Source organism: Myxine glutinosa, chromosome 6 (genome assembly GCF_964187855.1).
Source record: "Myxine glutinosa chromosome 6, kmMyxGlut1.1, whole genome shotgun sequence".
Classification (NCBI taxonomy): Eukaryota; Metazoa; Chordata; class Myxini; order Myxiniformes; family Myxinidae; genus Myxine; species Myxine glutinosa.
The window spans coordinates 7,119,359-7,191,447 of NC_136266.1; positions in this window are offsets into that span (position 1 = coordinate 7,119,359).

Sequence of the window (72,089 nt, forward strand, 5' to 3'; positions counted from 1 at the left end):
CCACATATAACTATCCATTTCCAGACAGGCACACTGTCGGTGTCAACAATCTTGTAAGATTGATACACAAAAACACACACACACACATGCATTATGCATATTTGTTTGCGTTGGAACCATTATTTACAGATCAGATGGGTGTCAATTTTATTTCAATTTCATAAAATTTGTCAATCAAATTCAAAATGCTTATAGACAAATAAACCAAAAGTCCATTCTTAGAAAACCCTTATGATGTCAAATTGAAATTACCCTTTCTGCCTTCACAATAATCTATCCAAATTTTGACTACACACCCATTTGCATGTCAGTCGACCATTGACCTATCAATCGTGCGGAACAATAGTCCGAAATTCCCACCTGATCATCATGTGACTCTTGTTACTTGGTTTGCCAACAATTGCAACGCAATTGTTCCAAACTTTGTAAATTTAAAATTGCTGTGCCCAAAATAGAAGATCCAATTTTGGCATTTGATCAATTAATTATTAATTTGTTAACAAGCAAAAAGAAAAATGAATCATTCTTGCTCTGAAAACTTTTCAGACACAAGAATCATTGACAGTTGTTCATGTTTGTCCAGTAATCGAATCTGTTGAGGCCAATCATCATTTGGGATTTGCAGCAATGAAGGCCTAATCATTGTCTGAGGTACCGGTAAGCACTGGTACCCTTGATCTTGGTTTGCCCCATGACCTTGTCTTCCTGTTGACATACGGACATCTTCTTCTCCAATGTCCCATCTTTCCACACTCGAAACACCGGTTTCTGTCGTTGTCTGATCTGTGCGCCTGTGCACTTGTATTGCTGGGCTGCATCTCTACATCCCTGAGTTGCCACTGCAATCTCTCGTTATCTCCTGAAACACGAAAAAATTCTCTGTACCGTCCTTTTTGGGGAGACAACTGGAAATCAGATGGGACAACTGTGACTTTCATTCCTAATTTCGAGGGCAGTTGTGCATTTGTCTCCTCCACTGTATCCTGTATCCTTTTTATTTTAAGTTCTAGTTCCGTTATCCGTTCTTGCTGTTCCCGTTGTCTGGATTCACCATCCCAAAGATGGAATGCAAGCCAGTCTACCGTTAGATTCTGTCTCTTCCTGGCTTTCAATCTTTGTTCCAATCTTTCCAATCGACTTCGCTCAAATGTACCATCTCTTGGAAACTCCTCATCATGTCCCTTTGTCCACAAATACCAATTCTCGACCTGCCTTATAGCTTCGGCACCATAACGGTCGTACATATGATGTGTACAAGTACCTTTTTGTGGAATCTCTGGTTGTCCTTGTGTGTTCTTGCAGGCTCCATTTCCCATTCTGCCTTTTATCAAAGTAGCGTTGGATGTGTTGTAGCTTGTTCCAGGTTCCTCTAAAGCTTCACTCGTACCTCCAGGAAGGATCTCTCCACCTGTTCGCACGGTGATTTCCAGAGAATCTCCCTCAGCTGTGGCTTTTGCACAATCCAATCTCACAGATCAGTATTTGCAGATGAGCCGGAGGGTCAGTATGAAGTGGGTGAATCCTCAGGTGTCCGCTCTGTTTGACGGGGAAATCACACAATGGTAACCGCACATATATATCTGTATATAAACTCACCACCTTGCTCAATTTTCCCAGGTTGTCTCCACATTGATAATATCTCGCAAAGATATCAAAGCTTCTTTCTTGAGACCGCATTTTCATCAATCAAACAATCAATATATTCAATTCAATTTATTCAGTTCAATTTATGCAATTAAATTCAATCAATTAGATTCAATCAATTAACAATTCAATCAATTATTCAATTTCACTTAATTCATCAATATTCATCAATAAATCAAATTAATCATTTTGAATGACTCCTTGCATAAGCCCTTTCCCCAATGATGTCAGGACAGGTCCATCCATTGACTGAGATCGAATTTCATCGGTCGTCACCTCGGATTCGTACCTCATGTCAATTGATGAATCGCCGTCCTGTCCTAGGGTCATATCTGACATATTTTCCCATTTTGCCTGGTCTCCACAAATTTTTCTTTGCAACCACTAAAGGCAACTCATCCTTCATTCGTGAGACAGCCAAAATGGATGCCAGATATTAAAGTTCTTTGGGAAAAATATCTCATCATTTTCCTTTTAATAGTACCCAAAATCTCTTGGCAATATAAATTTCGTAAAACTCCTGAAATGGGACTGTCAAATTCCTTCAATCATGCTAAATTTTGAAACTCCATCGCTTGTAATACCCAATTTATCCCATAGGGCTTGAAAGTTCTTTCCCAAGTTCATGCAATCATTCTGCATTTGAACCCTATGATATCATTCATAATAATCATCATGATTTTATAGTCATGGTCCTATCATAATCATCTATTTAAACGAACATTTCCTTTATCACCACAGCTATGTGGTATAATCAACAATAGAACAAAACTGTACATAGCAACAGGCTACCTCATGGCCACTTAGTATACCTATTGACAATAAGTCATAACAATATCGAATAATCATTGAACAATTCAAAAATCGCTTCCCCTGCTCCAGCCGCAGCATCCGTGATATTTGTTTGCTCATTCACTATTCCTGATTCGTCATCAAGGATCTCCATCATCACACAGCGTACTTAATTCCGCATTCCAATGAGAATTCAACAGGATTTTACGACTCAAAGGAAAAGAACGAGCAGACCTTTTGCAGGATGATCGTTACAAAAATCGTTACATATATTAAAGTATTTATGATGTCGACAAATCATATCTTAATTCTTACAAGATTTTGGTTCTTTGAATAAATCACAGCACCGGGAGAACCAGCTCCAAAAATGGATCTTTGTGTTTATTCAGCACCCTAGTAATTGGTTCTTTGTGTACTAATTACACAGCACCCAGGCCCCGCTCATATGGATCTTTGTGCAGCGCTACACAGCACCTGAGCAAAAGGGGTTTCATCTACATTTTCCCTATCTGGTGTACCATCCGTGATATTTGTCTGCTCATTCACTATTCCTGATTCGTCATCAAGGATCTCCATCATCACACAGCGTACTTAATTCCGCTTTTTAATGAGAGTTCAACAGGAATTTACGACTCAAAGGAAAAGAACGAGCAGACCTTTTGCAGGACGATAACTGGAATTAGTCGTGAAAATATATCCAAATACACAAAAATACACACACACATGCATTAAACAACATTTATTCCGTTTAACAGAACAAACATTTCCTCTATCATGACATGCATGTCTTCAAAATTATATGCCCAAGAGAAAAAGTAAAATTAATTAAAACTGCGGGCAGTGATGATCCGGGGACCATACCGCTCCATCCTGATTGGACGAGTGCGTGCTAGAGTCGTTAACAACGACAGTCCAGATCCGATTGTTCAAAATTTCAACTCAATCGATCGAAAAATGAACGCAGGGATGCATTTTAAAGGTGCAGTGGCACTAACTGAGTTGCCACGAATATGGCCATGAAATTGCCAATATGGCCATCACAAAATATTTTCCTTAATCAATTGGCTCATAGCATAACCAATCTGCAAGTATTTCATCCGAAGATGTGTCTCTGAGGACTTTTAATTAAATAAGTCATTTATAAATCAACGAGTTAATTTATTAAATGATTAATCAATAAATCAAAATTTTCCTTGACAGCCATATCACTCGGTCAGTGTCATGTCCAAATATCAGCTTCCTTACTCAAAAGGTGCCTGAGTTAATGTAATGTAATTACTGTAATAAGATTACTGCAATTACTGTAATGATTACTGTAATTACTGTAATTACCGGAACTGTAATTACTGTAATTACCTCAGGTAATTACTGTAATGTAATTACTGTAATTTAATAAGCAATGTAATTAATTAAATAAGTACTTCATTAATCGCTAATAATGAAATAATTCCTGAATTCTTATCCGATTCACTTAACATTTTGAGTGTCCCCAAAACGTTGGAGCAAAACGTTGCAACAACGAAAGTGAAACGTTGTAGCGACGTTGTGGAAACGTCAGCAAAACCCAACAAACAAGAACAGTACACATTTCCTGTAATTATCTCCCATAATCACAACAAGAACAGTACACATTTCCTGTAATTATCTCTCATACTCACCAAACAAGAACAGTACACATTTCCTGTAATTATCTCTCATACTCACCAAACAAGAACAGTACACATTTCCTGTAATTATCTCTCATACTCACAACAAGAACAGTACACATTTCCTGTAATTATCTCTCATAATCACAACAAGAACAGTACACATTTCCTGTAATTATCTCTCATACTCACCAAACAAGAACAGTACACATTTCCTGTAATTATCTCTCATACTCACCAAACAAGAACAGTACACATTTCCTGTAATTATCTCTCATAATCACAACAAGAACAGTACACATTTCCTGTAATTATCTCTCATAATCACAACAAGAACAGTACACATTTCCTGTAATTATCTCTCATACTCACCAAACAAGAACAGTACACATTTCCTGTAATTATCTCTCATAATCACAACAAGAACAGTACACATTTCCTGTAATTATCTCATAATCACCAAACAAGAACAGTACACATTTCCTGTAATTATCTCTCATAATCACAACAAGAACAGTACACATTTCCTGTAATTATCTCTCATACTCACAACAAGAACAGTACACATTTCCTGTAATTATCTCATAATCACCAAACAAGAACAGTACACATTTCCTGTAATTATCTCTCATAATCACCACAAGAACAGTACACATTTCCTGTAATTATCTCATAATCACCAAACAAGAACAGTACACATTTCCTGTAATTATCTCTCATACTCACAACAAGAACAGTACACATTTCCTGTAATTATCTCTCATAATCACAACAAGAACAGTACACATTTCCTGTAATTATCTCTCATAATCACAACAAGAACAATACACATTTCCTGTAATTATCTCTCATACTCACAACAAGAACAGTACACATTTCCTGTAATTATCTCTCATACTCACCAAACAAGAACAGTACACATTTCCTGTAATTATCTCTCATACTCACAACAAGAACAGTACACATTTTCTGTAATTATCTCTCATAATCACAACAAGAACAGTACACATTTCCTGTAATTATCTCTCATACTCACCAAACAAGAACAGTACACATTTCCTGTAATTATCTCTCATACTCACAACAAGAACAGTACACATTTCCTGTAATTATCTCTCATACTCACCAAACAAGAACAGTACACATTTCCTGTAATTATCTCTCATAACCACAACAAGAACAGTACACATTTCCTGTAATTATCTCTCATAATCACAACAAGAACAGTACACATTTCCTGTAATTATCTCTCATAATCACCAAACAAGAACAGTACACATTTCCTGTAATTATCTCTCATACTCACAACAAGAACAGTACACATTTCCTGTAATTATCTCTCATAATCACAACAAGAACAGTACACATTTCCTGTAATTATCTCTCATACTCACAACAAGAACAGTACACATTTCCTGTAATTATCTCTCATAATCACAACAAGAACAGTACACATTTCCTGTAATTATCTCTCATACTCACAACAAGAACAGTACACATTTCCTGTAATTATCTCTCATAACCACAACAAGAACAGTACACATTTCCTGTAATTATCTCTCATAATCACAACAAGAACAGTACACATTTCCTGTAATTATCTCTCATAATCACCAAACAAGAACAGTACACATTTCCTGTAATTATCTCTCATACTCACAACAAGAACAGTACACATTTCCTGTAATTATCTCTCATAATCACAACAAGAACAGTACACATTTCCTGTAATTATCTCTCATACTCACAACAAGAACAGTACACATTTCCTGTAATTATCTCTCATAATCACAACAAGAACAGTACACATTTCCTGTAATTATCTCTCATACTCACAACAAGAACAGTACACATTTCCTGTAATTATCTCTCATAACCACAACAAGAACAGTACACATTTCCTGTAATTATCTCTCATACTCACCAAACAAGAACAGTACACATTTCCTGTAATTATCTCTCATAACCACAACAAGAACAGTACACATTTCCTGTAATTATCTCTCATACTCACAACAAGAACAGTACACATTTCCTGTAATTATCTCTCATAATCACAACAAGAACAGTACACATTTCCTGTAATTATCTCTCATACTCACCAAACAAGAACAGTACACATTTCCTGTAATTATCTCTCATAATTACAACAAGAACAGTACACATTTCCTGTAATTATCTCTCATACTCACAACAAGAACAGTACACATTTCCTGTAATTATCTCTCATACTCACCAAACAAGAACAGTACACATTTCCTGTAATTATCTCTCATACTCACAACAAGAACAGTACACATTTCCTGTAATTATCTCTCATAATCACAACAAGAACAGTACACATTTCCTGTAATTATCTCTCATACTCACCAAACAAGAACAGTACACATTTCCTGTAATTATCTCTCATAACCACAACAAGAACAGTACACATTTCCTGTAATTATCTCTCATACTCACAACAAGAACAGTACACATTTCCTGTAATTATCTGTCATAATCACAACAAGAACAGTACACATTTCCTGTAATTATCTCTCATAATCACAACAAGAACAGTACACATTTCCTGTAATTATCTCTCATACTCACCAAACAAGAACAGTACACATTTCCTGTAATTATCTCTCATAATCACAACAAGAACAGTACACATTTCCTGTAATTATCTCTCATACTCACAACAAGAACAGTACACATTTCCTGTAATTATCTCTCATAATCACAACAAGAACAGTACACATTTCCTGTAATTATCTCTCATAATCACAACAAGAACAGTACACATTTCCTGTAATTATCTCTCATACTCACAACAAGAACAGTACACATTTCCTGTAATTATCTCTCATAATCACAACAAGAACAGTACACATTTCCTGTAATTATCTCTCATACTCACCAAACAAGAACAGTACACATTTCCTGTAATTATCTCTCATAATCACAACAAGAACAGTACACATTTCCTGTAATTATCTCTCATACTCACAACAAGAACAGTACACATTTCCTGTAATTATCTCTCATAATCACAACCAGAACAGTACACATTTCCTGTAATTATCTCTCATACTCACCAAACAAGAACAGTACACATTTCCTGTAATTATCTCTCATAATCACAACAAGAACAGTACACATTTTCTGTAATTATCTCTCATAATCACAACAAGAACAGTACACATTTCCTGTAATTATCTCTCATACTCAGCAAACAAGAACAGTACACATTTCCTGTAATTATCTCTCATAATCACAACAAGAACAGTACACATTTCCTGTAATTATCTCTCATAATCACCACAAGAACAGTACACATTTCCTGTAATTATCTCTCATAATCACAACAAGAACAGTACACATTTCCTGTAATTATCTCTCATAATCACAACAAGAACAGTACACATTTCCTGTAATTATCTCTCATACTCAACAAACAAGAACAGTACACATTTCCTGTAATTATCTCTCATACTCACCAAACAAGAACAGTACACATTTCCTGTAATTATCTCTCATAATCACAACAAGAACAGTACACATTTTCTGTAATTATCTCTCATAATCACAACAAGAACAGTACACATTTCCTGTAATTATCTCTCATACTCACCAAACAAGAACAGTACACATTTCCTGTAATTATCTCTCATAATCACAACAAGAACAGTACACATTTTCTGTAATTATCTCTCATAATCACAACAAGAACAGTACACATTTCCTGTAATTATCTCTCATACTCACCAAACAAGAACAGTACACATTTCCTGTAATTATCTCTCATAATCACAACAAGAACAGTACACATTTCCTGTAATTATCTCTCATAATCACCACAAGAACAGTACACATTTCCTGTAATTATCTCTCATAATCACAACAAGAACAGTACACATTTCCTGTAATTATCTCTCATAATCACAACAAGAACAGTACACATTTCCTGTAATTATCTCTCATAATCACAACAAGAACAGTACACATTTCCTGTAATTATCTCTCATAATCACCACAAGAACAGTACACATTTCCTGTAATTATCTCTCATAATCACAACAAGAACAGTACACATTTCCTGTAATTATCTCTCATACTCACCAAACAAGAACAGTACACATTTCCTGTAATTATCTCTCATAATCACAACAAGAACAGTACACATTTTCTGTAATTATCTCTCATACTCACAACAAGAACAGTACACATTTCCTGTAATTATCTCTCATACTCACAACAAGAACAGTACACATTTCCTGTAATTATCTCTCATACTCACAACAAGAACAGTACACATTTCCTGTAATTATCTCTCATACTCACCAAACAAGAACAGTACACATTTCCTGTAATTATCTCTCATAATCACAACAAGAACAGTACACATTTCCTGTAATTATGTCTCATAATCACAACAAGAACAGTACACATTTCCTGTAATTATCTCTCATACTCACCAAACAAGAACAGTACACATTTCCTGTAATTATCTCTCATAATCACAACAAGAACAGTACACATTTCCTGTAATTATCTCTCATACTCACAACAAGAACAGTACACATTTCCTGTAATTATCTCTCATAATCACAACAAGAACAGTACACATTTTCTGTAATTATCTCTCATAATCACAACAAGAACAGTACACATTTCCTGTAATTATCTCTCATACTCACCAAACAAGAACAGTACACATTTCCTGTAATTATCTCTCATAATCACAACAAGAACAGTACACATTTCCTGTAATTATCTCTCATACTCACAACAAGAACAGTACACATTTCCTGTAATTATCTCTCATAATCACAACAAGAACAGTACACATTTCCTGTAATTATCTCTCATACTCACCAAACAAGAACAGTACACATTTCCTGTAATTATCTCTCATAATCACAACAAGAACAGTACACATTTTCTGTAATTATCTCTCATAATCACAACAAGAACAGTACACATTTCCTGTAATTATCTCTCATACTCAGCAAACAAGAACAGTACACATTTCCTGTAATTATCTCTCATAATCACAACAAGAACAGTACACATTTCCTGTAATTATCTCTCATAATCACCACAAGAACAGTACACATTTCCTGTAATTATCTCTCATAATCACAACAAGAACAGTACACATTTCCTGTAATTATCTCTCATAATCACAACAAGAACAGTACACATTTCCTGTAATTATCTCTCATAATCACAACAAGAACAGTACACATTTCCTGTAATTATCTCTCATACTCACCAAACAAGAACAGTACACATTTCCTGTAATTATCTCTCATAATCACAACAAGAACAGTACACATTTTCTGTAATTATCTCTCATAATCACAACAAGAACAGTACACATTTCCTGTAATTATCTCTCATACTCACCAAACAAGAACAGTACACATTTCCTGTAATTATCTCTCATAATCACAACAAGAACAGTACACATTTTCTGTAATTATCTCTCATAATCACAACAAGAACAGTACACATTTCCTGTAATTATCTCTCATACTCACCAAACAAGAACAGTACACATTTCCTGTAATTATCTCTCATAATCACAACAAGAACAGTACACATTTCCTGTAATTATCTCTCATAATCACCACAAGAACAGTACACATTTCCTGTAATTATCTCTCATAATCACAACAAGAACAGTACACATTTCCTGTAATTATCTCTCATAATCACAACAAGAACAGTACACATTTCCTGTAATTATCTCTCATAATCACAACAAGAACAGTACACATTTCCTGTAATTATCTCTCATAATCACCACAAGAACAGTACACATTTCCTGTAATTATCTCTCATACTCACCAAACAAGAACAGTACACATTTCCTGTAATTATCTCTCATAATCACAACAAGAACAGTACACATTTCCTGTAATTATCTCTCATACTCACCAAACAAGAACAGTACACATTTCCTGTAATTATCTCTCATAATCACAACAAGAACAGTACACATTTTCTGTAATTATCTCTCATAATCACCACAAGAACAGTACACATTTCCTGTAATTATCTCTCATACTCACCAAACAAGAACAGTACACATTTCCTGTAATTATCTCTCATAATCACAACAAGAACAGTACACATTTTCTGTAATTATCTCTCATAATCACCACAAGAACAGTACACATTTCCTGTAATTATCTCTCATACTCACTAAACAAGAACAGTACACATTTCCTGTAATTATCTCTCATAATCACAACAAGAACAGTACACATTTCCTGTAATTATCTCTCATACTCACAACAAGAACAGTACACATTTCCTGTAATTATCTCTCATACTCACAACAAGAACAGTACACATTTTCTGTAATTATCTCTCATAATTACCTCTATTTATATATACTAGGGCGTGCCCGCACGTACGTGCTTGCCCGTACGTGCTTGCAAAAAAAAAAAAAGACACATGCGTGCAAGCAACAAAACTTTGAAACCACGTGGCAGTTACGACCACAGAACCCTCGCCATTAATATCTATTGTAAGCGTGCCAAATCAATAAGTATCAATTTTTTTTTTTTTTCTATGAGCCTCGACCAGAGAGTGGTTGCTACTCACAAAACACTCGTCGCTAGCTGTTCCATTGTCTGCCGATTCCCACTCTGCTGTTTTTGTCTCATAATCAGGATAAATTTGGAACAGCCCTTAAACTAACATCAAGCAGATCAATTTTTATATTTAGGTTGAGGTTTCACACAAACTGGTTAACTAAATAATACAGAATTATTATTATTATTATATCTCCGCCTTGGTGACCAGTTTATGTTTTGTATCCCACTGATAGGCCGGATCTGGATTCGGACCTGAACCAAAATCCAATCATTTCGTCGTGTAGTGATGGACCTGGACAAAATTTTATGCAATTTTTTTTTCCCATCGCCATCTTTCATCATAATTCTGGACCGGCATGAGGGGGGTTGTCTGTCATGAATTTATAGGCATGGCGGGAAAACTGAAAAAAATTATTTATTTAAAACGGGTGTACACAATTGTACACGTGTACGGACGGACCTTACCGAACCGGCAAACAAGTCGCTTCATGCACATCAGTGGTGCGTTTCTTCGTGGCGCGTGTCAGAAGAATTACACAGCGCAGGAAAAATACGTATTTACAGAAATCGTTAAAAAACTCGGATAATCGCTAAAATCGTTGTGGCCGGTGTACCATATTGGAAATATATATATATATAAATATAATTCCGTTTCCCGGTTCCCTGTCGCTCGCCAAGCGCCGATCAAGTCAAGTGCTTCGAACAAGTGCAAAAAAAGTAGTACTTTATCCGTGTGCGGGTGTGTAAACGAGTGTACCGGCCTTACACGTCCTTGAAACAAGCGGTCGCAAGGTGCACACTTGCTCCGCCCGCTTCCAGGTCACAGTAAGGCCCTTTAATTAACCAGCGCAAAAATACGTATTTACAGAAATCATTTAGAAAAAAACGAATAAATTGCTACAGTCGTTTATCGAAATCCCATTCGTGATGGCTCACGCCACCTATATCGCGGCATCGGTGCACAAAGAAGCCCCAGATCACCTGCTCCCCCATGTATGTACCCATAACTTCCAAGTTCGTAAATCATATTGGGCAAGACAAGACACACTCACCTTTTAAAGAAGACTTGCTTGTACAATTGATCGCAGCGGTGCCTCCAAGATTGTCAGGGAATTTGTACTGGGGGACTCACAGGACTCCAACGACCGGACACAGGTTACAAAGGTCTAGTTTATTAAACTGTATTCACTTCATCCAATTACCAAAATGATACCGCATAATATAATGGATCAGGTTAACTCTTTTCGCTGGTCCTTCTCGTTCATCCGACACTCCCGTTCGGTCAGCGCTTCACGTAGCAAGTACTCGTTCATTCCATCGTTCCGTCGGGCAGGGCTTCTGAGGACAAGTGTACTTTACTCAACGTTTGCTCTCGTTATATCGCCAAACTGGACTTAATCTCCTCTCCGCTAATGTCCCGAGGTCATGCATCGCACCGAGTCCTGGCATCAGCTCGCTCCCCTCCTGCTGTGCAAATGGAAATCACAGCAGGGGGGGGTGCTCTAGCCTGGGGCCTTGACCAGGTGTTTCAAGAGATTACATTGTTCATACACATAAAATGTATCTGCTTTGTTACCAGGTTAATTAATAAGTTACCAGGGCCAATCAATATGTTACACTGAGTTACACTTCCACACCACCATGGTGAGCAGGTGTGTGAAACCTCGTGATGGGGGAAGGGGGCCCACCAGGTCCATGTTGACGTGGTCGAAACGCCGTTCGGGCATGGTGAAAGGTGCCAGCGGGGCCTGGGTGTGGCGGTGGACCTTGGTCTGCTGGCAGGCCGTGCAGGCGTTGGCCCAATCGCGGACGTCCCGTCGAAGTCTGTGCCAGACGAAACGCGCCGACACTAGCTTCTGGGAAGCTTTCCGGCCCGGGTGGGAAAGGCCGTGGAGGGAGGCGAAAACGCGGCGCTGCTAGGTAACGGGCACGATGGGGCGAGGCTCGCCTTGGGAGACGTCGCAGAGCAGGACAGTGTCCGCGAAGGGGATGTCGGCCAGGCGGAGGCCCATGGCCGCCGCCTGGAGGGCTTGCACCATGATGTCGGTGGTCTGGTCGGCCGCCATAAGCGCGAAGTCCACGCCGAGGTGGACCGCGTTCGCGCTGGCCCGAGAAAGACAGTCGGCCACGGCGTTGTCTTTTCCGGCGACGTGTCGGATGTCCTTGGTAAATTCCGACACGGCGGAGAGGTGGCGCTGCTGGCGGGCCGGCCATGGCTCCGTGACTTTGGCCATCGCGTAAACCAATGGCTTGTGGTCGACGAAAGCCGTGAACGGGTGGCCCTCCAGGAGGTGGCGGAAATGGCGAACGGCCAGGTATAGACTGAGGAGCTCGCGGTCAAAAGTGCTATATTTTAGCTCGTTCGGCCAGAGTTGCCGGCTAAAAAAAGCGAGTGGCTGCCAAACCCCGTTCACCCATTGTTCGTGTACGGCACCCACCGCGTAGTCGGAGGCGTCCGTAGTGAGGGCGATTGGAGCGTCGAGCACCGGGTGAGCCAGCAGCGTTGCGTCGGCGAGGGCCAGCTTTGCGCCTGTGAATGCCGCGTCCATGGCTGTGGACCAGACGACGTCATGCTTGGCCGGCTTGCCCCGGAGGGCTTCGTAAAGGGGCCACATGAGCTGAGCAGCGCGGGGCACGAAACGGTGGTAGAAATTCACCATGCCGAGGAACTCCTGCAGGGCCTTGATGAAGCGGGGACGCGGGAACTCGGTGATGGCCTCGACCTTGGTTGGCAGCGGCACGGCCCCGTTTCTGGTGATGTGGTGGCCCAAAAAGTCAACGGCCGTCGTGTCGAAGTGGCATTTGGGCGGGTTGACGATTAAGCCGTGCTCGCTGAGGCGCTCGAACAGTGTTCGGAGGTGGAGGAGGTGCTCGACCCGGGACGTGCTGGCGATGAGTATGTCTTCCAGGTAGATGAAGAGGAACGGCAGGTTGCGCAGCACGCCGTCCATCAAGCGTTGGAACACCTGGGCCGCGTTTTTGAGGCCAAACGGCATTCTCAAGAATTCGAACAGGCCGAACGGCATGATGACGGCCGTTTTTGGGACGTCGGCCGGCCTGACAGGTACCTGGTGGTATCCCCGTATTCGGTCAACTTTCGAAAAAATGACCCGCCCCGCCAAACGGGCGGAAAAGTCCTGCATGTGCGGGACCGGATACCTGTCGGGGGTGGTAACGTCGTTGAGGCGGCGGTAGTCGCCACATGGGCACCAGCCACCCCCCGGCTTTGGCACGATGTGTTGTGGCGAGGCCCACGCGCTATCGGAGCGCCGCTCGATGCCGAGGTGCTCCAATGCGTCGAACTCGGCTTTTGCCATGGCGAGCTTGGCCGGGTCGAGGCGGCGTGCTCTGGCATAGACCGGCGGGCCCGTAGTTGGTATGTGGTGCTCGATACCATGTCTCACTGCGACGGCCGAAAACGTCGGCCACGTGAGGGCCGGGAACTCTGCGAGCAGGCGAGCGAACTTGTTTGCCGCCGGGAGGGCGCATGCTAGTTCGGTCGGCGGGGGAGCTGCTCATCATGCATGCCAGGGAGCTGAAAGTCTCGGCGTTGACAAGGCGACGCCATTTGACGTCGAACAGCAGCCCATGTGCGCAGAGGAAGTCGGCGCCCAGCAAAACCATGGGCACGCTCGCCGTCACAAAGGTCCAGTTAAAGCGCTGGTTGCCGAAGCAGAGGGTGACGTTGCGCGGGCCGAAGGTGCGGATGGCCGATCCGTTGGCAGCGACCAAGGAGGGGCCGCAAACGGCGGTCTGCCTGTCCTGCTCGGAGGCGGGTATGACGCTCAGTTGGGCGCCGGTGTCACAAAGGAAGCGCCGCCCGGACGCTTTGTCCTTGATAAAAAGCAAGTTGCCCGAGTGGCCGGCGCTCATGTCCAGTAATGAATGCCGGCCCGGCCGTTTCCCGACTTGCCGAAAGTGCACGGGGGTCGGCATGTCCGAGCCTTGTGTCCGAACCTGGCGTGGTAATAACACCACGCCTGGTCAGGTGGCGGCTCCGGCCGTCGTGTTGGGAGCGGTCGGCGCGGCATGGCGGCCGCCAGTTGCACTGGCAGTTCGGCCTCCAACCGCACCGGGCGCTCGGGCGCCATGGGCGTCACCTCGGACGGCGGCGGGCTCCAGGTAGCCGCCCCGATGTGCTGGCCTGCCGAGGAGATCTTGTCGGCTTCCCTGGCGAGGGCGCGGGGATCCGTGATCTGCGTGCCTGCCAGGGCGAGGCGTACCTGGCTAGGCAGCTGGCGGAGAAACAGCTCTCGGAAAAGAAAATCCGGGGAGTGCTCACCGAGCAGCGAGAGCATGTAGTCCATTCGCTCGGACGGGCGCGTGTCGCCGAGCTCGGGCAGGTCGAGCAGGCGTCGTGCGTGTTCTTGAGAGGGCGAATGCGTCGAGGAGGAGCGTCTTGATCGCGCCATACTTGTCAGTGGCTGGCGGGTGCTGGAGGAGGCCCAGGGCGCGGGCCGCGGTGGCGGAGCCGAGTGCCGCTACCACATGGTGGAAGCGGGTGTCGTCGGCGGTAATGCCTCGCAGGGCAAACTGGGAGTCCGCCTGGGCGAACCAAACCGCCGCGTGAGCCTCCCAGAAGGTAGGCAGTTTAAGGGCAACTGCCGTGTCCATGTCGGGGGTCACTAATGAAGGAGCTGTGCTCCTACGCGAGTTAAAAGGATTGACGTGACAAAAGACGGGAATTCATCTGAGTTTCTTTATTCGGCAAAACCAAACTCGGGTACTCTGAAAAGCCTGTTTATCCGGCAGCAATACATATATACAATCAAACGCGGCGAGAGTGGGCGTGCCCGGGCGGCCCGGGCGAGCCTGGGAAAGGCAAGTCTGGACATGCCCGGGAAAGGCGAGACTGGGCGTCTCCGGGCGGTCTGGGAGAGCCCGGCGCAGCGATCGCTTCGTGGTTGCGTCCTCGGCAGGTGTAAGGCGATTGTGTATGTTCAGCGGCAACCGCTACAGGATGGAGGTGAGGGCAACAGGTCCATAATCATTGAGCTGCCTTCACTGATCTCTACAACCACTGGATAGCGCATTGGCTGATCGATCTGACGCCAAACGTACGAACCGGCCGCCATCTTAACCACTCGCATTGATTCTCCAAGAAAGCTCGCGTTAACACTCCTGCCAATACATATATAATTTTGATTCGTTATTACTATAAATGGACTCAAGACGCCTTCATGTGCTGCGGTCAACTGTACAAATAGGCAGTTGAAGGGTTGCAATCCAACATTTCATCTGTAAGTATAATAAAGTTACTGTAAATGAGACTGTTTAGAGTTAATAGCGTGCAACACATGAACGAGGTAGATGTTTGTACAGACCCATGTGTAGATTCCCTTGTTAGTTGCTGTGTAAAAAAGTTCTATATTTTAGATTTACATTACAATCGAACTTTTAGTTAGGCTACTTTAAAACAAATAGCTTGCAAAACCACAGATTCGTGTGGAGCTAAGTATGAATTATTACTTAATTGTAAGTGAAGAATAAAAATCTGTAAAAAAAATGCACAAAATTTCGGAGTAAAACTGTAATCAGATCTAGATCTGATTACAGTTTTACACAAATGACAATGTGACGAGATCTGGAGTCTACACTCTAGATCTAGTCACATTGTCATTGAAGAGTCTTGACTCGGAGCTCAAGCAATACTGCCACTACAAGGGAATGGGAGGTAATTGCATCGCGCAAGACAAGACACCGATCCTTCATGTGTCCAGTGTACCTGTCAGCCATGACAGAGAAGGCCGCATCACCGATGAGAGCGACATGTTCTTATCAGGAAATACGACTTGGGAGATCGGCAGCCATGTAATGAAGACCATGATTACATTGATGCACCTAACATCCCTCCCTTGTCTCCAGTGCTACATGATGCTATAGGATACATCGCAGGCAGGCTACGTTGAACGTGTGGTAAAGAGACGCACACCTTGCCTTGAATGTCAACAGGTTCTGACTTCAAATGGGATGGATGCTGGTGGACGTCTCTTGAAGAGAAAGAATCGGGGTGGCCTTATCAAATCTTCTGAGGATGTGGTGAAGGTGTGCAAATCTTCTGATGATGTGGTGAAGGTGTGCAAATCTTCTGATGATGTGGTGAAGGTGTGCAAATCTTCTGATGATGTGGCGAAGGTGTGCAAATCTTCTGATGATGTGGTGAAGGTGTGCAAATCTACTGATGATGTGGTGAAGGTGTGCAAATCTTCTGATGATGTGGTGAAGGTGTGCAAATCTTCTGATGATGTGGTGAAGGTGTGCAAATCTTCTGATGATGTGGTGAAGGTGTGCAAATCTTCTGATGATGTGGTGAAGGTGTGCAAATCTTCTGATGATGTGGTGAAGGTGTGCAAATCTTCTGATGATGTAGTGAAGGTGTGCAAATCTACTGAGCGATGCCTCCAGAGACTGCTCCGTACAACAGACGGTGCTCTACCTCGGTCCGAAGGGATTGCATCTGCCCTATCGACGGCCGTTCTGCATGATGTCGGATCTCAATGTTTGTCTGCACAGCTGAACGATCACATGTTCGACTGTCCGCCAGACCACGATCACGTTTTTGTGCTTATCAAGTGCATTGCAGCATGTTACATCAAGATCCGGATGCATCACCTTGCCAAGTGCTTCACTGAGAAGATAACAGGACCCAAACTACGCAAACAATTGTCAAAGCTCATGATATTTAGGCATGAGTAGTTCGAACTATTAGCAGCTTTAATGAACAAGGAAACTACCCGCATCCTATTACCATGGATGGACGTACAGGATAACTGTTTAGATATTTTATCTAAATCACTCCATCTATTGACTTTGTCAATGCAAACCAAAAGCTTGCAAGTCAAAGACCCACAGCAAATGTAGGCATATTAAATGGAACCTGAGTCCCCATGTGGCAAGTCGCTGTAATGAGAATAGCCTCAGTTGATAGCTCATTGTACCAGTACGATTGTACTCCTTTAAATACCAACGTTGCCAAAGCACAATCAATTACAAATTGCCTTTCATTGCCACAACTGTACTTTTTGCCTTACATATTGCCTTTCATTGCCACAACTGTACTTTTTGCCTTACATATTGCCTTTCATTGCCACAACTGTACTTTTTGCCTTACATATTGCCTTTCATTGCCACAACTGTACTTTTTGCCTTACAAATTGCCATAACTGTACTTTTTGCCTTACATATTGCCTTTCATTGCCACAACTGTATTTTTTGCCTTACATATTGCCTTTCATTGCCACAACTGTACTTTTTGCCTTACATATTGCCTTTCATTGCCACAACTGTACTTTTTGCCTTACATATTGCCATAACTGTACTTTTTGCCTTACATATTGCCTTTCATTGCCACAACTGTATTTTTTGCCTTACATATTGCCTTTCATTGCCACAACTGTACTTTTTGCCTTACATATTGCCTTTCATTGCCACAACTGTACTTTTTGCCTTACATATTGCCTTTCATTGCCACAACTGTACTTTTTGCCTTACATATTGCCTTTCATTGCCATAACTGTACTTTTTACCTTACATATTGCCTTTCATTGCCACAACTGTACTTTTTGCCTTACATATTGCCTTTCATTGCCACAACTGTACTTTTTGCCTTACATATTGCCTTTCATTGCCACAACTGTACTTTTTGCCTTACATATTGCCTTTCATTGCCACAACTGTACTTTTTGCCTTACATATTGCCTTTCATTGCCACAACTTTACTTTTTGCCTTACATATTGCCTTTCATTGCCACAACTGTACTTTTTGCCTTACATATTGCCTTTCATTGCCACAACTGTACTTTTTGCCTTACATATTGCCTTTCATTGCCACAACTGTACTTTTTGCCTTACATATTGCCTTTCATTGCCATAACTGTACTTTTTGCCTTAGATATTGCCTTTCATTGCCACAACTGTACTTTTTGCCTTACATATTGCCTTTCATTGCCACAACTGTACTTTTTGCCTTAAATATTGCCTTTCATTGCCACAACTGTACTTTTTGCCTTACATATTGCCTTTCATTGCCACAACTGTACTTTTTGCCTTACAAATAGCCTTTTATTGCCACAACTGTACTTTTTGCCTTACATATTGCCTTTCATTGCCACAACTGTACTTTTTGCCTTACATATTGCCTTTCATTGCCACAACTGTACTTTTTGCCTTACAAATTGCCTTTTATTGCCATAACTGTACTTTTTGCCTTACATATTGCCTGTTATTGCCACAACTGTACTTTTTGCCTTACATATTGCCATAACTGTACTTTTTGCCTTACATATTGCCTTTCATTGCCACAACTGTACTTTTTGCCTTACATATTGCCATAACTGTACTTTTTGCCTTACATATTGCCTTTGATTGCCACAACTGTACTTTTTGCCTTACATATTGCCTTTCATTGCCACAACTGTACTTTTTGCCTTACAAATTGCCTATTATTGCCACAACTGTACTTTTTGCCTTACATATTGCCTTTCATTGCCATAGCAGTACGTTTTGCCTTACATATTGCCTTTTATTGCCATAGCAGTACTTTTTGCCTTACATATTGCCTTTCATTGCCATAACAGTACTTTTTGCCTTACAAATTGCCTTTCATTGCCATAACTGTACTTTTTGCCTTACATATTGCCTTTCATTGCCACAACTGTACTTTTTGCCTTACATATTGCCTTTTATTGCCATACCAGTACTTTTTGCCTTACATATTGCCTTTCATTGCCACAACTGTACTTTTTGCCTTACATATTGCCTTTTATTGCCATAGCAGTACTTTTTGCCTTACATATTGCCTTTCATTGCCATAACAGTACTTTTTGCCTTACAAATTGCCTTTCATTGCCATAACAGTACTTTTTGCCTTACATATTGCCTTTCATTGCCATAACAGTACTTTTTGCCTTACAAATTGCCTTTCATTGCCACAACTGTACTTTTTGCCTTACAAATTGCCTTTCATTGCCATAACAGTACTTTTTGCCTTACATATTGCCTTTCATTGCCATAACAGTACTTTTTGCCTTACAAATTGCCTTTCATTGCCATAACAGTACTTTTTGCCTTACAAATTGCCTTTCATTGCCACAACTGTACTTTTTGCCTTACATATTGCCTTTTATTGCCATAACTGTACTTTTTGCCTTACATATTGCCTTTCATTGGCACAACTGTACTTTTTGCCTTACATATTGCCTTTTATTGCCATAACTGTACTTTTTGCCTTACATATTGCCTTTCATTGCCACAACTGTACTTTTTGCCTTACATATTGCCTTTCATTGCCACAACTGTACTTTTTGCCTTACATATTGCCTTTTATTGCCATAACAGTACTTTTTGCCTTACATATTGCCTTTTATTGCCACAACTGTACTTTTTGCCTTACATATTGCCTTTCATTGCCATAGCAGTACTTTTTGCCTTACATATTGCCTTTTATTGCCATAGCAGTACTTTTTGCCTTACATATTGCCTTTCATTGCCATAACAGTACTTTTTGCCTTACAAATTGCCTTTCATTGCCATAACTGTACTTTTTGCCTTACATATTGCCTTTCATTGCCACAACTGTACTTTTTGCCTTACATATTGCCTTTTATTGCCATACCAGTACTTTTTGCCTTACATATTGCCTTTCATTGCCACAACTGTACTTTTTGCCTTACATATTGCCTTTTATTGCCATAGCAGTACTTTTTGCCTTACATATTGCCTTTCATTGCCATAACAGTACTTTTTGCCTTACAAATTGCCTTTCATTGCCATAACAGTACTTTTTGCCTTACATATTGCCTTTCATTACCATAACAGTACTTTTTGCCTTACAAATTGCCTTTCATTGCCACAACTGTACTTTTTGCCTTACAAATTGCCTTTCATTGCCATAACAGTACTTTTTGCCTTACATATTGCCTTTCATTGCCATAACAGTACTTTTTGCCTTACAAATTGCCTTTCATTGCCATAACAGTACTTTTTGCCTTACAAATTGCCTTTCATTGCCACAACTGTACTTTTTGCCTTACATATTGCCTTTTATTGCCATAACTGTACTTTTTGCCTTACATATTGCCTTTCATTGGCACAACTGTACTTTTTGCCTTACATATTGCCTTTTATTGCCATAACTGTACTTTTTGCCTTACATATTGCCTTTCATTGCCACAACTGTACTTTTTGCCTTACATATTGCCTTTCATTGCCACAACTGTACTTTTTGCCTTACATATTGCCTTTTATTGCCATAACAGTGCATGTGTTCCTTAAATGATTTTTAAGATTCCTTCATGCCCCCCCCCCCCCCCCCCACTCCACTACTGAAAAGAGTTTACTTCTGACAAGAAATAGGAATGGAAATAAATCACAGGAAAGTAATTACCTTTTTTAAATTACTTTTATTCAGCAAATAAAACAAATGACCATTCAATAAGAACTGTTAGTGGATGCCATTACTGATCTCGTCTGCAAAATGCTGCAACATTAACAGCATTGTTTTGTTTTGAAGAAGGAAGCAAACGATTGGGACTTGGTGTAGTGGGGGACATCTTTTTGATGATTAAACAAGTTGATGTTGATGTAGGCCTCTATTACGAGAATACAATTTGAAACTATAGTATAGGGGATTTGATATAAAGTCCACATCTGAAGGAAAGTAGCGAGCTTAGTTGGGAATCGCATACAAATTACGTGTTGTTCACTCCCCGACTCCTGACGCGTCCGCATCCGATGCGAGTGGTTAAGGTGGCCGACCTGTGTGCGCGGCAGCGTCAGGTGTGTGGGCACGTTCAGTGGGCGATGCGCTATCCAGTGGTTGTAGAGATCAGTGAACCTTTTTTGGCACGGGAATAATAATGGACTTTTTCCAACAAATAGGAACAGTGTGAGTCGCCAAAAGTAACTGAAACAATCGAGTAAAAACATTAGTAAGTTCTAAACAGATCTCTTTCAGAATACAACACTTAATGCCATCTGGACCACAAGCCTTTTACTCAACCCCTGAAACACCTCACGACATCAGGTTCACAAATTACAGGTGTGGGACACGCTCGAGTATCGAGATCCTCACAGAGCTTTACATTTTACTCGGTTTCCCGGAACATCAAATCTCGCGTAAAAGTCAATTCATCCACAAATTTGGAATCTGGAACATTAGTGGGCAATGTTCCATCCTTGAGCCTCTCACTCATTCCCATCATATGCCTGAGTCCCCTCCAAGCGTTACGAGCATCACCTTCGTGTAGTTGTTCTTCAATCTTGTCCTTGTACGACCGTTTACACTTGCCGATGACAGAGCGCAATTCTTTCTTCGCCACCCTGAGGGCGGAGTCATCCTTCTTCAGGCATGCACGCTTCTTCTTCCTCTTGCTCTTCTGCTTCTTCTTCTTCAAACAAGCCGTCACTTCAGCGGTAACCCAAGGTTTGTTATTCGGAAGCATGCGAATGGTTCTCTTTGTGGTCACGAGATCCTCACAGAACTTCACATAATCTGTGATCGTCTCAGTAAGTTCATCAGGGTCGTCACAAGAGTCAAAAAATACATCCCAGTCTGTGCACAGGAAACAGTCCTTCAAACGTTCGTTATCCTCCACCGTTCTGGTTTTAACGTCTTGCAAGGAACCGGCATTCGTTTCACCTTTGGTCTGTACGAAGGTAAGAGATGGACCACCTTTGGTCTGTACGAAGGTAAGAGATGGACCACCTTATGGTCTGATCGTCCGATCGCAGGAGCACATTTCGCCACATAAGCATGTTCAATGTTACCGTAACATTTGTCCAACGTCCTGTTACCACGGGTAGCAACATCCACATCCTGATCGAGGTGAGGGAGTTCCTGATCGAGGTCACATCGATTGAGATCCCCAAGAATCAGGATCGATTGATCCGTTGAACAGGAGGTCGCTCCATTGTAACTTTCTGCGATTCGTTCCGATGCGCATTTAAAGTCCAGCCCCGGTGCGTACACCAGAATAATAGTGCATTGACCAAATTCCCGTGGCAGGTAGTAGGGTCGGAAAGACACCGTCAGTATCTCCACCTCCTTGGAACAGGATCGTTCACGTACCGTAAAATGTTTGGCCCAATTCAAATTCACCAGCATCCACAAACCACCACCTTTGGCCTTGCCTGATGACGCGACTCTATCGGCCCTGATCATCTCAAATCCATCGAAGGACACGTCATCGCCTTCACCAAGCCATGTCTCGGTGAAACACACAACCCCTTCGGTGCCCCGCAATGACGTTTTGCAATGCCTGTAGATGGCATAGGAAAGGTGCGGTGTACAATAGCATAACTAAACCAGGAGTGCTTCATCCGAAGATGTATCTTTTCGAAATGTAATTAAATAAGTCATTAATAAAAAATTAAATAATTAATTGATTAATCAATAATTAATTAATTAATCAATAAATAATTAATCGATTAAATGATTAATCAAAAATATCCTTGATAGCCACATCACTTGGTCACTGTCATATCCAAATATTAGCTTCCCAGCTCAAAAGGTGCCTGAGATATTGGCGAAATGAGAAAGAAAATAAATAAATGATTAATAATGAAAATAAATAAATAATAATCATTTTAAAATTAAATTATTAATCAATTCGGTCACAGAACACATAAACCACCACCATTTCTTCAGAATATGTAACTGAAATGTTTTTTTAGTAATTAATCGAATAGTTAAATAATTAATCGATTAATTGATTAATCAATAACTAAAGCTGAATGCCTCAACTCTGTATTTGCCTCTAAATCTTGTGTCCCAAACCCATCCCTCTCTGTACCCACCATACCCAGTCGTACCCAGCTGCTCCTGGACTCTGTGTCCTTTCCTCTTGACAAGGTGGAAAAGTTTCTGTCAACCCTCGACTCTGATTCTGCAACTGGTCCTGATGCATCAGCCCACGGGTCCTAAAATCATGTTCTTCCGCTCTTTCACTCCCTCTATCTGTTCTCTTCACCCTCTCTTTTGCTCAAGGTCATCTGCCATCTGCTTGGAAATCAGCCAACATCACCGCTTTGCACAAAAAAGGTGCAAAAACAGATCCTAGCAACTACAGACCAATCAGCCTTCTCCCAATTATCAGCAAAGTCATGGAATCCATCATTGCTTCAGATATGAAATCTTTCCTCTTCTCCAATGGCTTGATCTCTGACCATCAATTTGGTTTCAGACCTGGTCACTCTACTCTGGACATGCTGCTTCTGCTTTCTCAACAATGGATGGAGGTCCTCAATGCCAAACAGGAAATTAGAGCTGTCTCCCTTGACATATCACGTGCCTTCGATACGGTCTGGTACCCCGCACTGCTCACCAAACTCTCCGCCTTTGGTATCCATGGAAATCTCCACGCATGGCTGGCGGACTTCCTCTCTAGTCGTAGTCAACGTGTGGCCCTGAATGGGTTTCTCTCATCTCCCCTTCCCGTTCAGGCTGGAGTTCCCCAAGGCAGTGTCCTGGGCCCTGTGCTTTTTCTGGTCTTCATCAATGATCTCTCTGACTCTCTTGAAAATCCTCTCTATCTCTTTGCTGACGACTCTACTCTCTGTTGCTCCATTCCTCTTCCCTCAGATCGGCAGTCTGCTGCCTCCTCGCTCTCTGCAGACCTGGTCAAAATCACAGACTGGGCAAACAAGTGGAACATGTCTTTCAATCCTGACAAATCTCACACTCTTACGATGTCTCTCCGAAAAGACCGACTGGACAACCCTCCCATCCACTTTCTGAATAATCCTCTCCAAGAAGTTCTGTCACTCAAGCTTTTGGGTCTCACTATCTGCCATGATCTTTCCTGGGAAAACCACATTTCAAATCTGGCCTCCAAAGCCAGTCGCCGACTGGGCATCCTCCGTCGTGCGAAGTCCTTCCTTGGCACACCTGAGCTCCTCACCACATACAAGGCTTTCATCCGCAGCTCAATGGAATACTGCTCTCCCCTCTGGGGTGGTGCTCCTGCCTCACACCTAGCTCGTCTTCACGCTGTTGAAACCAAAGCGTTCAGAATCATTGGAATCTCCCACGATGAAGCTAACTCCAAGGGCCTTTCACTCACTCACCGCAGGCAGGTTGGTGGTCTTTCCGTCTTCTACCGACTCCTCTCTGGCCTTGCCCCCACAGCTCTCTCTGGGCTCTGTCCCCCAAATATTCCTACAGGTCGCACAAGATCTGCCTGCAACCCTCTTATGGTTAAACTGCCAAAATCAAGACTCTCTACTCACCTTCACTCCTCTTTCCTCCCACCTCTGGAATAAACTCCCCCACTCCCTTCAATCCCACTCCTCCCTCCAGGTCTTTAAAACAGCTGTTCACCACCATCTCTTATCTTCCCCCATCCAAAACCTTGATCTTTTCTACTCCTGCTAATTCACCCCAGATACACTTTTTCGAAATTCCGACTTCTTTCCTGGAAGCGCGAGCAGTGTCCATGTGTTATTTTTACGTCTCCCACCCCCCTCCCTCACCCCCTTCCCATGCCTCCTTCCCAAGCTCTCACCCTACCACAGATCTCCCGATATCCCTGCTCTCCATGTTGTATCCTGCTCCCTTTATCATACGTTTTATGTGTCAGTTTGTCTTTTCGTGATCAATGTTAGCTCTTACACGAACCTCGATCTTGTATACAAAAAAAATAAAAAAATAATAAACAGTCAGGTGGAGGTATGTGTGCTCTTCCTTGTGATGATCTCGTTTATTATTGTGATTTCATGACTGTTCGGATGAATATTCATCAGAAATGAATATTTGCTACATCATTGAACAGACAATTGATTTAACCTTTCAAATGATATGCAACAATCAACGAAAGGTTTATTCAAATTTAAAACAGCTGTTCACCACCATCTCTCACCACCAGGAAAAGTCCTCCCCACTTCTTCCCTCTTCCAACTCTCACCTCCATCTCTCCCAACCTTCTGCCTCGCTCTTCCCCTCCTCAAATAACACCTCATTGTGCCTCACCCAATCACCATCAAACCTTTTCTCCGCCCCATCCTTCCCTTTCTCCGAGCTATTCTGAAATCTCTGACACACCTTCAACAGCTCTCCCTACCTCTTCCACCTGTTCCACATCTTACCCTACCCCTCCTCCCCCCTGTTCTGTATCCGATGCTCCCCCTTCCTCTTCATTAACGGTATGGACTTCAAACATCCGGGGCCTTCGTTCAAACTCAACTGATCTCTCCATACAGGTTGCTTCTGTCAAACCAGACGTGATCTGCTTAACAGAAACTTTCCTCCTTCATGATGTCTCTGATTCCTTAGTATCTCTCCCACGTTGCTCCCTCCTCCGGTATGATAGACCTGAGGCTCGTCCTGGAGGTGGGGTTGCTATCTTTATCAAAAACTCTCTTCCTCACTCGCCCTGCACTGCACTCTCTCCACCTCACCCCCAGGAATACCTCTGGCTACGGCTTCCCCTTCGCTCCCACCTCTTGTTCATATGTGTGTTGTACCGTCCACCAAACAGTGATGACTCGATCTACATCTCGCTGTCTGATAATATGGACCAACTTCTGTCTACTCATCCTAACTCTCTCTTCCTCATATGTGGTGATTTCAATTGTCACCGTGCCAGTTGGCTGGGTGTGGGTACCCCTCTCACCAGCCATAGCTCCTCAGCAAAGGACTTCTGCGACTCACTGGGACTGACACAATCTGTCAATTTCCCGACCCGGATCTCAGTCTCGGAGCATCTTCTCCTCTCATCATCCTCTCATCTCGGAGCATCTTCTCTTCTGGACTTGGTTATGACTAACTTCCCTGAAAATGTCTGCTGCTCTTCTTCTGCTCCAATCGGCTCATCTGATCATGTGCTTGTTAAAGTGGACATCTCTCTGACCATTCTCAGGGAGCCTCCTCAGCGTCAACGAGTCTGGCATTTCACTCAGGCCAACTGGCACGGTCTTCAAGCAGCCATCAATCATCTGGACTGGTCTCCCATCTCTACCACCTCTGACATCAACTCATCCTGGGAATTCTTCCAAAGTAAATTGCTCTCTCTCATCCACAGATTTATCCCATCTCGTCTTCAGTTGTCATACCCTTCCTCCGGTCCATAGTACACGGAATCTTGTGGTGAGGCTGTTGCCCAGAAACAACTCGCCTTCGTCTCCTGGAAAGCAAATCCAACAGAAGGAAATCTCATTTCCTTTCACAAAGCCCGAAACAAGTGTGTGTCCACCCTCAGGAGAGCCAGGAAACAATATATCTCCGTTCTCAAGACCGAACTCTCTTATCTGTCTCCCTCTTCCAAATCCTGGTGGCGTCTGGTCAAATCTGTTTCTGGTGTTTGTTCCCCCTCCATCCCTTCCCTTACCTCAAACAGCGACACAGCTGACTCCACACGTGAAAAAGCTGAATGCCTCAACTCTGTGTTTGCCTCTAAATCTTGTGTCCCAAACCCATCCCTCTCTGTACCCACCGTACCCAGTCGTACCCAGCTGCTCCTGGACTCTGTGTCCTTTCCTCCTGACAAGGTGGAAAAGTTTCTGTCAACCCTCGACTCTGATTCTGCAACTGGACCTGACGGCATCAGCCCACGGGTCCTAAAATCCTGTTCTTCCGCTCTTTCACTCCCTCTCTCTGTTCTCTTCACCCTCTCTTTTGCTCAAGGTCAACTGCCATCTGCTTGGAAATCAGCCAACATCACCGCTTTGCACAAAAAGGTGCAAAAACAGATCCTAGCAACTACAGACCAATCAGCCTTCTCCCAATTATCAGCAAAGTCATGGAATCCATCATTGCTTCGGATATGAAATCTTTCCTCTTCTCCAATGGCTTGATCTCTGATCATCAATTTGGTTTCAGACCAGGTCACTCTACTCTGGACATGCTGCTTCTGCTGTCTCAACAATGGATGGAGGTCCTCAATGCCAAACAGGAAATTAGAGCTGTCTCCCTCGACATATCACGTGCCTTTGATACTGTCTGGCACCCCGCTCTGCTCACCATACTCTCCTCCTTTGGTATCCATGGAAATCTCCACGCATGGCTGGCGTACTTCCTCTCTCGTCGTAGTCAACGTGTGGCCCTGAATGGGTTTCTCTCATCTCCTTTTCCTGTTCAGGCTGGAGTTCCCCAAGGCAGTGTTCTGGCCCTGTGCTTTTTCTGGTCTTCATCAATGATCTCTCTGACTCTCTTGAAAATCCTCTCTATCTCTTTGCTGATGACTCCACTCTCTGCCGCTCCATTCCTCATCCCTCAGATCGGCAGTCTGCAGCCTCCTCACTCTCTGCAGACCTGGACAAAATCACAGACTGGGGAAACAAGTGGAACATGTCTTTCAATCCTGACAAATCTCACACTCTTACGATGTCTCTCCGAAAAGACTGACTGGACCGACTCCCATCGACTTTCTGAATAATCCTCTCCAAGAAGTTCTATCACTCAAGCTTTTGGGTCTCACTATCTGCCATGATTTTTCCTGGGAAAACCACATTTCCAAGTTGGCCTCCAAAGCCAGTCGCCGACTGGGCATCCTCCGTCGTGCGAAGTCCTTCCTTGGCACACCTGAGCTCCTCACCACATACAAGGCTTTCATCCCCAGCTCAATGGAATACTGCTCTCCCCTCTGGGCTGGTGCTCCTGCCTCACACCTAGCTCGTCTTCACGCTGTTGAAACCAAAGCGTTCAGAAACATTGGAATCTCCCGCGATGACGCTATCTCCGAGGGTCTTTCACTTACTCACCGCAGGCAGGTTGGTGGTCTTTCCGTCTTCCACCGACTCCTCTCCGGCCTTGCTCCCCCAACTCTCTCTGGGCTCTGTCCCCCAAATATTCCTGCTGGTCGCACAAGATCTGCCTGCAACCCTCTTATGGTTAAACTGCCAAAATCAATACTCTCTGCTCACCTTCACTCTTTCATTCCACTTTTCTCCTGCCTCTGGAACAAACTCCCCCACTCCCTTAAATCCCACTCCTCCCTCCAGGTCTTTAAAACAGCTGTTCACCACCATCTCTTATCTTCCCCCATCCAAAACCTTGATCTGTTCTACCCCCGCTAATTTCACCACAAATCCTCTTTTTTGAAATGCCAACTTCTTTCCTGGAAGTCCTTGGTGTCCTTGTGTTTATACTTCTCCCACCCCCCTCCCCTTCCCACGCCGCCTCCCCCCAAGCCCTCTCCCTCCCAAATATACCCAATGTCCCTCACAAATGTTGTGTTTATGTGCATCCCCTTCTTTCCCCATCTTGTCTGTCGCTCCCCTTTTTATACACTTTGTTTGTTTGTCTGTTTGATTTGTTTGTGTGATAAATGTTAGCTCTTTCACGAGCTTCGATTCTGTATACAAAAAAAACAAACAAAAAAAAAACTCTTTTAACCTTTCCTGGCTCTGCAGTTGCATCTCCATTTTCCGGGGCTCCACATTTCCTTTTTCCTCGGGTAACCAATCCAAGGCTACCTCTTCCCATGTTCCTTGTCCCACTAGAGACTCCACCACCAATGTCTGCATCTCTGCTTTCTTCATACGAACTCGGACCTCCAAGTTAAAATATTTGGCCAATATCATGAGTTCCGATCTTTTAAACGCCTGGACCTGTGCCTCATTAGGGGACGCCGCAAACTTTTCTGCGTCAAACACCATGGTGACTATCAGTTAGCACCTGTTAACCTTCACACAAAAATTTTCAAATTTTTAGAAAAATTTGGGAATGTTAGAAAATTCCAAATTTGGGAATTTTGGGAATGTTAGGGAATTCTATCTCGGACGAGCCCCCAATTTCTGTTACGTGCTCCTCCCCAAACCCCGGTCACGTTGTACCTCCGAGCCCCGAGAGGATCCACCGCAGATAGATGTGTTATTCTGTTTGTCAAAGATCAATGGTGAAACCACACCAATTGTTACCAACAAACAAGTGTTGTATTAAGGTCACACAAGAATAACAGTACAATAACAACATTAATCAATTGAACAACCAATATATCATTCCTATGATGGTACCATCAGTTTCGTACAATATAACTCACTGTGCTCCAAGTGAGTGAAAATAACATTCCCAATGTCTCTATCCCGGCATCAAGCCAAAGTCGATCCACGCTCCAGTGATCGTCAGAACGATGTTGTATTGAGACGAGAATCCTGCTCGGTGCCAAACACTGCCAAAGATAGGCAAAAGTGTCCTCAAGAGGTGGCTGGGAAATCACACCTTCGGGTATGGACGTTCAACGGCTCTCAATCGGCGAACCGCAAATTCCCACTCAAAATCCACGTTACACACACACACACACCAGGTTACGTCTGGAAGCGGTGAAATGGTTGAAGCGAGGTGAAAAACTTGGAGCGATGCGAAATCCGGCGCGAGGGAAAATGGCCAACAGTCTGTTCTCGAGACATAACGGCACTCCAATGATTCTCTTCGGAATCAACTGCACAACCGGTCACACAGGTTTAACTGTCACAGCGATAACAACTCTGTCGCAGGAATCCCTTTCCCAGGAAACTCAAAGTTCACTTGTGACCCCCGTTCACCAGCGTTTGCTCAAAACCTCAATGCAGCTCGGCTCCTTCTCCGACCTCACTCGCTCCGGCTCCTTTTTCTCCTCTTCTTCCTCTTCTTCTTCGTCCGGTTCCCGATCCGGTTTCCAGTTTCTTTTTAAAACATAAATTTTTTTTACCTTTTGAAAACAGTTATTTCCAATTCACTTAAACGATAACAATTATAGTACATGCACCCAAAAATGTTTACAGTGGATGAGAACCACAACAACGGAAGTGACGAATCCGTAACACATCCACCAAACAGTGATGACTCCATCTACATCTCGCTGTCTGATAACATGGACCAACTTCTATCCACTCATCCCAACTCTCTTTTCCTCATATGTGGTGATTTAATTGTCATCATGCCAGCTGGCTGGGTGTGGGTATTGCTCTCACCAGCCACGGCTCCTCAGCAAAGGACTTCTGCAACTCATTGGGACTGACACAATCTGTCAATTTCCCGACCTGGATCTCAGTCAACGGAGCATCTTCTCTTCTGGACTTGGTTATGACTAACTTCCCTGCAAATGTCTGCTGCTCTTCTTCTGCTCCAATCGGTTCATCTGACCATATGCTTGTTAAAGTGGACATCTCTCTGGCCATTCTCAGAGAGCCTCCTCAGCGTCGACGAGTCTGGCATTTAACTCGGGCCGACTGGCACAGTCTTAAAGCAACCATCAATCATCTGGATTGGTCTCCTATCTCTACTGCCTCTGACATCAACTCATCCAGGGAATTCTTCCAAAGTAAATTGCTCTCTTTCATGCACAGATTTATCCCATCTCGTCTTCACTTGTCATACCCTTCCTCCTGTCCATGGTACACGGAATCTTGTGGTGAGGCAGTTGCCCTGAAACAACTTGACTTTGCCTCCTGTAAGACAAATCCAAAGGAAGGAAATCTCATTTCCTTTCACAAATCCCGGAACAAGTGTGTGTCCACCCTCAGGAGAGCAAGGAAACAATATCTCTCCACTCTCAAGACTGAACTCTCAAACCTGTCTCCCTCTTCCAAATGCTGTTGGGGTCTGGTCAAATCTGTTTCTGGTGTTTGTTCCCCTTCCATCCCCTCCCTTACCTGAAACGGATACACAGCTGACTCCGCACGTGAAAAAGCTGAATGCCTCAACTCTGTGTTTGCCTCAAAATATTGTGTCCCGAACCCATCTCTCTCTGTACCTACCTTTCCCAGTCAAACCCAGCTGCTCCTGGACTCTGTGTCCTTCTCTCCTGACAAGGTGGATAAGTTTCTGTCAATCCTCGACGATGATTCTGCAACTGGACCAGACGGCATCAGCCCAAGGGTCTTAAAATCCTGCTCTGCTGCTCTTTCACAGCCTCGGTCTGTTCTCTTCACCCTCTCTTTTGCTCAAGGTCATCTGCCACCAGCTTGGAAATCAGCCAACATGACATCTTCACACAAAAAGGTGCAAAAACAGATCCTTGCAACGACAGACCAATCAGCCTGCTCCCAATAATCAGCAAGGTCATGGAAGCAATTATCGCTTCTGACATCAAATCTTTCCTCTTCTCCAATGGCTTGATCTCGGATCATCAACTTGGTTTCAGACCAGGTCACTCCACTCTGGATATGCTGCTTCTGCTGTCTCAAAAATGGATGGAGGTCCTCAATGTCAAACAGGAAATTAGAGCTGTCTCCTTTGACAGATCTCGTGCCTTCCATACGGTCTGGCACCCCGCTCTGCTGACCAAACTCTCCTCCAATGGAATCCATGGAAATCTCCAAAAATGGCTTGCGGACTTCCTTTCTGGTCGTAGTCAAAATGTGGCCCTGAAAGGGTTTCTCTCATCTCCCCTTCCTGTTCAGGCTGGAGTTCCCCAAGGCAGTGTTCTGGGCCCTGTGCTTTTTCTGGTCTTCATCAATGATCTCTCCGACTCTCTGGAAAATCCTCTCTATCTCTTTGCTGATGACTCCACTGTCTGCCGCTCCATTCCTCATCCCTCAGATCGGCAGTCTGCAGCCTCCTCACTCTCTGCAGACCTGGACAAAATCAGACTGTTCAACAAGTGGAACATGTCTTGCAAACCTGACAAATCTCACAATCTCACTATGTCTCTCTGAAAAGACCGACTGGACAACCCTCCCATCTACTTTCTGAACAATTCTCTCCAAGAAGTTCTGTCAGTCAAGCGTTTGGGTCTCACTATCTGTCATGATCTTTCCTGAAAAAACCACATTTCCAAGCTGGCCTCCAAAGCCAGTCGCCGAATAGGCATCCTCCATCGTGCAAAGTCCTCCCTTGGCACACCTGAGCTCCTCACCACATACAATGCTTTCATCCGCAGCTCAATGGAGTACTGTTCTCCCCTCTGGGCTGGTGCTCCTGCCTCACACCCAGCTCGTCTTTACACTGTTGCAACCAAAGCTTTCAGAATTATTGGAATCTCCTGTGATGAAGCTAACTCCGAGGGCCTTTCACTCACTCACCGCATGCAGGTAGGTGGTCTTTCTGTGTTCTACCAACTCCTATCCGGCCTTGCTCCCCCAGCTGTGTCTGTGCTCTGTCCCCAAAATATTCCGACATGTCGCACAAGATCTGCGAGCAACCCTTTTCTCGTGAAACTGCCAAAATCAAGACTCTCTACTCACCTTCACTCCTTCATTCGTCTCCTCCCACCTCTGGAATAAACTCCCTCACTCTCGTCAATCCCACTCCTCCCTCCAGGTCTTTAAAACAGCTGTTCACCACCATCTCTTATCTTCCCCCATCCAAAACCTTGATCTTTTCTACCCTCGTTAGGCCCAAAAAAACAAACATGTTTAGCGTCCTGCCTTTTTGAAAAAAAAGGAGGAGGAGGCACTTTTTTTTTCTTTTTTTTAAAAAAATGGCCGCCAGGCTCATTTTTCCCAAGATGGTCGCCTGCTTTTTTGTTTCTTTGGATTTGAAATACATGTAGAATGTTTGGGGCTTGACGACCTGTGTTGAAAAAATACAACATGTACTGAGTAACATATAAATAAAAGACAAGTAAAAGAGACCATTTCATCTATTTGCATACTGTACTTTGTTTTCTTTTGTGTCTTTATACAGGTATACAGAAAATTCAAGATGAGATTTGCAAACAATATTTTACCTATTTTATTATTACAATACAATAATGTATCTAAATGCATTTTACATTATATTTCATTATTTCTCAACCATATCTTCTTCCTAACATGGTAAAGCTACGTGTACTCTACTTTGCAAATAAACTACAGCACGCCAGCGCTAGCGCTAACATTCTATAGCACGCTCACACGTTTTACTAGTCTACAACAACCAGCCGCATATAACTGCCGGACCTGCATGTACGTGTATCACAGACGGGATTGTTTTGTGTGAGCGGCCATTAAACAATTATGATGGAGACTATCAAATCGAGAGAGTGAGAAAATTGATTGCTCGCGATCAGTCGAACGATGTTTAAAAAAAAAAAAAAAAAAAAAAGAAAAAAGGAAGCGGGCGGGGACGCTAAACATGAATATTTTTTTGTTTGGCCTTAATTCACCCCAGATCCACTTTTTTGAAATACCGACTTCTTTCCTGGAAGCCCTAGCAGTGTCCATGTGTTTTTTATTACCTCTCCCACCCCCTCCCCAAACCCCTTCCCATGCCTCCTCCCCCCAAGCCCTCACCCTCCCACAGATCTCCCGATATCCCTGCTCTCCATGTTGTCTCCTGCTCCCTTTATCATACGTTTTATGTGTCAGTTTGTCTTTTTGTGATCAATGTTATCTCTTACACGAGCCTCGATCTTGTATACAAAAATAATAACAATAAATAAACAGTCAGGTGGAGGTATGTGTGCTCTACCTTGTGATGATCTCGTTTATTATTGTGATTTCATGACTGTTCGGATGAATATTCATCAGAAATGAATATTTGCTGCATCATTGAACAGACAATTGATTTAACCTTTCAAATGATATGCAACAATCAACGAAAGGTTTATTCAAATTGAGGCAGGAGGTTGCTGAGCAACCATATTCCCGAAATTTCAGAGTATGAAGTTCACTTCACGTGACTCTGGGCACCTATCAACAAGGTACCTGAAGTACAAATTTCCAACCCAAGATATTTTATGTTAACATCGTATTACTCACGCAGGACATCCAAAGGAATCAAAAGATGCCACCCAGGTATGGTACTGGGGGTGGGGGTGCACGACCAGCCGGCGGACCATGTGGGCCTCAATTCCCAGGGTGTTCCGTTTCCAAGCAGCTCGCTTACCGCTCGCCAAGCGGCTCGCTTGATTCAAAGCGCTCAAGTATGCACTCCAAGGTATCAGAGCGGAGTGTTCGACACCTGTTATCATCGATATTACAAGCGGCTTGCTGATGGAACACACCCCTGCTGCTCACCTCCTTCTTTCATCCTTCGCTCTTCTCCATCATTCCTTCGAAGATCTGTCTCAAAACACCGTTGCTCGGCAACGGCAGAGGCGGAAGTGGAGGGCAAACGATCAGGGGTGAAAGTGCAACTTGGTCAAAGAAGAAATGTGAATATTTCCACAGACAGAGTGCAGAATGGCTGAATTATAAATAAAACATTGTTAAAACCAGGACGGCTTTACTTCTCTACAACACAATAATTCACCTTTTGGGCGTAGTCAGCACTCCAAGCATCTGTGGATCGCATGAAATGCTCGTCCTGGCTTCTTCCTCAGCTGAGGTAAATGTTATTTAAAAATCAGTGGAAGATAATAACAAGAGATCGCTTGAGGATTACTCACCGGAGCTTTCAGATTAAATCATTTCAATTAATTTAACTCCTGCTTGGTCAAAAGACACGACCAGCGGCGGGCGAAGTTCAAGAGAAAACACACAACGGGCAGGAAATCTAAACGGTGTTTCCTACGACGTCCGCGTTTAGTTGTTAAATGTTGTACATTTTGCTTTTCACATCAGAATATAAGAGTCTAGTTCAAGTGAACAGTCGCAGGCAGAGATGTAGCGTTTGTGACAAGGACGAAATGATTAGATTTTGGTGAAGATCTGGATTCGGCAACTAGAATCTTTTAGTGAATCTTCACCATTGGGAGATGGGACCAAAAACGATACATAGCAGGATATCTCAAAAAGTTGTGGACGGATTTGGACGAAACTTCGGGGACCGGTTGGGTGTCCGACGAGGTCAAAGAGATTCGAAGTTAAGCCTTGACTGATTATTCAGTTGAGGATTCTGTGTTTGGGGTTCACAGATCTGCGAACGTCCCCCATTACATGGATTGTTTATTTATTATTTTTAATACCTCAGCAGATGCCCCCTACTATACACCCTGAACTTGGCCCTCGAGTGTCCATAGCGGTGTATAGTAGAGGATTGTGAAGCGCCAACCCATTGCTTTCAAGGGCATTATCTGCTTATTTGGGTCTTTTGTAATTCTTGTCAATAAAATGAACCCAAGATTTCTTCCCCATTCAAATCATATAATTTATAGGTCCAAGGGACGGTATTCATTACATCAACGATTTTAAAAGTTAATTAGTCCATTCATTCATTCATTTCGGTTTATTGACATATTTAAACACTGGGCAAGGCAGTTCGAAGACTGAAATTTGTCAAGTTTACAATAATAAAACTGTTTCAAAAAACTTACAAATGGACATAAAAATATTATTAATCATATAAAATTACATTAATAAATTTAATAAATATAAAATTACGTCAATCAAAATATCAAAATAAGTCTATGGAATAAATAAACATGTGTTATATTGGTTGGGTCGGGCATATATAGATCCAGGTAGATCTGCATAGGTCGGTGCTTCGTCTGTCGGGAAAGGGAATCTCGATGTAATAAGTTCTGTAGCCCGAATGTCGGATTAAGTGTGCAGCTGTGATCATGCAAGGATGATCGGGTGATAGGTAGAAGAGGGATTAGGCTAACTCCCTGGCATGTCAAACCTCTGTGATCATTCGGTGTCCCTCATGGCAACACATCACATGTGTTGTTAGATCCATGAGTGCACACACTAATTAAATTCCCCTCCGGCACAAGACGATAAAACTGACCGGAAGAGCAGACAACAACACATCACATACATTAGTTAGATCCATTAGTGCACGCACTAATTAAATTCCCCTCCGACACAAGACGACAAAACTGACTCAAAGAGCAGACAGCAACACATCACATACATTTAAGTGTTACGGGGTCTCCCCCATTACTCCTGGTCTCGGTGGACCCCCGAACGCCGAGAGGGTCCCCGGCAGAAAGATGTGTTATCCTTGGTTGAAACCCATCAAATAATGTCCCTCAATGGAACCAGCAAATGAAACAGTCGAATCAATAATGCAACCACACCAGGTAATAAACAAACCATAATATATTATAGATCACACCCAAAGAGCCATACAACAATGGGGGCAATCACCCCTACTTTCAAATCGTACGATAATATCCTTGTCAATCCCCTTAACCCCACACTCACGGCACCTCCCCCAATGTCTCTGCGCCCCTCCAAGGCGAAGTCCCAATGTCTCTGTGCGCTCCCGCGATCGGGGAGTCAAGGCCCGATGGTCAATTGAGGCGTAGACGAGCGAGACGACCCCGAGGTCACGTGCTCGGCCCCCAGCAACACAGCGGTGGAGAGGAACCTCACAAAGACGCCCTCGGACGGACACGTTGCGGTTCAATCCGCGAGCCTCCGTATAATTCTCACATGCCCCTTTCTTGCACAGCCGTCCCCGGCAAACCACCAGGGAATAATGCCCAGCCGACACGACAAAAGCCTGTCCAGTCCAGGTTGCTCGCATGGCGATGATGGCGGATGGCTTTCGCTCCAACCCGGACTTTGAGGCCCGGATCCTCCACAACCTCAATGAGAATACCCGACGACACAGGCTCCACGCACTCCGGCGATATTTCTCATCGCCCGAACTTCCCTTCAAGGAAGCAAAGTTCACTCGCACTGTATGTCGAACGCTCGGGCCGGAGCTTCAACAAACATGTCTCTTTTCGATGTCCTCCCGCCTCTTTGTTCCTCGCTCCACCTCTTCCGGACACGATCCGGATTTCCGGCCACATTTTACCAGGAGCGCTTTTAAATCTTTTAACCACAACAACCCTTTCTCTTAAGTCACAATAAGCATAATATCTAGAACCAACAATGATAACAACAACCATAATGAGGGCCTAATCCGTAACAGTTAGATCCATTAGTGCACGCACTAATTAAATTCCCCTCCGACACAAGACGACAAAACTGACTCAAAGAGCAGACAGCAACACATCACATACATTTATAGTTAGATCCATTGGTGCACACACTAATTAAATTCCCCTCCGGCACAAGACGATAAAACTGACTGGAAGAGCAGACAGCAACACATCACATGCATTAGTTAGACCCATTAGTGCACACACTAATTAAATTCCCCTCCGACACAAGACGATAAAATTGACCGGAAGAGCAGACAGCAAGCGACCGCACACGACGGCACTATGGCAAGCAGACATCGCACAGGCTGGCCGAGAGTCATGCCTCGGAGAACTCGTGATTGACAGGAGGGGGAGGGGCGAGCAACAACCTGAGCACCGGTTGGAGAGTAGGGAGTGTGGAAGTGTAACTCAGTGTAACATATTGATTGGCCCTGGTAACTTATTAATTAACCTGGTAACAAAGCAGATACATTTTATGTGTATGAACAATGTAATCTCTTGAAACACCTGGTCAAGGCCCCAGGCTAGAGCACCCCCCCCTGCTGTGTAAATGGAAAATCACAGCAGGAGGGGAGCGAGCTGATGCCAGGACTCGGTGCGATGCATGACCTCGGGACATTAGCGGAGAGGAGATTAAGTCCAGTTTGGCGATATAACGAGAGCAAACGTTGAGTAAAGTACACTTGTCCTCAGAAGCCCTGCCCGACGGAACGATGGAATGAACGAGTACTTGCTACGTGAAGCGCTGACCGAACGGGAGTGTCGGATGGAGAGAAGGACCAGCGAAAAGAGTTAACCTGATCCATTATATTATGCGGTATCATTTTGGTAATTGGATGAAGTGAATACAGTTTAATAAACGAGACCTTTTGTAACCTGTGTCCGGTCTTTGGAGTCCTGTGAGTCCCCCAGTAAATTCCCTGACAATCTTGGAGGCACCGCTGCGATCAATTGTACAAGCAAGTCTTCTTTAAAAGGTGAGTGTGTCTTGTCTTGTCCAATATGATTTACGAACTTGGAAGTTATGGGTACATACATGGGGGAGCAGGTGATCTGGGGCTTCTTTGCGCACCGATGCCGCGATATAGGTGGCGTGAGCCATCACGAATGGGATTTCGATAAACGACTGTAGCAATTTATTCGTTTTTTTCTAAATGATTTCTGTAAATACGTATTTTTGCGCTGGTTATTAAAGGGCCTTACTGTGACCTGGAAGCAAACGAAGCAAGTGTGCACCTTGCGACCGCTTGCTTCCAGGACGTGTAAGGCCGGTACACTCGTTTACCCACCCGGACACGGATAAAGTACTACTTTTTTTTTTGCACTTGTTCGAAGCACTTGACTTGATCGGCGCTCGGCGAGCGACAGGGAACCGGGAAAAGGAATTATATTTATATATATATATATTTCCAATATGGTACACCAGCCACAACGATTTTAGCGATTATCCGAGTTTTTTTTAACGATTTCTGTAAATACGTATTTTTCCTGCGCTGTGTAATTCTTCTGACACGCGCCACGAAGAAACGCACCACTGATGTGCATGAAGCGACTTGTTTGCCGGTTCGGTAAGGTCCGTCCGTACACGTGTACAATCGTGTACACCCGTTTTAAATAAATAATTTTTTTCAGTTTTCCCGCCATGCCTATAAATTCATGACAGACAACCCCCCCTCATGCCGGTCCAGAATTATGATGAAAGATGGCGATTGAGAAAAAAAAAAAAAATTGCATCAAATTTTGTCCAGGTCCATCAAGAAGCCTTTGAGACATGCTTCACGGTTGAATAAAAAACCACCGTTTAGAGTACTTCTTTTTTTGTTCAAAGCACTCGACTTGGAGCCAGCGACTTGCTCGGCGGGGGATATAATTTTAGATATATATATAGTACGGGCATGCCCTAGTGAGAGATAATTACAGGAAATGGTGTTTGTGAGTACCAACCACCCTCTGGTCGAGGCTCATAGAAAAAAATTGATACTTATTGATTTGGCACGCTTACAATAGATATTAATGGCGAGGGTTCTGTGGTCGTTCGTTTTGGCTTTGCGAATGGACCAAAGAGACAAAGTGAGAAAGAGAGACAGACAGAGAGAGATAGACAGAAAAAGAAAGAAAGAGAGACATAGAGACAAACAGAGATAAAGATGATAGTCAGAGTCAGACACATAGAGAGAGACAGACAAAAAGAGATAGACAGAGTGAGACAAAGTGAGAAAGAGAGACAGACAGAGAGAGATAGACAGAAAAAGAAAGAAAGAGAGACATAGAGACAAACAGAGATAAAGATGATAGTCAGACACATAGAGAGAGACAGACAAAAAGAGATAGACAGAGTGAGACAAAGTGAGAAAGAGAGACAGACAGAGAGAGATAGACAGAAAAAGAAAGAAAGAGAGACATAGAGACAAACAGAGATAAAGATGATAGTCAGAGTCAGACACATAGAGAGAGACAGACAAAAAGAGATAGACAGAGTGAGACAAAGTGAGAAAGAGAGACAGACAGAGAGAGATAGACAGAAAAAGAAAGAAAGAGAGACATAGAGACAAACAGAGATAAAGATGATAGTCAGACACATAGAGAGAGACAGACAAAAAGAGATAGACAGAGTGAGACAAAGTGAGAAAGAGAGACAGACAGAGAGAGATAGACAGAAAAAGAAAGAAAGAGAGACATAGAGACAAACAGAGATAAAGATGATAGTCAGACACATAGAGAGAGACAGACAAAAAGAGATAGACAGAGTGAGACAAAGTGAGAAAGAGAGACAGACAGAGAGAGATAGACAGAAAAAGAAAGAAAGAGAGACATAGAGACAAACAGAGATAAAGATGATAGTCAGACACATAGAGAGAGACAGACAAAAAGAGATAGACAGAGTGAGACAAAGTGAGAAAGAGAGACAGACAGAGAGAGATAGACAGAAAAAGAAAGAAAGAGAGACATAGAGACAAACAGAGATAAAGATGATAGTCAGACACATAGAGAGAGACAGACAAAAAGAGATAGACAGAGTGAGACAAAGTGAGAAAGAGAGACAGACAGAGAGAGATAGACAGAAAAAGAAAGAAAGAGAGACATAGAGACAAACAGAGATAAAGATGATAGTCAGAGTCAGACACATAGAGAGAGACAGACAAAAAGAGATAGACAGAGTGAGACAAAGTGAGAAAGAGAGACAGACAGAGAGAGATAGACAGAAAAAGAAAGAAAGAGAGACATAGAGACAAACAGAGATAAAGATGATAGTCAGACACATAGAGAGAGACAGACAAAAAGAGATAGACAGAGTGAGACAAAGTGAGAAAGAGAGACAGACAGAGAGAGATAGCCAGAAAAAGAAAGAAAGAGAGACATAGAGACAAACAGAGATAAAGATGATAGTCAGACACATAGAGAGAGACAGACAAAAAGAGATAGACAGAGTGAGACAAAGTGAGAAAGAGAGACAGACAGAGAGAGATAGACAGAAAAAGAAAGAAAGAGAGACATAGAGACAAACAGAGATAAAGATGATAGTCAGACACATAGAGAGAGACAGACAAAAAGAGATAGACAGAGTGAGACAAAGTGAGAAAGAGAGACAGACAGAGAGAGATAGACAGAAAAAGAAAGAAAGAGAGACATAGAGACAAACAGAGATAAAGATGATAGTCAGAGTCAGACACATAGAGAGAGACAGACAAAAAGAGATAGACAGAGTGAGACAAAGTGAGAAAGAGAGACAGACAGAGAGAGATAGACAGAAAAAGAAAGAAAGAGAGACATAGAGACAAACAGAGATAAAGATGATAGTCAGAGTCAGACACATAGAGAGAGACAGACAAAAAGAGATAGACAGAGTGAGACAAAGTGAGAAAGAGAGACAGACAGAGAGAGATAGACAGAAAAAGAAAGAAAGAGAGACATAGAGACAAACAGAGATAAAGATGATAGTCAGCCACATGTTTTACAGATGGATACAGGTGGGACAAAGGGAAGCACCTTATCAAGACAAGCCGACCAATCAAGGGAAACCAGAGACTTCTACTTCAGATACTCCTTGAAAATGGTGATATTTATCCTAGGAATGGGTTCTCTGGTAGTGGGGACTCTGTGTTGTATGGATTATTTTGGGGTAATGAGGGAACAAAACGCAACACCAGCAAATGATACACAGATATATGATCATGCGGAACGACAAAAGCAGAAGAGAAGTTTGATGAAGGATAAAGACACACCTTTAGAACCCGATGGATTACACGGGATTAATACTTTTTACATTTAGCCCATACAAGGGCTGCTATAGCAAATGAAAGTAATTGTTGGATATGTACACAAATGCCGCATTCTAGTGAGATCGGAGTACCATTGGAGGCAGTTCCTTTTGGTTGGGCGGAATTATGTAGCCGCTTCCCTCACACCCTGATAGCATCAGATTTTAACGGCCAACTGTCCGGGGAAGAGGGATGGAAGAAAGGGGGATATAATTGTAACCAATTTGAGGACAGTTATAGACCTACATATGATAAGAACAAAATGCCCTCTTACATGACCGTCCAGCAGCAAATAACAGGATTAATGTGTATCACCAGACCCCAAACGCCTACGCATAACAGGTCTATGGGAACCTCTAAATGCCACAATTATGGTCGCGAAGAAGGCTGGATGAGAACACCTGTCCCACTAGGACCAAATGGCACGAAGGGTTTAGCTTTATATTGGGAAGGTATGTGAGGAATGGACAACACATGGACATATAATAATACGTATTTTATATGTGGACACAAGGCATATCCGTATCTTCCCTCGGGATGGTTCGGAACATGTTTTCTGGGGTTTGTGCTTCCACACATGCGCCTGTTAACAAAGTCACCAACGCATATCCTGCATTCTAGGCAGAGAAGAACTGTTAGCATGGGGGAATGGATTGGAATGGTAATATTTCCATTTTATGGAACCTGGAAGGCAGGGCGAGAACTCAGGCACATGGCATTGGCTATGGAGAAGTTGGCAAATAAAACAACCAGTTGTTGGAACTTGTTGTTGGAACTTGCTGTTGGAACTTGTTGTTGGAACTTGCTGTTGGAACTTGCTGTTGGAACTTGTTGTTGGAACTTGTTGTTGGAACTTGTTGTTGGAACTTGTTGGAACTTGTTGTTGCAACTTGCTGTTGGAACTTGCTGTTGGAACTTGTTGTTGGAACTTGTTGTTGGAACTTGTTGGAACTTGTTGTTGCAACTTGCTGTTGGAACTTGCTGTTGGAACTTGTTGTTGGAACTTGTTGTTGGAACTTGTTGGAACTTGTTGTTGCAACTTGCTGTTGGAACTTGCTGTTGGAACTTGTTGGAACTTGTTGTTGGAACTTGTTGTTGGAACTTGTTGTTGGAACTTGCTGTTGGAACTTGTTGTTGGAACTTGTTGTTGGAAATTGTTGTTGGAACTTGTTGTTGGAACTTGTTGTTGGAATGAATGGGAACATTCAAATGTTGGGTTTTGCTAACGTTTCCACAACGTCGCTACAACGTTTCACTTTCGTTGTTGCAACGTTTTGCTCCAACGTTTTGGGGACATTCGAATGTCAAGTGAATCGAATGAGAATTCAGGAATTATTTCATTATTAACGATTAATGAAGTACTTATTTAATTAATTACATTTCTTATTACATTACAGTAATTACATTAGGGTAATTACCTGAGGTAATTACAGTAATTACAGTTCCGGTAATTACAGTAATTACAGTAATCATTACAGTAATTGCAGTAATCTTATTACAGTAATTACATTACATTAACTCAGGCACCTTTTGAGTAAGGAAGCTGATATTTGGACATGACACTGACCAAGTGATGTGGCTGTCAAGGAAATATTGATTTATTGATTAATCATTTAATAAATTAACTCGTTGATTTATAAATGACTTATTTAATTAAAATTCCTCAGAGATACATCTTCGGATGAGATACTTGCAGATTGGTTATGCTATGAGCCAATTGATTAAGGAAAATATTTTGTGATGGCCATATTGGCAATTTCGTGGCCATATTCGTGGCAACTCAGTTAGTGCCACTGCACCTTTAAAATGCATCCCTGCGTTCATTTTTCGATCGATTGAGTTGAAATTTTGAACAATCGGATCTGGACTGTCGTTGTTAACGACTCTAGCACGCACTCGTCCAATCAGGATGGAGCGGTATGGTCCCCGGATCATCACTGCCCGCAGTTTTAATTAATTTTACTTTTTCTCTTGGGCATATAATTTTGAAGACATGCATGTCATGATAGAGGAAATGTTTGTTCTGTTAAACGGAATAAATATTGTTTATTTGTGTGGGTGTCTATTTTGAGTATTTTGGATATATTTTCACGACTAATTCCAGTTATCGTCCTGCAAAAGGTCTGCTCGTTCTTTTCCTTTGAGTCGTAAATTCCTGTTGAACTCTCATTAAAAAGCGGAATTAAGTACGCTGTGTGATGATGGAGATCCTTGATGACGAATCAGGAATAGTGAATGAGCAGACAAATATCACGGATGGTACACCAGATAGGGAAAATGTAGATGAAACCCCTTTTGCTCAGGTGCTGTGTAGCGCTGCACAAAGATCCATATGAGCGGGGCCTGGGTGCTGTGTAATTAGTACACAAAGAACCAATTACTAGGGTGCTGAATAAACACAAAGATCCATTTTTGGAGCTGGTTCTCCCGGTGCTGTGATTTATTCAAAGAACCAAATCTTGCAAGAATTAAGATATGATTTGTCGACATTAGAAATACTTTAATATATGTAACGATTTTGTAACGATCATCCTGCAAAAGGTCTGCTCGTTCTTTTTCCTTTGAGTCGTAAATTCCTGTTGAATTCTCATTAAAATGCGGAATTAAGTACGCTGTGTGATGATGGAGATCCTTGATGACGAATCAGGAATAGGGAATGAGCAAACAAATATCACGGATGCTGCGGCTAGAGCAGTGGAAGCGATTTTTGAATTGTTCAATGATTATTCGATATTGTTATGACTTATTGTCAATAGGTATACTAAGTGGCCATGAGGTAGCCTGTTGCTATGTACAGTTTTATTCTATTGTTGATTATACCACATAGCTGTGGTGATAAAGGAAATGTTCGTTTAAATAGATGATTATGATAGGACCATGACTATAAAATCATGATGATTATTATGAATGATATCATAGGGTTCAAATGCAGAATGATTGCATGAACTTGGGAAAGAACTTTCAAGCCCTATGGGATAAATTGGGTATTACAAGCGATGGAGTTTCAAAATTTAGCATGATTGAAGGAATTTGACAGTCCCATTTCAGGAGTTTTACGAAATTTATATTGCCAAGAGATTTTGGGTACTATTAAAAGGAAAATGATGAGATATTTTTCCCAAAGAACTTTAATATCTGGCATCCATTTTGGCTGTCTCACGAATGAAGGATGAGTTGCCTTTAGTGGTTGCAAAGAAAAATTTGTGGAGACCAGGCAAAATGGGAAAATATGTCAGATATGACCCTAGGACAGGACGGCGATTCATCAATTGACATGAGGTACGAATCCGAGGTGACGACCGATGAAATTCGATCTCAGTCAATGGATGGACCTGTCCTGACATCATTGGGGAAAGGGCTTATGCAAGGAGTCATTCAAAATGATTAATTTGATTTATTGATGAATATTGATGAATTAATTGAAATTGAATAATTGATTGAATTGTTAATTGATTGAATCTAATTGATTGAATTTAATTGCATAAATTGAACTGAATAAATTGAATTGAATATATTGATTGTTTGATTGATGAAAATGCGGTCTCAAGAAAGAAGCTTTGATATCTTTGCGAGATATTATCAATGTGGAGACAACCTGGGAAAATTGAGCAAGGTGGTGAGTTTATATACAGATATATATGTGCGGTTACCATTGTGTGATTTCCCCGTCAAACAGAGCGGACACCTGAGGATTCACCCACTTCATACTGACCCTCCGGCTCATCTGCAAATACTGATCTGTGAGATTGGATTGTGCAAAAGCCACAGCTGAGGGAGATTCTCTGGAAATCACCGTGCGAACAGGTGGAGAGATCCTTCCTGGAGGTACGAGTGAAGCTTTAGAGGAACCTGGAACAAGCTACAACACATCCAACGCTACTTTGATAAAAGGCAGAATGGGAAATGGAGCCTGCAAGAACACACAAGGACAACCAGAGATTCCACAAAAAGGTACTTGTACACATCATATGTACGACCGTTATGGTGCCGAAGCTATAAGGCAGGTCGAGAATTGGTATTTGTGGACAAAGGGACATGATGAGGAGTTTCCAAGAGATGGTACATTTGAGCGAAGTCGATTGGAAAGATTGGAACAAAGATTGAAAGCCAGGAAGAGACAGAATCTAACGGTAGACTGGCTTGCATTCCATCTTTGGGATGGTGAATCCAGACAACGGGAACAGCAAGAACGGATAACGGGACTAGAACTTAAAATAAAAAGGATACAGGATACAGTGGAGGAGACAAATGCACAACTGCCCTCGAAATTAGGAATGAAAGTCACAGTTGTCCCATCTGATTTCCAGTTGTCTCCCCAAAAAGGACGGTACAGAGAATTTTTTCGTGTTTCAGGAGATAACGAGAGATTGCAGTGGCAACTCAGGGATGTAGAGATGCAGCCCAGCAATACAAGTGCACAGGCGCACAGATCAGACAACGACAGAAACCGGTGTTTCGAGTGTGGAAAGATGGGACATTGGAGAAGAAGATGTCCGTATGTCAACAGGAAGACAAGGTCATGGGGCAAACCAAGATCAAGGGTACCAGTGCTTACCGGTACCTCAGACAATGATTAGGCCTTCATTGCTGCAAATCCCAAATGATGATTGGCCTCAACAGATTCGATTACTGGACAAACATGAACAACTGTCAATGATTCTTGTGTCTGAAAAGTTTTCAGAGCAAGAATGATTCATTTTTCTTTTTGCTTGTTAACAAATTAATAATTAATTGATCAAATGCCAAAATTGGATCTTCTATTTTGGGCACAGCAATTTTAAATTTACAAAGTTTGGAACAATTGCGTTGCAATTGTTGGCAAACCAAGTAACAAGAGTCACATGATGATCAGGTGGGAATTTCGGACTATTGTTCCGCACGATTGATAGGTCAATGGTCGACTGACATGCAAATGGGTGTGTAGTCAAAATTTGGATAGATTATTGTGAAGGCAGAAAGGGTAATTTCAATTTGACATCATAAGGGTTTTCTAAGAATGGACTTTTGGTTTATTTGTCTATAAGCATTTTGAATTTGATTGACAAATTTTATGAAATTGAAATAAAATTGACACCCATCTGATCTGTAAATAATGGTTCCAACGCAAACAAATATGCATAATGCATGTGTGTGTGTGTTTTTGTGTATCAATCTTACAAGATTGTTGACACCGACAGTGTGCCTGTCTGGAAATGGATAGTTATATGTGGATGGGATTGGGATATGTGGATGGGATTGAATATCCAGAGAATCCGTAAAATAAAATAGAAATATAATTTGATTATGAACATTATCTCTTTTGTCAAGGGAAATGGAATATAAAAAAATTTGATGTGCTGGGTTATGAGCAGCCATTAATTAATCGTAAAATTGTGAGTAATTTTGGGATTCCATTTTTGATAGAATGTATATGAGAATAACATCTATTTATGGATATGAGCTTCATAAAAGGAAATGAGGAAGTACAAAATCATCCAAATTTGGGAGAGGTCTTACACTGACTTCCCAGAATACTCTGCTCATGGATTTTATATATATAAACTTGAATTTTATCAGCATATAAATTGTGCTGTATGTATGGATGTGTTTTAGGCATAGATGATATGGGAAAAGAGTAAAGAAAATTTTGCTGGTTTGAACTATTGTGGGTTTTTCAGTTCTGGAGTTTAAACAAAGTCACTGGTTAACAGATGAGAAAGGATAGTAAATAAATTATTCTCTGCTGGGCAAATTAAGTACGATATTACTAAGACTTATGAGAGCTATTGTTCCGCCTTACAGCAGTGGAAAATTATTGGAAAAAATTAGATCCAACATAATGAATCTATAAAAGAATGTGATAGGGATAATATCCTCAATTTGTACTAATTATTTGATTGTGGGTAAAGGAATTAAGTCATCGTAGTGGATTGTTAACAGCAGCCTGAAAATGTCCTGAGAGTGTGCATCCATGTAATCAGAAATCCCAGATTTGTTTTTACAAACAACATTTTGGTAGAGGTCTTGTGTGGAACACTTCCTTGGTAGATAAAAACGGTACTGCATGCTGGCAGCCACTTTTGCGGCCAGTTAGGCCAAACAAATTGAGAGGAAATTGTAGTTAAATACGTAAGTTACACATGGCTATTTGTAAAAAAGGAAATTTGTTGAGATGGGAAACATTTTTCGAAGGTTTATTAAAGTGTTATAATATGACATGTGGCAAGGCAAACTATTGGATGGGAAAATTAGATCTGGCTATAGAATAAATTTATTGACCCCTTGAAGTTAATCCTTCGAATCATTGTTTCACTGGCATTTTTGTTCAAATTGGAAATAGTTTGGTAGAGCTTTGGTTAAAACCTTTGGTTGCGGTATCTTGGAACGAATTGATAAACCATAGGAGATTGATAAGAATAGAAACAAATATGGACCCAAAATAGAAAGTTGGATTCATGCCTCTCATTGCAAGCAAGCACATGGGGCTAAGGTGGACGATCCCACAGAAAATGAGGCTGCACCTAGCAGCCCAGCAGAACATTCAGTGGTAGAAAAATGATAGTCATGATTTACAGTCATTTGAATTACATTTTAACACCCCTTGCATTGATAAACATTACATTTTCAACATGTGATATTCCTACTTGGAATAGTGACATTTATTTGCCTACATGACATACAATTACCTGCTGATATTAATACAGCATGAGTGAAAAAAAAAATAATGTATCACAACTACACTCATGATCAGGGGACTGAGTTCAACCCCGGGAGATAGGGGGATCAGGGTAAGACAAATAATCTGATTATGTTACATATTAAGGGATTTTCTTTATTTACCTTTTAGGAAGCTTGTTAGTTTGGTATATAATGTTAAATGTCATCGACATATAACTATGTCATAGATATGAATATATACAAGGAGTAGCAGACTTGTTTGTTGGTTTAGTAGTTATATTGGCAATTGTTTTAGTGGTGGCTTGCTTGAAAGCCTTAGTGACGGTGTGTTTGAATAAGGTAACCAACAACACGATGATAACACATGAAGTGACAAATGAGGAAAGAAATGTGGAACCAGAAAAGGAAGACTTTTATGGCGACATAAACAGTAGAATTAAGATAATGGCATAACGACAATGTTATGAGTTGTGTCAATTACAATATCAATGAACTCATATCACCACGAGTGACACACTGTTAAAAAAAAAAAAAAAAAAAAAAAAAAAAAGAGGGAAAAGAAAAAGTGGAGAGGAATTATGGTAATAATACATTATGCTTAATTTGTTGGTTTGGGAAAATTGTTGTTGGGAATTAGGTATTCCCGTTTGTGATTGTAATCATATACAATGCTATTCTTAGTTTAGTAATAAAATACATACCTGATTGAATATTATTTGTGTGACGCATATAAATGAATATAACTTTTTGAGTTAAGGAAAAACAACAAATTGTTGAATGTGAAACTGTCGGAAGATATACATGATTATGCTGATTTCATGGTAAGATGTACCCTATCTGATTCAGTGTGTGTGGAAAGCAGATTCAGATGTGACTGAGCATAAGGATAAGACGAGATCACATTTTGAAGGGATTGCTAACGGAATTGGGAAGAAGTTCGAGAAAGAAAATTTGTGGCTAAAAAATGAAGTTAATCGTGGCATACACCCTCTTTCTCAAAGAATGATGAAGACATTCTCCCGTGTAACTTGGAGATGAATGCTTACCTTCACCAAGGAAATTTATGTGACCATTTGCCTGGATCACACTGCAACATATGAAAGAAAGGCGATCACTTACTCTTGTTCGAAGACTTCGAACATTCACCACATCAGAAGTTGCAGGACAACGACATTTTACCTGCAACCTCTGTGAAATGCGGGGACATATGTTATTACTTCACCAACGTCCGGGGAACCAGCATGGAGCTGCAAAAAACGGCTGTGCCCTTGTCACAACAGCTGTGCACGATTCTGCTGGTTGCTCCTGGTAAGGACCATGAATGACCTGAACACCATGGTCCCAACATCAGTGTGGATGCATCCGGCATCCCTGTTCCACATCTTGCTGGCCAATCAACGTCACACCAATACTTGCTGCCCACTCACAATGAGGGAAGAGGCAAGTCGACTACAACTGGGTGAAGGCCTTGTTCAAGGAATCATTATGGTTCACAGCAAAAAAAGTGGCAAGAATGCTACATGGAGAGAAGGGTCAGTCTATGACTCCGCAGTGTTACCACAACAGCGAAATCCTACACGAAGTAGTGCAGGAGCTATGAAGACATTAGGAGAAAATGTTTCATACCTGGATTCAAACACAAGTGATCAGCCCTTCCTTTCAAACAAAGTTAACATTTGTGTGGAGGCAAACGTTTTTTGCCAGATGGTGCAGATGCTTTACAAAACTTGAAAATGAAGTGAAATTGTTGTATCTTGGTGATGGTGAAGTGTTGTTTTGAAAATATATTTGTGATGCAAATGCAATAGATTGAACAATATGGAAGGAGTCAATGACCAACGAAATGTTTTGTGATTCTTGCAGGATGACGGTGTATGCCTAAGGGAATTTGATTACCAAAGTGATTGATTATTTACTTATACTTGTAATGATGTTTACTAGTAGTGATTGATTGTTTACTTATATTGATATTTAGATTAATGGTTAATATAAACAAAAACAAAAAGATGAGGGAATTGTGGAAGTGTAACTCAGTGTAACATATTGATTGGCCCTGCTAACTTATTAATTAACCTGGTAACAAAGCAGATACATTTTATGTGTATGAACAATGTAATCTCTTGAAACACCTGGTCAAGGCCCCAGGCTAGAGCACCCCCCCCTGCTGTGTAAATGGAAAATCACAGCAGGAGGGGAGCGAGCTGATGCCAGGACTCGGTGCGATGCATGACCTCGGGACATTAGCGGAGAGGAGATTAAGTCCAGTTTGGCGATATAACGAGAGCAAACGTTGAGTAAAGTACACTTGTCCTCAGAAGCCCTGCCCGACGGAACGATGGAATGAACGAGTACTTGCTACGTGAAGCGCTGACCGAACGGGAGTGTCGGATGGAGAGAAGGACCAGCGAAAAGAGTTAACCTGATCCATTATATTATGCGGTATCATTTTGGTAATTGGATGAAGTGAATACAGTTTAATAAACGAGACCTTTTGTAACCTGTGTCCGGTCTTTGGAGTCCTGTGAGTCCCCCAGTAAATTCCCTGACAGGAGGATGAAGGACGCGCAACACTGATTGGACACCACAAGGACGTGCGACCGTTGCACCGTTGCACGGTCGGACGAGCTTCCAACAAATGACACGCTGATTGGAGGAAAAAGACCAGGACGTGAGGAAGGCGCAAAAAGCCGCAAGGAAACGACGCACTGATTGGCAGAGATAGAGAGCTGACATCAGAAGACGTCTGATAGAGGTAAACGGAGACGGACATTTTTTCCGCTTCTCGCTTCCCTCTTCGCCTCTGCCTCTTCCTGCCTTCCCGCGATGGAGACCGTTCCTTTCTTATTTTGTTGCCCTTTGCGCATTCCTGTGCTGGCGGACATCTCATCTTGGTTCCGGATAAGGGGGCGACTCCGCCAGACGAGTTCGGGCACAGCCGGAAGAGCGAGCTGTACTCCACTTGTTCTAGTCATTGGGAGGGCCGGTGGAACACCAGCAGACGATCCGAGCGATTTGTGCCGACCGGAGCCACGTCGGACGGAGCATGATCAACCCGAGACACAGACTGAGATAAACACAACACAAACACGGACACAACGTTTTATTTTATTCTTCATTCCCCTGTGCTGTATTTGAAGTCTGTGAGTGGGATCCCAATCAAGGTTTTAGTTCTTCCATCGCGTAATAAATATTTATATTTGTACATTTTACATCCGCGTCGGGTTGAGTTGATTTTCAGGGTGAAGACAACGTCAGACCGACAGGTAAGCCGCGGCATTCTCCCCCAAACCCCCCTCCCCCCCCCCCCCATAACCTCCCCTTCTCCCCCCGCTCGTGTTTGATCTGCCATTGTATTGGAAACACCTCATCTTACTATAATTCACCAAATGTCCGTCTGTCTGTTCGAAGGTACCGCAAAAACTGCTGAACCGATCGCAAAGATATTTTGGGTGGGTTTATCCTGCGACCCCTGGGAGCAAAATAGACTATTTAGTTTTCCCAATTTCAGCTTCGGTCTCCAGCATTCTCAGGTTTGGACTCCCGCATAACATTCGCATTCACATAACGTTCGTTGTGACGATGTTCTCGTTGTGACGATGTTGTGGCGATGTGTGTGTTCACGGTCTTGTGTGACGTGATGGTGTGAACGTAATTTCATCATGTTTTTTGTTTTGTAATCCTTTAATGAACGTTTAATGTTTAATGAACGTTTATAATGCCCTTCGGTGTCCGGGGCCGCACGCGTGCTACACTGGATGGGCCAGCGTGTACCTTGCTCTCGGGTAAACCGATGAGCCCCATCCATGATGGGGACTGGGGCTTGAGACAGTGTCCCACGAACGAGGAATTCCCAGTAAGCACGAGTCATCAGCTCACGTTGATTAGGTCCCTGCCCTTTGTACACCCCGCCCGTCGCCGCACAAACATCACAATGAAACAATCACAATTCACATATTCATGCAATCCGTAATTTCGTAATGTTTTTCGTTTCATAATCCTTTAATGAAAGTTTAATGTTTAATGAACGTTTAATGCCCTTCGATGTCCGGGGCCGCACGCGCGCTACACTGGACGGGCGGCCAGTGTGGACCTTGCCCTTCACCGTCAGACTCGGGTAAACCGCTGAGCCCCATCCGTGATGGGGACTGGGGCTTGAGACAGTGTCCCACGAACGAGGAGTTCCCAGTAAGCGCGAGTCATCAGCTCGCGTTGATTAAGTCCCTGCCCCTTGTACACGTCGCCGCACAAACATCACAATGAAACAATCACAATTCACATATTCGTGCAATTCGAGAAAAGGAACTTTTATCAGCAATGTCGTCTATCCTGAAGTTCCAAGCTGAAGAAGAGGTGCAAAATCATTCAATTATTTTCCCTAAAGAAAAGCGTACAGTTGATATCACGATTTGAAACACGATGGAATAATATTTACCGATATGAACAGTGATGTGGCTTTTATTGAAATTCTAAAGATACTGTTTTGATTTTGATGATTTGCGTGTGATATGATTTGTCGGATGTTTATATGAACTGGCAACGGTACCCGCCCTATGGGCGGGGCTTCAATTGGGAAGGCCAAATGAAAAGGAAAAAAAATATCAGAAATTGAAGGTTTTTTTAATTTTAAACAATTCATGTAAACATCCGTTGAATCATATCACACGCAAATCATCAAAATCTAAACAGTGAAGTGCGGTGCTGCGTGCGCTAAGGCTTACGAAAGGAGCAAGCGGACAACACGGTTCATACAAAAGAGTCTTTATTCAAAGCACTCAAACTGCAGCACTGAGCTGCTCGGGGCTGCGCACCCCGTGTATATCCTGAGGCCACGCCTCTCTCCCCAGCGTGGCCCACCCCCACTTGGTGTGCGGGGTGATGTCACCACATCAGTGCTTTCGTGTCCGCCACACGCGCCCCCCCCCCAGAATCCCCGCGCACCTGAAGGGTCAGTTTGCGGGGCAAACGGATGACCCGGCCGAAGCGCCCCCTGGCGACTGGCGGCGTCCGGGATGCAGGGATGCCATCTGGGATGCCTCTGGCTGCCCCTGGGATGGGTGCAGGACCGTGGGGCGGCGTGGCTGGGCGGTGCCGGGGGTCCGCCCGCAGGGGGGCGGCCCCGACGCGGGGGTCGGGCCACTGGCGGTGGATGGTCCACGTCGAGGTGGGCCGGCTTGAGGTGGTCCACCGAAACGCGGTCAGGAGTACCGCCAATGTGCATGGTGAAGTGCTTCACCCCGGTCTCCAGCACGCGGAAAGGCCCGTCGTACGGGGGCCGCAGTGGTGTCCGGTGGGCACCGTGGCGGCCAAAGACGTACTCCGCCGTGCGAAGCTCCGTGGCGACGTGTGTCGGTGGGTGCCCGTGGCGTGCCGTTGGCACCGGGGCGAACCTCTGGGCAGTCTCCTGCAGAGCGGAGCGCTGCTGTGCCGCGGACCATGGTGCCATGGAGTCGGGAAGGAACTCGCCCGGCACCCGCAGCGGTTGCCCGAAGACCAACTCCGCCGCGGATGCGCGCAGGTCATCCTTGGGCGCCATCCGGAGGCCCAGCAGGACCCAGGGGAGCCTGTCGACCCAGCCGCCGTCGCGGAGGGTGGCCCGGAGCGCAGCCTTCAATGAGCGGTGGAATCGCTTGCACAGGCCGTTAGCCTGGGGGTGGTAGGCCGTGGTTCGGTGCAGCCGGACCCCAAGCCCCCACGCGACCGCCCCCCAGAGCTCTGAGGTGAACTGGGGGCCGCGGTCGAACGAGATGTCTGAGGGGGCACCGAACCGGGCGACCCAGGTGGCGATGAACGCCTGCGCGACGTCCGCCGCCGTCGTCGACGCCAAGGGCACGGCCTCCGGCCACCGGGTGGTGCGGTCCACCATGGTGAGGACGTGGGTGAAACCCCGCGAGGGGGGCAGAGGTCCCACCAGGTCCACGTGGACGTGGTCAAACCGGCGTTCCGGCACCGTAAACGGGGCCAACGGGGCCTGGGTGTGCCGGTGCACCTTGGCGCGCTGGCACGCGAGGCACGTCCTGGCCCAGCCACGGACGGCCTTCCGGAGGCCATGCCACACGAATTTGTTGGCGATCAACCTCTGGGAGGCCCTCGTGCCCGGGTGGGACAGGCCGTGGATGGCGTCAAACACCTGGCGCTGCCAGCCCGCGGGCACGATGAGGCGAGGCCGCCCGAGGGAGACGTCGCACAAGAGGGCCGCGCCCGCGGCGTCGAATGGCACCTCGGTGACGCGGAGGCCCGTGACGGCGGTCCTCAAGGCCTGGACGTCGGAGTCAGCGGCCTGGTCCGCTGCCATCCGGGCATAGTCAATGCCGAGGTGGACTGCGTGGGCGACGGCCCGGGAAAGGCAATCCGCCACCGGGTTGTCCTTCCCCGCGACGTGCCGGATGACCGTCGTGTACTCAGACACGGCCGAGAGGTGACGCTGCTGCCGGGCCGACCACGGCTCGGTGACCTTGCCCATCGCGAAGACCAGCGGCTTGTGGTCGACGAAGGACGTGAACGCACGGCCCTCGAGCAGATGGCGGAAGTGCCTGACCGCCAGGTGAAGCCCGAGCAACTCGCGGTCGAAGGTACTGTAACGGCGTTCAGGCGGGCGAAGCTGCCGGCTAAAGAACGCCAGCGGTTGCCAAGCTCCACGCACCCATTGCTCGTGCACCGTGCCCACCGCGTAGTCCGAGGCGTCGGTGGTGAGGGCGATCAGTGCATCGGGCGCCGGGTGCGCGAGCATGGTGGCGTTAGCCAAGGCAAGCTTCGCACCCGTGAACGCCGCGTCCATCTGCTTGGTCCAGGTAATGTCACCTTTGCCCGGCTTACCTCGGAGAGCTTCGTGCAGGGGGCGCAGGAGCTGGGTGATACGGGGCAGGAACCGATGGTAAAAGTTCACCATGCCCAGGAACTCCTGCAGCCCCCTGATCATGCGGGGGCGCGGAAACCCCTTCACCGCCTCCACCTTGGCCGGCAGGGGGACGGCTCCGTGCCTGGTGACGCGGTGTCGCAAAAAATCGATTTCGGCGACGCCGAACCCACACTTTGCGGGGTTCACAATCAGGCCATGCTGGCCCAGGTGTTCGAAGAGCGTGCGGAGGTGGTGTCGGTGCTCTTCGCGGGACGCGCTGGTGACGAGGATATCATCCAGGTAGAGGTATACAAAATCCAAGTCGCGCAGGATGCTGTCCATCAGCCGCTGGAACGCCTGAGCCGCATTCTTCAAACCGAAGGGCATCCGCAGGGATTCGAAAAGTCCGAATGGCGTGATGACCGCGGTCTTCGGGATGTCCTCCGGCCTGACGGGGACCTGATGGTAGCCGCGTATGAGGTCCACCTTCGAGAAGAAGGACATTCCCGCCAAACGGGCGGAAAAGTCCTGAATGTGGGGGACGGGGTAGCGGTCGGGGTTGGTGGCGTCATTGAGACGGCGATAGTCCCCGCACGGTCGCCATCCCCCGCCGAGCTTCGGCACGATGTGCAGCGGCGATGCCCAAGCACTCTCCGAGCGCCGAACGATGCCGAGTCGCTCCAGGGTAGCGAACCCCGCTTTTGCTACCGCTAGCTTCGTCGGCTCGAGGCGGCGTGCCCGGGCATAGACCGGTGGCCCGACGGTGGGGATGTGATGGGCCACCCCGTGCTTGATGGCCCCCGCCGAGAAGGTGGGCCGCGTGAGGGCCGGGAAGCTGGTGAGGAGGCGGGTGAATTCGTCCGCTGCCGGAAGCGTACAGATCAACGTGGCCGGAACCGAACCGTTCGGCAAGCCGCTTGGCAAGCCGCTCGGTGAGCCGCTCAGTGAGCTGCTCGACGAGCTGAGCAGCGCACAAGCGAGCGAGCTGAACGTCTCGGCCTGGACAAGATGTCTGTGCTTTACGTCGACCAGGAGCCCATTTGCGCACAGGAAGTCCGCGCCAAGCAATGCTATGGGCACGTCGGCGGTGACGAACGACCATCGGAAAACCTGCCCTCCGAACCGCAGAGAGAGGCAGCATTTTCCGTACGTACGGATGGGCGTCCCGTTCGCGGCAAGCAGCGTGGGGCCCCCGCCCGCGGTGTGCTTGTCCGACGTATCGGCAGGAACGACATTCACCTGCGCTCCCGTGTCGCACAGGTAACGGCGCCCGGATAAGGTGTCCGTTATGAACAGTAGGCTGTTCGAACGGCCGGCGCTCATTGCCACTATCGAGCGCCGGCCCGGGCGTTTCCTGACCTGTCGAAGGAGCACGGTGGATGACACTGTCGAGCCTCGTGGCCGAACCTGGCGTGGAACCGGCACCAGGTGGTGGAGCTGGAGGAGCGCGGCTGGCTCCGCCAGGCTGGTGGAGCCGGCGGTTTTCCCCGCGGTGGCGGTTTTCTGCGCGGTGATGGGCGGGGCGTGGCGACGGCCACGAGGTGTGCATCGGCATCAGCCTCGGGATCCATGAGGTGTGCAGCAGCATCAGCCTCGAGATCCGCGACGGCCGCACCGACTCTCGCCCGCGTGTCCGAAGCCGCGAAGTACCTGTCTGCCTCGGCGGCCAGTGCTTGGGGTTCCGTTATCACGGTCCCGGCCAACGCGAGGCGTACCTGTGCTGGTAGTTGGCGACAGAAAAGCGCCCGGAATAGAGAACCAGGGGCTTCGTCGCCCAACAGCGACAGCATATGGTCCATTCGGACCGACGGGCACGTGTCGCCGAGCTCGGGGAGATCCAGGAGGTGGTCGGCTCGTACGTCCTCCGTGAGGCCGAACATGGCTAGGAGTAGCCGCTTGAGTGCCTCGTACTTGTGGCCGTCCGGTGGGTGGCGAAGGACGGACACAACTCGAGTGGCCGTGCCGGGCCCGAGGGAGGCGACGACGTGGCAGTAGCGCGTGTCGTTGCTGGTGATGCGCCGAAGCTGAAACTGGGCTTCAGCTTGGACGAACCAAACTTCGGCCTGGGCCTCCCAAAATTCGGGAAGTTTGACCGACATCGCGTTGTTTGCCATTGCAATGGCGCCGTGTTCGGAAGGATCGCTACGGCAGATCCAACGTCGAGGTCACCAAATGAAGCGCGGTGCTGCGCACGCTAAGGCTTACGAAAGGAGCAAGCGGACAACGCGGTTCATACAAAAGAGTCTTTATTCAAAGCACTCAAACTGCAGCACTGAGATGCTCGGGGCTGCATGCCCCGTGTATATCCTGAGGCCACGCCTCTCTCCCCGGCGTGGCCCACCCCCACTTGGTGTGTGGGGTGATGTCACCACGTCAGTGCTTTCGTGTCCGCCACAACAGTATCTTTAGAATTTCAATAAAAGCCACATCACTGTTCATATCGGTAAATATTATTCCATAGTGTTTCAAATCGTGATCGATACACTGTGATCGTGATGATCGTGATCGTGAATCGTGATCGATAATAGTGTTCACAATCGCTATGTCATATGTACTCCCGATACGTGTACCAAATTCCCGATACGTGTAACTGTACCAAATCAACAGTTAAAAGGATTTTGAGCCGATAGCTGTTACGGCCTTGGCAAGATCGATGGAGACAGCATTTATTGTCCTCCGTCGCACCACGTAGCGAAAGGGGGACTATGGTTTCCCCCTCCTTCCGTGTGTCCGTCAGTGCGTGCGTATGTACATGCGCGCGTGCGTAAGCGAAGGACCGAATTCTAATTTGGTGTGTGGGTGCAACCCTCGTGAAAATCCAAGATGGCCACCGCCATGTATGTCTGACTCCATGTATGTCTGAACCTTGTGAGCGGAATATCTTGAAAAATAAGCGAAGTACAAACTTCTAATCTGGTGTGTGGGTGTATCTTGGCATAAGGAAGAAAGCTATTGAAAATTGGGTGACCACGTCAAAATCCAAGATGGCCGCCGCCATGTATGTCTGAACCTTGTGAGCGGAATATCTTGAAAAATAAGCGAGGTACCAACTTCTAATCTGGTGTGTGGGTGTATCTCGGCATAAGGAAGAACGCTATTGAAAATTGGGTCGCCACGTCAAAATCCAAGATGGCCGCCACCATATATATATGTCTGAACCTTGTGAGCCAAATATCTTGAAAAATAAACGAACTACTAACTTATAATCTGGTGTGTGTGTGTATCTATACATAAGGGAGAACGCTATTGAAAATTGGGTCGCCACGTCAAAATCCAAGATGGCCGCCTTGTTATACTTTTAATGAAGTACACTGTCTCAAGCCCCAGTCCCCATCACAGATGGGCTCAGCGGTTTACCCGAGCCTGACGGCAAAGGGCAAGGTACACGCTGGCAAGTCCACTGTAGCGCACGTGCAGCCCTGGACATCGAAGGGCATTAAACGTTCATTAAACATTAAACGTTCATTAAACATTAAACGTTCATTAAAGGATTACGAAATGAAAAACATTACGAAATTACGTTCACACCGTCACGTCAAACTCTACCGTGAACACATACATCGTCACAACATCGTCACAGTGAGAACATCACAATGAACATTACGCAAACACGAATGTTATGTGGGAGTCCAAACCTGAGAATGCTGGAGACGAAAGCTGAAATTGGGAAAACTAAATAGCCTATTTTACTCCCAGGAGTCCCAGGATTACCCACCCAAAATATCTTTGCGATCGGTTCAGCAGTTTTTACGGTTCCCTCCGAACAGACAGATGGACATTTGGTGAATTATAGTAAGATGCACCGACATAACAGAATTAAGCATTTCAATCAAAAAAGGAATTGTTGAATTCTTGTATCTCTGAGTCTCACACCGAGGTAGGTCAAGATGTTGAGCATTCCTGAGTTGCATATTATATCGAGACACGGATTGTCGGGTCGCAGGAAGAATGTCACGGTGATGATCACATTTTGCCGCTTCCGGTCTTGCCGGCGAGGTTTTCGTTTATTCGCAGCTGTCCACACTCTCCATCGAAATCGAAGTTAAGTAATCGTTCCCATTTGTATTTTCGTAATAACTGTATTTATTTTATGGTGTTGTACGTATCGTGTGTCCCGAGGAAGATTTTCGGTGCAAATCTTTCATACCTGTATAGAAAATCGTGTGAAATCGTGCCGTGTCTTTTGAGGCCTTGTACAGTGTCCAACCTTGAGGCTTCGTTTTTCTCTCAGCAGTCCGTCTTTTGTGCTCCAATAACTTTCGTTCTCTGCTTTTCCCAGTCTTTTCACCCCACAGCCTACTTCCTTGTTTAAAATCAACTAAAAAAACAAAAACAAAAAAACATTTCCTTCTCTGTTCTTATTCTTTGTTCTCATTCGTTTATTCGTTCTTATTCGTTCGTTCGTTCTTCGAACGACATTCACTGTTATTACTGTTACTGTAATAACAGTTATTACTGTTCACTGTTAACGTTCATTGTTATTAACCTGATAATGTTTACACTTTCCCCTCAAGTTCTGTATTTCGTCATATATTATAACACCTTTTTCTTCTTCTTCTTTAAAAGGTTGCTTTCGACTTGCTCACCAAATCTATCCATCCCCCAAAAAAATTCCATCTCTTTCAGTGCCTCTTTTCTACATTCCCTAAACTCTCCTGCACTCCATCCTCCCTCCAGCGTCCTTCAACGTATTTTTGACTCGAAGGTCACAAGAAACTCATTTTGCAATAAATGTTCGTTTCCCATTAATCGTACACTTTCTAAAATCCAATCTCACCCCTCCCCTCCAAATCTTCCCCATAACCCCTCCCATCCAAATCTTCCCCATCACCCCTCCCCTCCAAATCTTCCCCCTTGCCACTCCCCTCCTAATCCTCCCCATCACCCATCCCTTTCAAATCTCCCCCCTTTCCCCTTCTCTCCTAAACTCCCCCCACACCCCTCCCCTCCAAGACTCCCCCTCGCCCCTCCCCTCCTTGACTCCCGCCTCACCCCTCCCCTCCAAATCTCCCCCATATCCCATCCCTTTCAAATCCCTCCCCTTGTCCCTTCCCTCCTAAACTCCCCCCTCGCCCCTCCCCTTCAAATCTCCCCCATATCCCATCCCTTGCAAATCCCTCCCCTTGTCCCTTCCCTCCTACACTCCTCCCTCACCCCTCCCCTCCAAATCTCCCCCATATCCCCCATATCCCATCCCTTTCAAATCCCTCCCCTTGTCCCTTCCCTCCAAGACTCCTCCCTCACCCCTCCCCTCCAAATCTCCCCCATATCCCATCCCTTTCAAATCCCTCCCCTTGTCCCTTCCCTCCTAAACTCCCCCCTCGCCCCTCCCCTTCAAATCTCCCCACCCTCATTTCTTATCAATTTCCCCCCTCTCACTCTCCTCCTCAAAGCGTCCTCCCCACTTCTTCCCTCTTCCAACTCTCACCTCCATCTCCCCCAACCTTCTGCCTCACTCTTCCCCCTCCTCAAATAACACCTTATTGTGCCTCACCCAATCACCATCAAACCTTTTGTCCGCCCCATCCTTCCCTTTCTCCGAGCTATTCTGAAATCTCTGACACACCTTCAACAGCTCTCCCTACCTCTTCCACCTCTTCCACATCTTACCCTACCCCTCCTCCCCCCTGTTCTGTATCCGATGCTCCCCCTCCCTCTTCATTAACGGTATGGACCTCAAACATCCGGGGCCTTCGTTCAAACTCAACTGATCTCTCCATACAGGTTGCATCTGTCAAACCAGACGTGATCTGCTGAACAGAAACTTTCCTCCTTCATGATGTCTCTGATTCCTTAGTATCTCTCCCGGGTTACTCCCTCCTCCGGTATGATAGACCTGAGCCTCGTCCTGGAGGTGGGGTTGCTATCTTTATCAAAAACTCTCTTCCTCACTCGCCCTGCACTGCACTCTCTCCACCTCACCCCCAGGAATACCTCTGGCTACGGCCTCCCCTTCGCTCCCACCTCTTGTTCATATGTGTGTTGTACCGTCCACCAAACAGTGATGACTCCATCTACATCTCGCTGTCTGATAATATGGACCAACTTCTGTCTACTCATCCTAACTCTCTCTTCCTCATATGTGGTGATTTCAATTGTCACCATGCCAGTTGGCTGGGTGTGGGTACCTCTCTCACCAGCCATGGCTCCTCAGCAAAGGACTTCTGCGACTCACTGGGACTGAAACAATCTGTCAATTTCCCGACCCGGATCTCAGTCAACGGAGCATCTTCTCTTCTGGACTTGGTTATGACTAACTTCCCTGAAAATGTCTGCTGCTCTTCTTCTGCTCCAATCGGCTCATCTGATCATGTGCTTGTTAAAGTGGGCATCTCTCTGACCATTCTCAGGGCGTCTCCTCAGCGTCGACGAGTCTGACATTTCACTCAGGCCAACTGGCATGGTCTTCAAGCAGCCATCAATCATCTGGACTGGTCTCCCATCTCTACCACCTCTGACATCAACTCATCCTGGGAATTCTTCCAAAGTAAATTGCTCTCTCTCATGCACAGATTTATCCCATCTCGTCTTCAGTTGTCATACCCTTCCTCCCGTCCATGGTACACGGAATCTTGTGGTGAGGCTGTTGCCCAGAAACAACTTGCCTTCGTCTCCTGTAAAGCAAATCCAACGGAAGGAAATCTCATTTCCTTTCACAAAGCCCGAAACAAGTGTGTGTCCACCCTCAGGAGAGCCAGGAAACAATATCTCTCTGTTCTCAAGACCGAACTCTCTTATCTGTCTCCCTCTTCCAAATCCTGGTGGCATCTGGTCAAATCTGTTTCTGGTGTTTGTTCCCCCTCCATCCCCTCCCTTACCTCAAACAGCTACACAGCTGACTCCGCACGTGAAAAAGCTGAATGCCTAAACTCTGTGTTTGCCTCTAAATATTGTGTCCCAAATCCATCCCTCTCTGTACCCACTGTACCCAGTCATACCCAGCTGCTCCTGGACTCCGTGTCCTTTCCTCCTGACAAGGTGGAAAAGTTTCTGTCAACCCTCGACTCTGATTCTGTAACTGGACCTGACGGCATCAGCCGACGGGTCCTAAAATCCTGTTCTTCCGCTCTTTCACTCCCTCTCTCTGTTCTCTTCACCCTCTCTTTTGCTCAAGGTCAACTGCCATCTGCTTGGAAATCAGCCAACATCACCGCTTTGCACAAAAAAGGTGAAAAAACAGATCCTAGCAAGTACAGACTAATCAGCCTTCTCCCAATTATCAGCAAAGTCATGGAATCCATCATTGCTTCGGATATGAAATCTTTCCTCTTCTCCAATGGCTTGATCTCTGATCATCAATTTGGTTTCAGACCAGGTCACTCTACTCTGGACATGCTGCTTCTGCTGTCTCAACAATGGATGGAGGTCCTCAATGCCAAACAGGAAATTAGAGCTGTCTCCCTCGACATATCACGTGCCTTCGATACGGTCTGGCACCCCGCTCTGCTCACCAAACTCTCCTCCTTTGGTATCCATGGAAATCTCCACGCATGGCTGGCGTACTTCCTCTCTCGTCGTAGTCAACGTGTGGCCCTGAATGGGTTTCTCTCATCTCCTCTTCCTGTTCAGGCTGGAGTTCCCCAAGGCAGTGTTCTGGGCCCTGTGCTTTTTCTGGTCTTCATCAATGATCTCTCTGACTCTCTTGAAAATCCTCTCTATCTCTTTGCTGATGACTCCACTCTCTGCCGCTCCATTCCTCATCCCTCAGATCGGCAGTCTGCAGCCTCCTCACTCTCTGCAGACCTGGACAAAATCACAGACTGGGCAAACAAGTGGAACATGTCTTTCAATCCTGACAAATCTCACACTCTTACGATGTCTCTCCGAAAAGACCGACTGGACAACCCTCCCATCTACTTTCTGAATAATCCTCTCCAAGAAGTTCTGTCACTTTTGCTTTTGGGTCTCACTATCTGCCATGATCTTTCCTGGGAAAACTACATTTCCAAGCTGGCCTCCAAAGCCAGTCGCCGACTGGGCATCCTCCGTCGTGCGAAGTCCTTCCTTGGCACACCTGAGCTCCTCACCACATACAAGGCTTTCATCCGCAGCTCAATGGAATACTGCTCTCCCCTCTGGGCTGGTGCTCCTGCCTCACACCTAGCTCGTCTTCACGCTGTTGAAACCAAAGCGTTTAGAATCATTGGAATCTCCCACGATGACGCTATCTCCGAGGGCCTTTCACTTACTCACCGCAGGCGGGTTGGTGGTCTTTCTGTCTTCTACCGACTCCTCTCCGGCCTTGCCCCCCCAGCTCTCTCTGGGCTCTGTCCCCCAAATATTCCTGCAGGTCGCACAAGATCTGCCAGCAACCCTCTTCTGGTGAAACTGCCAAAATCAAGACTCTCTGCTCACCTTCACTCCTTCACTCCTCTTTTCTCCCGCCTCTGGAACAAACTCCCTCACTCTCTTCAATCCCACTCCTCCCTCCAGGTCTTTAAAACAGCTGTTCACCACCATCTCTTATCTTCCCCCATCCAAAACCTTGAACTTTTCTACCCCCATTAATTCACCCCATACCCACTTTTTTGAAATACCGACTTCTTTCCTGGAAGACCTAGCAGTGTCCATGTGTTTTTTATTACCTCTCCCACCCCCTCCCCCACCCCCTTCCCATGCCTCCTCCCCCCAAGCCCTCACCCTCCCACAGATCTCCCAATATCCCTGCTCTCCATGTTGTCTCCTGCTCCCTTTATCATACGTTTTATGTGTCAGTTTGTGTTTTTGTGATCAATGTTAGCTCTTACACGAACCTCGATCTTGTATACAAAAATAATAATAATAAATAAACAGTCAGGTGGAGGTATGTGTGCCCTTCCTTGTGATGATCTCGTTTATTATTGTGATTTCATGACTGTTCGGATGAAGATTCATCAGAAATGAATATTTGCTGCATCATTGAACAGACAATTGATTTAACCTTTCAAATGATATGCAACAATCAACGAAAGGTTTATTCAAATTGAGGCAGGAGGTTGCTGAGCAACCATATTCCCGAAATTTCAGAGTATGAAGTTCACTTCACGTGACTATGGGCACCTATCAACAAGGTACCTGAAGTACAAATTTCCAACCCAAGATATTTTATGTTAACATCGTATTACTCACGCAGGACATCCAAAGGAATCAAAAGGTGCCACCCAGGTATAGTACTGGGGGTGGGGGTGCACGACCAGCCGGGGGTGCATGCCCGGCAATGACGTTTTGCAATGTCTTGAGATGGCATAGGAAAGGAGCGGTGTACAACAAGAAAGCAAACAAACAACCAGAGTGAAAACTGAGTACTCCCTTTCAGCGTGCATCAATGCCGAGCCCACTTTGGTGCCCGGCAATGACGTTTTGTAATGCCTGGAGATGGCATAGGAAAGGTGTAGTGTACAATAGCATAACTAAACCACGAGTGCTTCATCCGAAGATGTATCTTTTAGAAATTTAATTTAAAAGGTCATTAATAAAAAAATTAAATAATTAATTGAATAATCAATAAATAATTAATCGATTAATCAATAAATAATTAATCGATTAAATGATTAATCAATAAATCAAAAATATCCTTGATAGCCACATCACTTGGTCACTGTCATGTCCAAATATTAGCTTCCCATCTCAAAAGGTGCCTGAGATATTGGCGAAATGAGAAAGAAAATAAATAAATGATTAATAATGAAAATAAATAAATAATAATCATTAAAACATTAAATTATTAATCAATTCGGTCACAGAACACATACACCACCACCATTTCATCAGAATCTGTAACTGAATTTTTTTTTTTTAGTAATTAATCGAATCATTAAATAATTAATCGATTAATTGATTAATTGATCAATCAATAAATCAAAAATAACCTTGATCGCCACATCACTTGGTCACTCATGTCCAAATATTAGCTTCCCAGCTCAAAAGGTGCCTGGGATATTGGGTAAATAAGAAAGAAAATAAACTAGAACAGCCACTTTAAAACTGCTGGCAGTTATTTTATTTTTTTTGTGTACAGATTCGAGGCTCATGAAAGAGCTAACATTTATCAAACAAACAAATCAAACAAACAAGCAAACAAAGTATATAAAAAGGGGAGCGGCAGACAAGATGGGGAGAGAAGGGGAGGAAGCACACAAACACAACATTTGAGAGCAGGGACATCGGGAGATGTTTTTGGAGGGAGAGGGCCTGGGGGGAGGCAGGATAGGTATAAAACGCAAGGACACCAAGGACTTCCAGGAAAGAAGTCAAAAGTCACCTCAAAAAAGTGGATTTGGGGTGAAATTAGCAGGGGTAGAAAAGATCAAGGTTTTGGATTGGGGAAGATAAGAGATGGTGGTGAACAGCCGTTTTAAAGACCTGGAGGGAGGAGTGGGATTGAAGAAAGTGAGGGAGTTTGTTCCAGAGGCGGGAGAAAAGAGGAATGAAGGAGTGAAGGTGAGCAGAGAGTCTTGATTTTGGCAGTTTAACCATAAGAGGGTTGCAGGCAGATCTTGTGCGACCTGCAGGAATATTTGGGGGACAGAGCCCAGAGAGAGCTGGGGGAGCAAGGCCGGAGAGGAGTCGGTAGAAGACGGAAAGACCGCAAACCTGCCTGCGGTGATTAAGTGAAAGGCCCTCGGAGATAGCATCATCGCGGGAGATTCCAATGATTCTGAACGCTTTGGTTTCAACAGCGTGAAGACGAGCTAGGTGTGAGGCAGGAGCACCAGCCCAGAGGGGAGAGCAGTACTCCATTGAGCTGCGGATGAAAGCCTTGTATGTGGTGAGGAGCTCCTTGTATGTGGTGTGGTGTGCCAAGGAAGGACTTCGCACGACGGAGGATGCACCCTGAACTTGGACTGATTTGTGAGATTTGTGAGAGTGTGAGATTTGTCAGGATTTAAAGACATGTTCCACTTCTTTGCCCAGTCTGTGATTTTGTCCAGGTCTGCAGAGAGTGAGGAGGCTGCAGACTGCCGATCTGAGGGATGAGGAATGGAGCGGCAGAGAGTGGAGTCATCAGCAAAGAGATCGAGAGGATTTTCAAGAGAGTCAGAGAGATCGGTTTACTCGGTGATGTCAGAGTCAGTCAGATGTCAGTCAGAGAGATCGGTGATGACCGGTTTACTTGCACCCACTTTTGATACAACCCCACTTTTCATACAACCCCACTTTTCATACAACCCCACTTTCATTGGACATGCTTTGACACAACCCCCTTGGATACAACCCCGATACCACACACACACACACACACACACACACACACACATCGAACCCTCCCTCCTCCACATGCACACCCCAACCCCCCCATCCTCCACACACACACATATCCACCCACCCCCCCCCCACACCCACACACACACACACACACACACACATCCCCCCTCCCCCCACATGCACACCCCTCCACACATACACACACATACACACACACACACACATACATACACAAACACACACACACACATCCAACCCCCCCCCTCCTCCACACGCACACCCCAACACCCCCCCCCCCCCACATACACACATATCCACCCCAACACACCCACACACAAACATACATTCCCCCTACCCCCACCCACAACACACCCCCACACCCCTCCCCCACACGCACACCCCTCCAAACACACACACACACACAGACACCCCGCCCCCAACACACACACACACACACACACCCCCACCCCTAACACACACACAAACACATGCACACCCCAACCTCCCCCCCCACATACACACATATCCACCCCCTCCCCCACACCCACACACACACACACCCACACACACCTACACACAAACACCCCCACACCCCTCCCCCCCCCCCCCACACACACACATCCGCCCACCCCATCCATTTTTAAAAATATTTTCGTTTAATTAACGATATCTGCCACCCGTGGAAGAATGTCATGCCGTGGCATGACGTCATCCGTGGCCCGTGCCGTATGTCAGCGTAAGAACGAAGTATCCCGTCGATCGAACTTGGTCACATTTTTCATGATTGTCACCAAATTTGTTGTGGTATTTTGTTAACTCATCCGAGGCAAGACGACAATCGAAATCCGATTTGAAATCGGAGCAAAATGGACGCCGCAAGGTCTACCTGCACACATGGATATTTTACCTGAGGAAGAATTCACTTTGGAAATGCGATCCATTTAAAATGTTAGATTTTGAATAACTTCGTCATTTTTAATCGGATTTCCACTAAATAAAGGTCACCATTGCTTGCAGATACCTCTCTTTCTCCTTAAAATTGAAGACAGGATGAACTTCAGAGCGAGAAATAAGCCGAGGCGGCGGAGAGTTTTACAATGTTATTTTCCAATGTAAATGACAATATCGTGTAGTTTTACGAAAATTCATCAGAATTTGCCCAGATTTGTTGCATTCGAATGTTAACACCCTCTAGCGACTGCCCAATCCGAAGACAATTTAATTTCGAGCTACCCTTAGCTCGTGAGGTGGTTATGTCACATGGCCTGGTCAAAACAAGTGTTGCGATTCTTCTTCTTCACGCAATAACAACTTCTAGCTTCCAGACCGTACATCCAAACATCTTGAAATTTTGCACACTTCTTCCGATTCATGAGACATGCATTGCATTAAAATTCACGTCGATCAATGCAGTCGTTCAAGAGTTACAAGCTTTTAAAAATTTACCTTCCATTATTTATTGTGGCCAAACCATGTGACTTATCAAAACGTCTCAGGCAATATTGAAACGTCCCCCCCATGTGGAACATTTGTGTAAAGTTTCCACTCGATATATTCACAAATTATAGAGGTGATACCATTTCTAGTTTGAGCTAAAAAATGTCATAACACTGAAACCATCTGTCGGATGACATTGAGCTTGGAGGATTTTTTGTTCGTCATGGGAATGCGAATAGGCATGCCAAGTTTAGGCTCGATCCGTTCACCGTTCCGGAGAAAAATGGGTTTTTGTGGTTTTTCACGAAAAACAAGATGGCGGCCGAACCATGTGACGTATGACTTCGACATTTTTTTCATTCTGAGTTTTTTTCAATGAAGCATCTGGGGAAAAAATCCCATTTTCCGGGGGAGAACATTTTTTGTTTGACGAATTCTAACCTCTTAACGTTAGCATTTTTAATATACTCGATACACATGTCTTTTGTTCCCATTGAAGAGTTCTTTAGAATGAGCCATTCCTCAAATTTTTCCATTGAGCTGTTTCGGAGATACAGAGGGACAAATTTGAATGTGTTTTACAAGATGGCGCCCATACCACGTGACCTATGACGTCATAATTACCATTCAAAAATTATACGAGCCGAGACGATCATTTGATGAAAATTTCCTGTCAATCTGACCAGCGGTTGCTGAGAACATTAATTATGAAATTTTCGGAGGTGCAAAATAGGGCGGAGGATTAATAAATAATAAGAAAACTCCAGCAGTAATAATAGGTTTCCTCTCCATTTCATGGAGTAAACCTAATAAATGATTAATAATGAAAATAAATAAATAATAATCATAAAAAAATTAAATTATTAATCAATTCGGTCATAGAACACATAAACCACCACCATTTCATCAGAATCTGTAACTTAAAAAAAAAAAATTAGTCATTAATCGAATAATTCAATAATTAATCGATTAATTGATTAATTAATGAATCAACTAGAACGCCACTTAGCAGAGCGCATACTCCCGCCGTGGGTTTAGCTGGAATAATACGTTTTGTTTAACATCCCCTCTCCCCCAAAACAATAAATGAAAAAGAAAATAAGCCCGAACTGTCAGAGAATTTATTTTGATATATCTCGGAATTAGAGGAGAAAAACATCATTTAAGAATAAGAATAAAAGCTTTGATGCAGTAAAGCAGCAAAAATCTTTCTCAAAAATTTTTCCAAATAAAAATTCCTGTATCCGGAATAATATCCTGAGCTTTACCAAAAACGAATCAATTCGTCCTTATCCGAAGGGCAATCATCCCACCAACTTTCATCCAAATCCGTTCAGAACTTTTCCAGATATATTGTTCACAAACACACGAACACACACACACATGGACGGACACGATCGAATGCGTTACTCCCTGTCGGGGAGTCTTTAAAGACAAATGTGTCTAAATAAACAAATAAACATAAACATGTCTAAACAAATAAACATGTCTTTCAATCCTGACAAATCTCACACTCTTACTATGTCTCTCCGAAAAGACCGACTGGACAACCCTCCCATCTACTTTCTCAACAATCCTCTCCAAGAAGTTCTGTCGCTCAAGCTTTTGGGTCTCACTATCCGCCATGATCTTTCTTGGCGAAACCACATTTCCAAGCTGGCCTCCAAAGCCAGTCGCCGACTGGGCATCCTCCGTCGTGCGAAGTCCTTCCTCGGCACACCTGAGCTCCTCACCACATACAAGGCTTTCACCCGCAGCTCAATGGAATACTGTTCTCCCCTATGGGCCGGTGCTCCTGCCTCACACCTAGCTCGGCTTCACGCTGTTGAAACCAAAGCTTTCAGAATCATTGGAATCTCCCGCGATGAAGCTATCTCCGAGGGCCTTTCACCCACTCACCGCAGACAGGTAGGTGGTCTTTCTGTCTTCCACAGACTCCTCTACGGCCTTGCTCCCCCAGCTCTCTCTGTGCTTTTTTTTTTTTCTTTTTTTTTTGTATACAATATCGAGGCTCGTGAAAGAGCGAACATTAATCACATGAACACACAGAAGGACAAACCGACACATAAAACATATAACATAGGGAGCGGTAGACAAGATGGGGAGAGAGGGGGAAGGACACAAACACAACATTTGAGAGCAGGGACCGAGAGACATGGAGACATCGAGAGATCTGAGAGAGGGCGAGGGCTTTGGGGGGGGGGGGGGCGTGGGAAGGGGGCAGTGGGAGAGGTATAAAACATATGGACACTGCCAGGACTTCCAGGAAAGAAGTTGGAATTTCAAACAAGGTGGATCTGGGGTGAATTAGCGGGGGTAGAAAAGATCAAGGTTTTGGATGGGGGAAGATAAGAGATGGTGGTGAACAGCTGTTTTAAAGACCTGGAGGGAGGAGTGGGATTGAAGGGAGTGAGGGAGTTTGTTCCAGAGGCGGGAGAAAAGAGGAATGAAAGAGTGAAGGTGAGCGGAGAGCCGAGATTTCGGCAGTTTAACCATCAGAGGGTTGCTGGCAGATCTTGTGCGACCTGTAGGAATATTTGGGGGACAGAGCACAGAGAGAGCTGGGGGTGCAAGGCCGGAGAGGAGTCGGTAGAAGACAGAAAGACCACCTACCTGCCTGCGGTGAGTGAGTGAAAGGCCCTCAGAGATAGCTTCATCGCGGGAGATTCCAATAATTCTGAAAGCTTTGGTTTCAACAGCGTGAAGCCGAGCTAGGTGTGAGGCAGGAGCACCGGCCCATAGGGGAGAACAGTATTCCATTGAGCTGCGGATGAAAGCCTTGTATGTGGTGAGGAGCTCAGGTGTGCCGAGGAAGGACTTCGCACGACGGAGGATGCCCAGTCGGCGACTGGCTTTGGAGGCCAGCTTGGAAATGTGGTTTTCCCAAGAAAGATCATGGCAGATAGTGAGACCCAAAATCTTGAGCGACAGAACTTCTTGGAGAGGATTGTTGAGAAAGTAGATGGGAGGGTTGTCCAGTCGATCTTTTCGGAGAGACATAGTAAGAGTGTGAGATTTGTCAGGATTGAAAGACATGTTCCACTTGTTTGACCAGTCTGTGATTTTGTCCAGGTCTTCAGAGAGTGAGGAGGCAGCAGACTGCCGATCTGAGGGAAGAGGAATGGAGCGGCAGAGAGTGGAGTCATCAGCAAAGAGATAGAGAGGATTTTCGAGAGAGTCAGAGAGATCATTGATGAAGACCAGAAAAAGCACGGGGCCCAGAACACTGCCTTGGGGAACTCCAGCCTGAACAGGAAGAGGAGATGAGAGAAACCCATTCAGGGCCACACGTTGACGACGACTAGAGAGGAAGTCCGCCAGCCATGCGTGGAGATTTCCATGGATACCAAAGGAGGAGAGTTTGGTGAGCAGAGCGGGGTGCCAGACCGTGTCGAAGGCACGTGATATGTCGAGGGAGACAGCTCTAATTTCCTGTTTGGCATTGAGGACCTCCATCCATTGTTGAGACAGCAGAAGCAGCATGTCCAGAGTGGAGTGACCTGGTCTGAAACCAAATTGATGATCAGAGATCAAGCCATTGGAGAAGAGGAAAGATTTCATATCAGAAGCAATGATGGATTCCATGACTTTGCTGATAATTGGGAGAAGGCTGATTGGTCTGTAGTTGCTAGGATCTGTTTTTGCACCTTTTTTGTGCAAAGCGGTGATGTTGGCTGATTTCCAAGCAGATGGCAGTTGACCTTGAGCAAAAGAGAGGGTGAAGAGAACAGAGAGAGGGTGAGATAGAGCAGCAGAGCAGGATTTTAGGACCCGTGGGCTGATGCCGTCGGGCCCAGTTGCAGAATCAGAGTCGAGGGTTGACAGAAACTTTTCCACCTTGTCAGGAGGAAAGGACACGGAGTCCAGGAGCAGCAGGGTACGACTGGGTATGGTGGGTACAGAGAGGGATGGGTTTGGGACACAAGATTTAGAGGCAAACACAGAGTTGAGGCATTCAGCTTTTTCACGTGCGGAGTCAGCTGTGTAGCCGTTTGAGGTAAGGGAGGGGATGGAGGGGGAACAAACACCAGAAACGGATTTGACCAGACGCCACCAGGATTTGGAAGAGGGAGACAGATAAGAGAGTTCGGTCTTGAGAACGGAGAGATATTGTTTCCTGGCTCTCCTGAGGGTGGACACACACTTGTTTCGGGCTTTGTGAAAGGAAATGAGATTTCCTTCCGTTGGATTTGCTTTCCAGGAGACGAAGGCAAGTTGTTTCTGGGCAACAGCCTCACCACAAGATTCCGTGTACCATGGACGGGAGGAAGGGTATGACAACTGAAGACGAGATGGGATAAATCTGTGCATGAGAGAGAGCAATTTACTTTGGAAGAATTCCCAGGATGAGTTGATGACAGAGGTGGTAGAGATGGGAGACCAGT